Raw genomic sequence first — 72,089 nt, forward strand, 5'->3', positions numbered from 1 at the left:
AAGCCCCATATGACTTTTTCTTTGAGTGTCTTTTTAACTGTGCAACTGAAATATGATAGTTCATTTACCAAAAATTTGCGAGATGGAGTCTGTTAGGCACAGGAAACCAAGAATGATACAAAGAGTTACTGTAGAGTAGTTTCTTTATTGTTGCTCACCTATAGACAGCAATCATGCCAGACTAAAACAAAAATCTGCATAGTTATTAGATACTTTATATACAGTAATGTGCAAACTATTATACAATATTCTCAAATTGCTAAGCACATTGTGCTTTAGATTGTAAGCCGCCCTGAGTCTTCGGAGAAGGGCGGGATACAAATGGGATTAAAAAAAATGTTGAAAAAGGTGGAAAGAAAGAGAAGAGGACAATCAGCAATAAGATGGATGGACTCTTTTAATTGATAATAGATGCTCTATTGGAAGATTGTAACAGAGAAAATTTAACTATATGGTTATTAAAACTCAACACCAATTTTATGGCAAATCAAATCAATCAATGTAGTTTTATATCATGACCTACAATTAAATTTGTAAAATAATCATACATATAATTTAAGACATAAAATTGCATTTCTGATGATTATATTATTATTTGTTGTTGTTAGTTGCAAAGTTGTGTCCCACCCATCGTGACCCCATGGACAACATTCCTCCAGGCCTTCCTGTCCTCTACCATCTTCTGGAATCCATTTAAGCTCACGCCTACTGCTTCAGTGACTCCATCCATCCACCTCATTCTCTGTCATCCCCTTCTTCTATTGCCCTCAATCTTTCCCAGCATTAGGCTCTTCTCCAGTGAATCCTTCCTTTTCATTAGGTGGCCAAATTATTTGAGTTTCAACTTCAGGATCTGGCCTTCTAAAGAACAGTCAGGGTTGATCTCCTCTATATTATTATGGCCAGCATTATTCATAGATATGCATACATTAGCAATTCAACTAAATTACGAAAAAAAACCTGATATGATTTTGAGAAATCTTTTTTAAAGGCAACAAATTTATGGAAAAAAGGGAAGCCATACAAATGTCACATCTCTCAGAGATAAGAAGTGCAAAGGAGTGAAGATTTAGGAAATAAATCTTGGTGATATAAGCATGCTCAATCTTTTGTATGCTATAAAATTAAGATTCTGCATTCTTTTTACAGCTTTAAAATATTGGATTGCAGGTTTCTTCCTTAGACTATTTCCGAATTCAATCAGCAAGCACAACTGTTTGAGGCCAAATCTAGCAGTTTGAGTCCAGGGAATGATTGGGATCCAGAGATGTATCTGACACAAAGCAGGCCCTAAACCAAGGGATTAAAGAAGTCAGAGGTCAAAAACGTGTGGAAAACACATTTCTCCTTTTTATTCCAAGTTCTACATTGGATATTTTACTTTCACTATACTACATGTTAGGATCAACCAGCAACAATAAAGGAAAAAGCAGTCAAGAAATATGTCAATGTAACACTTGGTAGAGCAGCCATGAAGGCCTTATAAAAGGTATTCAAATGTGTCAATACCTGGAAAGATCAGAATTGTCCAAGCCATTGTACCCCCTTTGATTACCCTATGGAATTGAAAGTTGGACTGTAAAGAAGCAGGATATGAAGAGTATTGATGGCTTTAAACTTTGGTGTTGGAGAAGACTCCTGGGAATACCATAGAAAACCAAGAAAACAACTAAACTAAACAGCGGGGACAGTGAGTTAATTGATAGAGAACATCCCTGTCCCCGGCAATCTAAAAATTATAGTTATAGTTATAAAATTATGTAACATATATGTGTGTGTGGACAAGAATATCAACCTTGCTGTCAAGCAAAATCAAGCTTCTATTAGCAAGTGCCACACAAAGTGCACTAACCAAATAGGTGCAAGACAATAGGGGAACTCAGGCACCACACAGGTTATGTAGAAAATAAACACAGGGTCAGTCATAAAGGACTCAAATGTCTATGCACAGAGTATGAACAGCAAACAGGGTGAACTAGAAATTCAGGTTAATGAGGGCAGATATGATATTGTTGCCATTATGGAAACATGGTGGGATGAAACCCACAAATGGAACACACAGCTAGAGGGATTTAAATTATTTAAAAGAAACAGACCAAATAAAAGAGGAGGTGGAGTGCTCTCTATATAAGAAATAATTACATCTCTACAGAAATAGAGCATAACAATAATGAAAACTGTAAACTTGAATGCATTTGGGTCAATATAAAAAGGGGGGATGATATTGCCATAGGTGTATACTATAGGCCACCCAACCAAACAGAGGAAATAGATGAACTTTTTTGCTAATCAGCTAACTAAGATATGTAGGAAGCACTTCACAATAGTAATGGGGGAGTTTATCTACCCTGACATCAACTGGGAGACAAACTCTACACCGAGTGGAAGATCCAACAAATTCCTGACAAGCTTAGCAGACAACTTTGTCACCCAAAAACTAGAGAAGGGAACTAGGGGATTAGCCACTTTGGATCTAATTCTCAGTAACAGAGATGAAATGATAGAAGGTGTTTGAAGCCACAGGAAACTTGGGAGGAAGTGATCATGCAATATTGGAATTAAACATTATGGAAGCACAAGCAACAGAACAAAAGGGACGTGGTGGCTCAGTGGGTTAGGATGCTGAGCTTGTCGATCAGAAGGTCAGCAGTTTGGCGGGTCGAATCCCAAGTGCTGTGTAACAGAGTGAGCACCTGCTACTCGTCCCAGTTTCTGCCAACCTAGCAGTTCAAAAGCACGTAAAAATGCAAGTAGAAAAATAGGGACCACTACAGAGGGAAAGTAACAGCGTTCTGTGCGCCTTCTGTGTCTAGTCATGCCGGCCATATGACCACGGAGACGTCCTCAGACAAGCACTGGCTCTTCGGCTTTGAAACAGAGATGAGCACCGGCCCCTAGAGTTGGAAACGACTAGCACGCATGTGCAGGGGAACCCTTACCTTTACCTTTACCTTTAAGCAATAGAACACAGTCAAACTAGAGTCTTGGACTTTAAGAGAGCTAATTTCAATAAACTTAGAGAGGGCTTGGGAAGGATTCCATGGATGAGAATTCTCAAGAGGAAAACAACTCAAGCTTGGGAAATTTTGAAAAGTGAGATAATAAAAGCCCAGTCTAGCACAATACCAATGAAGAGGAAAAACAACAACTCTCAAAAGAAAATAGCATGGCTGCATAAAGAACTCTCTGACAAATTGAAAGATAAAAAGGATAAGTATAGAAAGTGGATTAAGATACAGGAGGATCTGGACAGACTTGAACACTGGGCACTATCTAACAAAATGAAATTCAATGGTGAAAAAAGTAAGGTTCTTCATTTAGGTAAGAAAAACCAAATGTAGAGGTATAGTATAGGGCAGGGGTGTCAAACTGCTGGCCCGTGGGCTGGAGCATCATGGAGAAACCGCACCCATCCCATTGATGGCAATGGGAAAAAGTTCCGATACGTCACACGACGTCATGTGACGTTGCGAGTTTGACATGTCTGGTATAGGTGGTACCTTGTTCAATAGTAGTAACTGTGAGAGGGATCTTGAAGTCCTAGTGGACAATCACTTAAATATGAGCCAGAAATGTGCTGCAGCTGCCAAAAAAGCTAACACAGAGCTAGGCTGCATTTACAGAGGGATAGAATCAAGATCATGTGAAGTAATAATACCACTTTACAATGCCTTGGTAAGGCCACACTTGGAATACTGCATCCAGTTTTGGTCACCATGATGTAAAAAAGATGTTGAAACTCTAGAAAGAGTACAGAGAAGGGCAACAAAGATGATTAGAGGACTGGAGACTGAAACATATAAGGAACGGCTGCTGCAATTGGGTATGTCTAGTTTAATGAAGAGAAGGACTAGGGGTGACATGATAGCAGTGTTCCAATATCTCAGGGGCTGCCACAAAGAAGAGGGAGTCAGGCTTTTCTCCAAAGCACTCGAAGGCAGGACAAGAAGGAATGGATGGAAACTGATCAAGGAGAGAAGCAACCTGGAACTAAGGAGAAACTTCCTGACAGTTAGAACAATTAACCAGTGGAACAACCTGCCTCCAGAAGCTGTGAATGGTCAAGCACTGGAAGTTTTTAAGAAGAGATTGGACAGCCATTTGTCTGAAATGGTATAGGGTTTCCTGCCTGAGCAGGGGGTTGGAACAACCTGCCTCCAAAAGCTGTGAATGCTCAAGTACTGGAAGTTTTTAAGAAGAGACTGTACAGCTATTTGTCCGAAATGGTATAGGGTTTCTTGCCTGAGCAGGGGGCTGGACTAGATGACCTCCAAGGTCCCTTCCAACTTTATTATTATTATTGTTGTTGTTGTTGTTGTTGTTGTTATTATTATTACAAACCGATGGAGAACATTTATCTACTGTATGTGGTTACAAGGAGCTGAAAAATGACTTGATGGCACATAATCAATCAAACATTACATAGATGAAAGATACAAACTTCAATTAATTCAAATATTATTCATTATTCAAAATATTGAAAAAATGGCTGAAATCTTCTAATGTTGATGTTCTCCTTATGAGATCTCAATAATTTCTGATTAGAACATATGTTGTTTCAACATCTTTAGCAAGATCACATGATATCTCATGGGTGCCAAAGTTTTGGGTGATTTTGTGGTTTCTCAAGGTTTTTGTACAGTGGGCTGCTCACTTCACTAGCAACATCCCATGATGGCGTCCAACTCCTGAAATATTGCTGATTCCTATTTTACACATTTGTTTGGCTTTCCTTAAGTGTCAAATTAGGTCATATATATGTAATGCAATAAGTCCCTGGTTCACTTCTTGAATTTTTTAACTAGAGCTGGAAAAGACCACCAGTTGAAACTCTGAACAGCCATTACAAATAAACATTGGAGAAATTTAAAATAACCTACCCACTACAAGGCAACAATGTCCCTAAGTAATCCTTCATTACTCTAAAACACTCCCTCCCTGGTAGATAATATTGTCTATAAATTGCCATCCCTATCAATAGCAATGAAATGGCCCCAGCAATCTAACACCTAAGGGTCACTTGCTTTTATTTTACCCTAGAATGAACTGGCTATGAGCAAAGACTCCTCCTTTGTGCTCATCCACAAAGAATCTTTTGCTACCATCTAGAAAACATTCCTTTCCTCCTCCTTCTTCTCCTCAACTATCTACTTTTTTCAGCTGGAATACAAAAGATGCTGCACAAGCCATTTGATTGAAGTCACTGTTATATATAAATTGTTTAAAATTACTAAGTTATTTTTCCAAATTAGTGGGAACAAAACCTATCAGCCAATGAAGGCATCCGACTACAAAATGCCCATATGGGCTGTGAATTCCCAAAATAGCCTCCTGGTATTACTGATTAGCAGATCAAAGAATTCTTATCACTGCAACCTCAAAAATGTGGAATATGTATGCAATATATGAATAGTCAGTAAAAGAAAAATATTCTGGATTAGATGAGCCTATTGTCTTTTTAAAAATTGTGATATGGAGAAAAGTGGCTATGTAAAAATATTAATTATCTATTCTTAGGAATTTTCATTAACTCCCTCCCTTCCAAATGATACTTCTATTTTTGACCGACAATATCTATAATTAAATGAAGGCATGAAAGATCTCTGAAAACTAGGAATCATGAAAATTGAAGACTGGAAAGATTCTGTAGCAAGTATATTACAAAGATATGGAAACTCTGGCAATCTTTTCCACATTGATTAAAAAAAAGGAGAGGATTATGTTCTTTCATTCTGTCTTGATCGCTACTCCCTATGGCACAATGATTGTGACAGTTTAGTTATTATAGTGTGACATATAACTACAATGCATCCATGTACCCAAAATATTTCTTATACTTATAGAAGAGTAGCCATGCAGTTTTTCTCTGGCCTTTACGAATTCAATCCTCACAATCTTGTCCTGCCCAAATTGGCCAATGGTCACTTTGCATCATCTACTGTCAGGATATTCAGTGGAATGGGTTGTTGTTCTGGAATGTACACATCTGGAATATGTCAGAATAAGATGCTTGTACTATTTTTGGTACTATGAAAAACTAAGCCTAAATTTGCAGTTACAGTTACCATCATTAGGGACGCGGTGGCTCAGTGGGTTAGGACGCTGAGCTTGTCGATCAGAAGGTCAGCAGTTTGGCGGGTTGAATCCTGAGTGCCGCGTAGCAGAGTGAGCACCTGTTACTCATCCCAGCTTCTACCAACCTAGCAGTTCGAAAGCATGTAAAAATGCAAGTAGAAAAATAGGGACCACTACGGTGGGAAGGTAACAGCGTTCCGTACGCCTTTGGCGTCTAGTCATGCCGGCCACATGACCACAGAGACGTCCTCAGACAAGTGCTGGCTCTTCAGCTTTGAAACGGAGATGAGCACTGGCCCCTAGAGTCGAAAATGACTAGCATGCATGTGCGGGGGAACCTTTACCTTTACCTATGTAAGCTATGTTGAGTCCATAAATCTTTGTATTTATGTATTTATAAACATAAAAGTGGCCACTGATAAATAGAAGAATAGAACTTTTCTATTTTAGATGGTATCCAATGTTTTTCAGTCTTAGCAAGGCTGACTGGAGAATTGTGGGCATTGCAGTCTACTCATCTTAAAGCTGCTAAGTAGAGAAGCACTGTGATATACCATTCAATATTAAAAGAAGAAGATTCTTTCAGTAATGTGACATGTTACCTTTATTAAAGTCTGAAACTGACCCTCTTTTTAGTTATTTAACTACATGTGATATCCAATTTGATTCAAATTAAATTTTATGATATATAATTTAAACTTTCCTGATTTCTTGCCAACTCCTTCCTGCCAAACTGAGATTAGAAAAAGAAGGGCACCAAGTTTCATCTAGCAGTAATGAAGACATCTTTCTTTTTACTGTGTAAGCAGATGTCAGAAAGAAAGCAGCTATGGATAACTGCTTCATGTCCATATGCATGTCCAATTCTGCCAGAAATCCTAGCTCTTTGCTTGTCCCAAATCTGTGATGATACCTGCTATTTCACCCCCTATTCCACCTAAATTTAGAAACTTATATAAATTATTCCAATGATGTCTAGATTGCCCATAATACCAGATAGGAATACTCCTTCCCATCCTTTTCCTTATTCAAAGGAGATTTATTTTTCATTTCAGCATCTGGAGCTTTCATATTAACAATGTCCCCACCCTTTTCTAAAGCCAGTATGGACCATGAACACTTCTGTATGTATTTGCTTGATTGTGAAATTGAGAAGCTTTACCAGGGGTTCAGATCATACTTAGGGGAAATGTTGTTGAGATCACACCAGCAAAATGCTGTGGGTATATTATACTTGGACTTCAGCAAGGCATTCCACAAAGTAGACCACAACCTACTTCTTGGTAAACTATAAAAATGTGGGATAGACAGCATCACCACCAGATGGATTTGTAACTGGCTGACAAACTGTGCTCTATGAGTAGTCCTTAATGGTACTACATCTACATGGAGGGAACTAAGCAGTGGGATACCACAAGTTTCCATCATAGGCCCATCACTTTTCAATATCTTCATAAAACATTTAGATGAGGGAATAGAAGGGGAACTCATCAAATTTGCAGATGACAGTAAGCTGGCAGGAATAGCTAACACCCCAGAAGACAAGCTCAGGATCCAAAAACATCTTAACAGACTTGAAGAATGGGCCTATCCAGCAACATGAAATTAATGGACAACTACTTATTTGAAATGGTATAGGGCAGACATGTCAAACTTGCGACGTCGTGTGACGTTGCACAATATATCAGAGCCATTTCACCATTGCTGGCAATGGGGTGGGTGCGGCTTCCAGATGACACATCCGGCTTGCAGGCCAGCAGTTTGACACCCCTGGTATAGGGTCTGTTGCTTGAGCAGGGGGTTAGACTAGAAGACCTCCAAGGTCTCTTCCAGCCCTATACTTATTGGAAAAAAGGGTTCTGAGCCCTTATAAATGTTTAAATTAAACAAGTAGAAACTTCTACAGATCTCCAGATCTCTTGTGTACAAACATCAAAGTCAGATACTAAGCAATATTTGGCTCTTTGTTTTTTATTTTAATTGAAAAGTTTTAAAATACATTTTATCTTTAACAATCCCCCCTCCCCCTCCCCAACCTATCCCTCCCTACCCCTCCCCCCCCTTTCCCCCCTCCCCCCCCCGACTTCCCAGAGCTAAGTACAGGGTATAAAAACAAAGAACAATCATAAACATCCATATGCTACCAACAATAAATTCTTAAATCTATCACTCTCTAGCTCATATAAAATAACTACAAGCAATATTAATATTACATATAAAAAGAAAGAAAAAAGAAAGAGAAAAAAAAGAAAGGAAGACTTATTCAAATGCTAAGTGAAACTTTTTAGTCCCATATTTCTTCTGAATATATTCAATCCATTTTTCCCACTCCATAATATAACGTTCTTGCTATTGAGAAGTAGACAGAGTACAGGTGAAGCATTAAAAACATTGTTAGTGATAGGAAGATTAAGGAATTTATTACATGATGGTGCTTATATTTCATAGCAAAAATCTTTCTTATGCTATTTGACCTTATTTGATTTTTTTTTTTTGGCCAGGAGTTTTGTTTTCACGCTCATAGAAAATAGAAAATTAAATCTCATACAACCTCACCCACCTGCACACATATGAACACATACATGCTCCAACTACAGTTAGAGAACTCTGATAACTCAATCAATTTGCTATGGGCAGCACATAACTGTGTGCATATTTATATTTTTGATTAATATCTGAATGTAGGAATTCTGGTTGTGTAACTCTGACTGGATTGCCCTTCCAATTTTTATGCTATTTAGTATTTAGAATAAATAAGAAAACTTAGCCAGTTAGAAGCCTGTACGAAATGAGATTAGTGCATTTTAGACAAATTTCTCAGCCTTCTACTGTATGGAGCTCATGTTATTGAATGAGCATTTGATTTGATTCTGGGTTGTTATAAAGATGGATTTATCTGGTTAGTTATCACTGTTTTCTACAGTCCAGACATACTTGTTTAGTGTCCTGCTAGTCACCCCAGTTTCCAGTAGATAGTGAAGAGGATTACATAGTTTAAATAAAATCACTCACCTTGGTCACTGGTAGTTATCTGGGAATGACCTAACTGAGAGAATAGTTTATTATTTATTGCAAGTTTATTGCAGAACCCTTCGATAAATGGTTCATCCAAGAAAGCTATTATAAATGATGACATATACATTTATAAAAAAAATATGTGTTTATTTTTGATATTTTGTGTCTGTCAAACAATCACCTATTTTGTGGATGTCAGTGTTCTGGAATGATTGCAATTCCTAGGTATCTGTAGAGATGGCCAAAACAGGCAAGATGGTAATTGCAACTTATGCAAATGACTGCCTACTTCTTTACATGTGTAAAAATTGTAGAATGAGACTTGGTCGTATTGTTGAAGCTGCCATCTTCTTTGACTCCATCTTCAGATACTCCTGAACTACTATACATATTTTTAATATATACTTTAGATTTCTTTTTATCTTTTAAAGACTACTACCTCTTCCTCATTCAGAATTTCATCTTTTGTCTCAGTCAGCCAACAGCTGCAGGAATCTGTAAGGAAAAAGAGTTATCTATAATAACTGAGCTGATGATAATGCAGTTGAAGCATAGAAAACATTCTTTAACCCCATGACTGTTACAGGAAAACAAAAGAACAATGGGCATATGATCTTTTTGTGGTCTCTGAAACAATTGCTGTTAACACAACCTCTATATTTAGGACTTTGCATGGTTTCCCTAAAAGACACATTTTGACTGTATTTGTCTTTTTGGAGAGGCAATTCTTCAGTGATCAAGGTACTAGGTGCTGTGGTGACATAAATGGTTTTTCCAGGAAGAGGGCTTCAAAGGACATGTAAGTATTGACGAACAAAAACCTGTATTATGTACTTCTTTACAAGACAATGTTTGTGGATTTGCATCAGTTTAATAATTGGGTTAAATTTCTCGGAGAAAGTTAACCTTTCCAAATATATTCCTGGATAATTTAAAAAAGTATCTTATCTCAAAGCTGCTATGAACATGAGTGAGAAGTCTATAAAGGGAAGACTTGAAAATGGTTATGGATATGGATACAGAAAGGGGTCAGGTGCTAGATAGAAAAAAAAATGAAATTGATATCTAGAACTTCAGTGAGATTCCAGTGTATGAACAAGTTTATTTCCTAACTTATTTCTTAATAGTGCTTTTGTATAGCTAAATGAATAGTCAGAGTAGATGCCGTAACTGAGAGACTAGCCATTAGAAAAAACTGACGTAGACAATGTGAAGAAAAACTACAGTTAATCCAAACCAACATTCCTGAAGTAATTTCAGGCTATGATGTCATATTTTACTTGGTTGTCCATTATAACTTACTCTAATACACAAAGAGATACAGATCTGCTCAAACAAATAATAGTTCAGTATAACTTTTAATGAGAAAGAATGTTATATTTCAAGTTACTACTTTTGAAAAAAATCATGAAAATGAGAACTGCACTGCTACCCTTTCAAAATCTTTTTTGCTGAACCTCAGCAGGTGTGCAAGGAACTTAAGAACTGAACTTCTTTCCAGACAAAACAGAAACTTGCACTTGGGTACTTACCATGTAAAACTGCAAATATTCTATTTTCTCTTTCCAAATTTACTAACCTCATCTCTTCAGGCCCTGCAATTTCAGACAGGCTATAAACTGGACAGGATTATATTGGTCTTTAATTTATTATCATTGGGCCCCCATTAAAAAAAGAATTGGACCTTATTTAATTAAAGAATGTATACATTTGTAGCTAAAAGTATAATTGTGTGCAATAAAGTCTCATTATACTAAAGTGTTTTGGGGGTTTCGTTGATGTTTGTTATTTTGTTCAATTGACCATTCATTTTGTTGTAACCATAGGACTCAGCAGAAATCATTATTAGTATTAATAATATTTGATTCTCTGCATATTTCTTAACAAATTTTGTATTTGTGAGGGGGGAAAAACAAGGATAGTACCTTGTAACAATTGAATTAGATTGTCTTCTCTTGAATTCTTACCTTTTCCCTCTGTGTACACCCTATTATTAATGTACATTATTACTTCAAGTATGTCAGAAAAGGAGACAAACAGTCAGAAGCAGAAATTTCTCCCTAATTCACTCTGCCTAGCCAGCAAAATGTAAGGCAAAATTATTCAGGGGGAAAAATACAATTTTCTGTCAGCTCTGCCATACACTGATAACAAAGCTACAGGCTAATATGTTTTGATATTTTTGTCACTCGTTTATCATGTGACCTTTCATGCTATCATTAATACAGCTGAGGGACAGAACAGACACACTGAAATAAGGGTGTGGGTAAGTCAGATTGCTTCTGTAACAACTAACGGTCAGTCACAGCAATTTATGCTTTTCTTCGCTGTAGCACTGACTGAAGAAGAGAAATTGTTATTAAAATTTGATATCACTGTCTAGGCTCTGCCACCTAGAATTTGCAACTTTTAGGTCTGATGAGAATGCTGGGAGGAGGTTTAATAAATTTCCCTTTGAATTATGATATTAATACAATACGACATGCTTACTTAGATATTCAACGAATGGAGGGGAAAATCAGATTCAGGACACTGGAACACTGAGTATTATCTCTACCAATCAAATATTTTAGTCAAATAACATATCTGAATAATACAGATACAAACAAGGGTTTACACTGAAATTAGTAGACTCTTTAGTGTGCAAAATATTAAAAAATCTTTATTAATGATATTAATAAAGGTTTATTTTAATCAGCATTATGTTCAGGATGCTATAAATAATTTATTACATCTTTCTTGCCTCATTTAGAATAGGTGATAAATACATTTGCATTTAATCTGGCAACAATTCTTACAATTACATTCCATTTATGTTGATTATAGAGCCCATTCTGTAGCATTTTCAATATAAATCTAATTTATATTTAATATTAGTGCATTGAAAATATTTTACATAGCAGAAAATTAACTTTATAAGCAATCTGCTTAAATAAAAAGTACAACTTTCAGGGTAAAAACAGAGTGAGAAAAAAAGGAATCTTTATTAAGTTTAAGCCTTCTTGTCTTTCCAAAGTGGTGCTATTTTAAATATTTGAACTATGAGATGATTGTGGATGATACAAAGGCAATTTCCATATTTAAGGTTGATGCCAAATACATCAAAGATTGTTTTTGCCCTGCTATCCTGCCTTCTTATATGCAAACTTGAATCCGGTTAAATATAGACTAATTCTATATAATGAATATTATTTAAAATGCTCTAAAACTTGAAATATCAAAAAACTCTTTGAATTGCTTCTCTTTGGGGAGAGTTTTTTAACTGAACCTGTTACACAATTGTATTTACATATAAAGGTAGCAACGGTAAGATTTCACTTTTTTTTAAAAAAGGAACCTTAGAGAGAAATTGTTTTCTTTAATGGACTGTCTACTAAATTACATTTCTTTCAATAGAGTGTGATGAAATGAAACAAAATTCCTAATACATGAATGAAACATGCAAAGGCTTTTTAAAATTCAGTTCATAAACACATTTTGTTTATGTGCGCTAATATGACTAAGTTGTGTACAACTTAGCAAATATATATAACATATTTTAAAACCTGGTGGAATACAAAGAATTGTATGTTATTCACCAGAGTGTAGATCTTCAGGTGTAATAGCTCTCTATAGCTATAAACAAACCATGATATATTTTATTTTTCATTTACTCAACATTTTTCTCAATCCTTACAGATATCTTCACTTGGAACAATGCAACGCTTATAGAATATGCATTTTTAGAATGTTTGTTCATTTTGCAGAGCATGAACACCCCATTCAGAAATAATTTGTGGAAATATTCTTTTGACATTAGCACTTTGCTATACCTTTTTTTCAGGATATATTCCATAAAGTATTAGCTGGAAGAATGAAATATGTATTTTGGTATGGTTTCTGTTTTGTTTTGCAAATAGGCTTGGTAAAAAACATGGTGGTTAAAAAGTTGCATGCAAAAATACATGACTAATAATTTAGGAATTAAAAACAGTTGGGAGCTTTCAAGTGATTTATTAATGGAAACTGTATATATAAAAGCAATACACAAATAACAATACTGTGTAAATAAAAAGGAATATTACACAGGTATTACCTTGATTTTTTCCCCCTCTACACTGTGTTATGAACAAAGAATTGTCTTTCCTTCACCGCCTTATTCCTTACAGACACACTGACCTGGAGATAAATTCTCTCCATAAAGAGCAGGAGTAAATACAAATACATCTTCATACTAGCTGAGTCTTATATCACTGCAGAGAGCATAGATTATTCATTCTACTCTACGTTATATAGAATTCCATTTTCATTTTTATAGGGGATGCATATGTGGAGATGGGAGGGGCAGAGGGGGAATATTGGACTTATTAGTCACAAAGGAGACTGCCTTATTGTACTAAGAACTAATTTCATATCATTTTATAGTACAAATCTTTGTATATTTATTTCTAAGTAAATTCTATGCATAATAGAGCTTAATCTCAGGTAAATGTGCTTGGGTTCATAACCTCATGGAACTTAATGCTTTCCATTTTAAAAGCAAAAGTGTACCATCTTAATGTTACACTGAAAACAAGGGAAGAACTATTTTTAACCCTGGAATTGCTTCACTTACATTAAAAACATGTTTGTGTTAGTATTCTTAAGATTCTAGGCCACCTCCATGAACTGCTTAGGAAAATATTTTTTATATAATAATAATAATAAAGGTCCCCCCAAAAAAGTATAAACCTGCTATTTGCATAAATGTCCAAAGGGATTTTTTTGAGTTTGAAAGAGTCTCCAAATATTTAAAGCGAGGAAACAAATACCAATGAATTAGAAGGGCATTAATAACAATTCTTAACTTGGTGACATGCACATTTTCTTAAATTCAATGAAACAATCAGAAATAAATTCTGTTAATTAGATGACAATAAATAAGTAAATAAACACATCCTACAAACACAATTCTGTTTTCCCATTCCCTTTCTTCTAACATTTCACAAAACCAGTTTTTGTAAAAAACGAAAAAAAAAGAAAAAGAAAAAACCCACTGGCATTCACGTTTTCATGTAAATAAAGCAGGAACCACAAACAAAGCCAGCAATCTTACATACTTGCCTTCAGTGGTAAAGGATGGAACGCTTGCCTGCTACCAATCAGCAAGTGGTTGCTATGGTTACAAGGTCAGGAAATATGCCTTTTCCCCTGTTGTCCAAGGCTTGCACATGTCACTTCTGAAACTATGAATTTTATATACAGGTCAGGAGATGCATACCAAAGAAATAAATAGTGTATTGGACCATAATGACAGCTAACGTTCAAATGTCCTTGAATTTTTTTTTAATTCTATCCAAACACATTTTGTCATTTTGAATGGGTTGGGGATTTTTGTATAAAACTGGAGCAATTCCTTCCTGTAATGAAATTTAGCAACGTAGGTACAAACTATATCTTCTTATTGGAAATTGCATTAATAACTTGCTTCAAAAAGAATCTTATGATGTTTAATTTGTTGACACTGCCATTCTTGAGTGATCTTTTTAAAGTTCTTCAAAAATTACAGCATTATTCTATTTTAAATGTCTCATTTTCCAGCTAATAATAATTTCTGAAAAATGGATTTATCAATGCTAAATTGATAGATAGAAATATAGTTGTCATGCTGATAATTAAATGTAAATGGTCCTGTTTGAAAATATGTTTCTTTGCATAGGCTGTATGTTAGAAAAATAAATATAGATATAAGATACATACAGATAAAGATATGGAAGTTTTAATAAAAATTCGGTAGGTTGAAAATGATGCTGTTTTTAAAGTGACTGAAATGTGAATTCAACCGTTGATGGTTTATGTGTCATTGAAGACTTTACTAGGAAAATTAGTCAAGGCCTCTCAAGGGATTTTGCATTTTGCAACAGATAAGGTAGGTCAAGTAAAGATGGTTATTCCAGGGTATATGTTCTTTCTGACTTGTTTTCTTTTGTATTTACACCCTGATGTTTCTTTTGATATAATCTGTTTTTAGATTCTTTATGTAGCAGATATCAAGAGAACTGCAGTTTGCTGTAGAACATGCAATTGTGCAAATTATACTAGTTTAAAATGTGAAGAATGATATGTGTTACCTGGCAATATTAAGCATTTTTTTCTTTATCCTTACCCTTAAGTAAACAGCTTGCTCACTTAGATAATATTTTTATTGGAATATTCTGATGTTATTTTCATTTCTCAATGTGGAATGCAGGGAAATATGTAATATTTAATAATACATCACCCAAAGCAGATTTATCAAGATATTGTAACATGGTAAGAATACTACAAACAGTATTAGAATCTACAAAACACTACGTGCAAAATATTATCGATCTTGCTGATGGAGAAAATGCCGCATATCTTGAAATAAAAGTTTTTATTTATTACATTTCAAGCTTTCTCAGTGAATCATGTTTCTTTCTGTTTTCATTTTGCTTGCTTTACAACTCTTCTATAGTCTGTAAACTTGTCTACTGATGATAAAAAGCCTACAGTAAAATATATTGAAATAGGAATATAACACAAAGGATAAGAGAGATATCGTTACCCTTTTCTTTCGGATTGCATCTTTTGTTGAAGTGGATATTCCCCTCCCTTCTTTTTCTCACTCTCATTTGGCCAGGAAAGATTAGCCTATATCTTTGATAACAAACCTTCCAATTCACCCCCACCAGCTTCTTTCTTTCTTTCTTTCTTTCTTTCTTTCTTTCTTTCTTTCTTTCTTTCTTTCTTTCTTTCTTTCTTTCTTTCTTTCTTTCTTTCTTTCTTTCTTTCTTTCTTTCTTTCTTTCTTTCTTTCTTTCTTTCTTTCTTTCTTTCTTTCTTTCTTTCTTTCTTTCTTTCTTTCTTTCTTTCTTTCTTTCTTTCTTAGAAAGCAGCATTCAAATGAGAAACTAAACACAATTCTTTTCAACAGGCAATTTACCCCATGACGAGATATGCTTTCACTTATTTTTCTCTGACATTCTCACATCTAGTAGCACAGCAGGTATCCAGAGGTTAGGCTTCAAATAAAGGATAACTACCTTCTTATATTAATAGATGCCATTGTATGAATGTCATATTATTGGAGCATTTAGTTCCTTAATTGTTTTCTTTTAAATTATATATGATAAAGCAGGCCAAGACAAGTGAGAATAAAAAATATTCTACATTTTACAAAGTTATCATTATTATGGTGTGGCATATTTACCCATTGCATGTGCATATGTATGTGTATGTATTTGTGTTTGCATCAAATGCCATTTATAAGGAATAGTTTTAAGAAATTAGTCATGGTTAAACTGAACTATTTTACCCAGATGCTTCTGATGCTGTTTAAATACTTCCTGTTCCTTGTACATGTTATCTCCTTACTGAATTCCAAACAATGCTACGTACTCTAAACTTTTCATGTCAAATTGGTCAATACCCCATTGCTCAGGAGGGTGGGCTGTTTCGCAATAAGAATCAACAGAACAACATCCCTTGGTTCACAATCTCAAATCTTGCTAGGCTGTTTTATTCTGACATTTTTTTTGTCTAGTCAGAGGAGTCCAGGTTACAGTCTCCTGGCCTATGTGCAACCTTGTCCATTAGCCAGTCCTTGTGCCTTTGATGTGAACCATAAACCCTCTGTTTTCTGTGGTCCCTTCATTTTTGTGGTTCTGTAACAATCTCTGCCCTAGTCCTGAATCCTGCTTTTATTGTAGACAGAGCTGACAACAGGCAGCCTTGTCTTTCATTTCCTTGATGTACTTTGTACTGCAGTATGGCTTTTGTTAGTATTGATGCAAACATTACCATAAACCACCACCTAGGGACTGAAAACAATTGACTAACTGTTTTCAAATCCAATACACTTAAGTTGATCAGATACAAAGTTTAAGTACAGTTAGCTTGGAGGAAAAGGAAAAGAAAAAAAACCCAGTGATGTGTGGTCGCAGCTACTGCATCTGGAAATAAAGAGCAGTGGAATATCAAACAGCAACAAAATCTATTTGGGGGGGGAGAGTTAGAGGGACAACCAATTTGCCTCTCTTGGCAATTAGGACCAATTTTTGTGTTCTTTGGCTCTATTTAAATGACCTTCATTTTGTCTTATTTTAGAGGCTTATTTAAAGCAAGAATAGAAATAGGATTATAAGAGGAAAGTAACCATGTTCAGGTTCTGATGAGATGTGCATTTTAAATTGGCTGATGTTAAAATTCTGTGTTAAATTCTAAACAGCAGGCTAACAATCATGGCACTCATTATAGCAGACTATTCCATATTATATGGAAGAATTTCAAAGATAGTGTGTTGTAAATGCAAAACTGTGCCTGACCCTCATTGAGAAAGGAGCAGTAACAGGGTCATTTGCTTTTTGAGCCTTGTTAGATCCTGAATTCAAGGCTTTGTAAAAGGGGCTATTCAGATTCAGTTTCCACAGGATGCTTCAAAGATGTCAGTAGTGTCAGTTGCATCTTTGAAGTTTTCTCCTAAATTAAGCAATGAAGGACTTGAGGAAAAAAAGATCTATGAAATGAATCAGATTCAAGGTTTTATGTATATTTCGCACCTGATAAAGCTCTGCTTCTGATTGAGCATATAAAAATACCATTACTAACTTCCTAATTTGCTCCTTTGCTCCTAGAGCTAAATTATAGTGGCAAAATCTATTATTTGTAAATATGAAATAAAAATGTAAAGCCATACTTGACCTCACTATAGGTATCATAATCTGAAAAATATTCATTTTTTTAGAGTGAAAACTTCTAGATTTTAACATACTTGTGGAGATTAGCAAAACTTCAAAGTGGATGTAGATTTATGATGCAATCAATAAAGTCATTAACATTTATGCAGTTTCACTGTTCATGGATTTGGAATTCTAAATGGTAATCTTTCTATGTATCTTGCTTTGCCAGTAGAAGGCCCCTACAGTAATTTTGATTTCTCCCTTTTTGCTACTATAGTTTTTAATTATTACTTAGATATAGTTATCACTTTCAATAGTTCTAACTCAATGTCATTGCTAATATTTCCAGTTACTCTTTCAGATTATACAAAACTTTGAATCTTAAATCTAATTTTTAATGAATGACAAAGAAAAGTTATATTTTCTCACAGAAGAAAACTCAGTAGGATGTGCTCCTGGTATGTTTATTAGGCCTGGAACAAGAAATTACTATTTATTTATTTTTTAAAGAAAATGATATAGAATAAGGTTACATTAAAAATGTAGCATGTCACTTTATCATTCATAATGTATTTGAATGTAGTAGTGGTTACAGTTCATCAGCTAATAAAGGAAAACATGTTCATCAGTTTCAAAAACACCAATTTACATTTATGTAATGATATACATTGTAAAATAAATATCCCCTATTTCCCCCTTCTTTCTTTTTTTTAAAGAAAAAAGAAAATAGCCCATTGAAGTAGACAGAATTTTCATCTTTCATAATTATAGTAGATTATAATCTATTATAATCTATAGTAGCATTCAAACTAAATTATAATTAGAACAAATATAACTTCTGTATTTTCAAGATGGTATAATTATAAAGATTATGTGTATAATTGTATAGTTTTGTAAAAATTTGATTCTTAAATCATTCAGTTAATTATCAAGATCAGTGTCAAGATCATTGTGCAGCAAAGTAGCCAATTTTTAAGAACTATGTTTAACATCTCAATAATTGAACCTGATGTGGGAATTATCACCTAACTGTAAAAGTTATCAATAATAATTGACTGTGAATCTTTAAGAGGCAACATATCCAAGTTCAGTTCATACAATAAAGATGCTGGAGAGTTATAGTGATTTAAGTGTTGAGTTCAATGTGTCATAGCCTCCTTGACATCATTTTATTTTTTAACCATCATCCAATGGACCGTATAAGATATATAAGGGTGGGTGGCTTCAGCTGCTTGAATTTATGTGTGAAATCTCTTGCTGAATTGTCTCATAATTGAGTTTTTAAAATAGATTTTCTTGGCTAAGCACAACTGCAATTGTATTTTGTAACGAAGTTTAAACTGTTATGAAACACACAAACCCCAAGAAGGAATTTAAAGGAAAACAGAACATGGTCAGGTATTAATAGCAGATAAATATATTTAATGTCTGACTGCAAAGATCACTTCACACTTTACTTTCATTCACTAATTCACTTCCAATGTATTTATGTATTGCTTGTCTAGGATAGTAACTTCTGTAGAAATATAACAGTGAACTGATTTTATTATTGGAGCAGATAATTCACCAACTATGTAATCATGCAAATTTATTGAGATCAGTGGTTTTAACTTATCTCCAAAGATTTGGGATATATAAAGGCTGTAGTTATATATCGATCTCTATCTCTCTATCTATCTTTCTATCTATCGTCCATCATCTATCTATATGTTTGTTATGAGAAAGCCCTACTGAGCATTATAACTTTTACTTCTGAATAGATTTTAAGAGTAAGTGACAAATATATTTGTTTTATTCTTACTAGAGAAAGCAAAATGCCTATCTACCTAAGGTGTTAATCAGATTAATTTCCCAGAGTTACTTATGATTAGCAGAATCTGAAGAATCTGAAATGTTACAGCATGAACTCCCATTGAATGTTCTGGTTAGTCAAAATTTCCCTTCTTTGGGATATCTCATTCCATGCTCCTAACCAAAGCCCCCCTGATCAAATAAGGATGTCTCGAAAGTTATGTTTAAAAAAATATCAACATGTGACTTCCATTGTACAATCAAGCACAACCTGTTTTAAGGTATTAATTATAATATATTTTGTTGTGCTGTTAATTAATAAAATTTATAAAAACATTTCTGATTATATATTAGTAAATGGCTTCAATGGAGAAAAAGTATGAAGTAAAATGTTGGCATCTATTCTCTAAATTTATCTTTCTGATATTAAAAGGACTTCATATTTTCGTTCATTTTAAGCTAAACATGCTTTTTAAAAATATTGTATGCAGATTCTGTTTGCAAATTTGGCTTAAAATAATAATAATAAAGTTGTATTATTGGCATAGATTTGGATTGAAATTGAAATGAATTCTGTGCTATTGGTTTTTAAAATCCTTTATATATTTACATCTATTGATTTTATGAAATAAGCCAGAGGAATCATATTTTGATACCTAACATCAACTGTTCAATCATTTATTTGATTTAGTATTATATAAATTAAATTCAGAAACAAAACATATGAGAGATTAATCTAAAGGGATGCATTATTTAGAAATACAACAGAAGTAGGAATTGAGGATGTTTTATTTTCTTAACAGAATAACAGAGTTGGACTAGAAGACCTTCCTTGGATGTCTTCTAGTCCAGCCCTGTGCAGAAGCAGAAGACCCTGACAAATGGCTGTACAGACAAGTGGCTGTCCAGTCTCTTTTTAAAAGCCTCCAGTTGTGGAGCAGGTACAACTTCTGAAGGCAAGCCTTTTCACTGATTAATTGTTCTCAAGGTCAGGAAATTTCTTCTTAGCTCTAGGTTGCTTCTCTTCTTGATTAGTCTCCAGCCATAGTTTCTTGTCTTGTCTTTGGAAAGTAGGTTGATTCCCTCTTCTTTCTGGCAACCCCTCAAATATTGAAACACTGCTATTACATCACCCCTACTCCTTCTTTTCACTAGACTAGATAAATCCAATTCCTGCAACCATTTTTCATGTTTTAGCTCCCAGCTCCCTAATCATCTTTGTTGATCTTCTATGAACTCTTTCCAGAGTCTCTACAACTTTTTTATAATATGGTGGCCAAACGTGGATGCAGTATTCTAAATGTGGTTTTACTAAGGCTTTATAAAGCAGTACTAGCACTTCACATGATCTTGTTTCTCTCTGCAATCTAAGATTGTGTTGGCTTTTTTATTTCTGATAAGAAAATAATGTCTGATTATATTTCTGATTATCAGATTGACTTAAGAGCTTTTGATCTGTCAAAGGGATAGCCATCATTATCCTTGTTACATTTAGATATTAACATAGATAAAGTTCTAAAGGGAAACTTTAGAGACTTAACTACATAGCTATAGATATAAATGTATACACATTATGGCAATGTTGCTTTTAAAACAAGACTTATAGTTTAAAACATTTTTAAACATTAAAAGAAAAAAAATGCTTTTAAAACAAAACAATTCTTTCTTTCAGTTTTTCTCAAGTTCTATTGGTCAAATTTTCCACAAAGTTTAGGATTGCTTTCAGATTTTTATTGATGCTATTCTGAATTTTATTGTGGAAGGAGGTAGAGGGCCTATGCTGTTGTACTTTATGTCATTACCTATTTTCTTATCCCTCTGAACCTTTCATGGTTTTCTCATATTTCTGGTTTAAAAAAACCTATCAGGAAAGTTCCCTCCTGGGAGTTAACTAAAGTATGTGAAGTCTGAAAGTCCCCTGGAGACTATTGGGAAAAATCTTTTGTATTAACTGAAGACATATTTTTTAAAAATATTATATAAATTATTTGATTACTCAACTATAAACCTTGCAAGTATACATATTGGATATTCAGAGAAAGGAAGAGATCCATGCATATCTGTGTATTTCCTAATGTGCCCAGTAAAATCCTGCTGCTTTTTTGCAACGTGGGGACCAAAATTATCAGTAATTATAATCAATCACTGTGAGACATATTTGGATGTTGAGCAGAAGGATTTTTTAATTTTTCATTTGCTTCCTTTCTACTTAGAGATCAATAGGAAGGGATGGGAAATGTATTGTCATGGTTCTTAATTCAGTTTTTCCCCTTACCAGGAGAATTCAGTAGCTCTTTTATGATTTGAGGAACCACACTCTGAACTGTATGTACACATTCTCATCTTTTAACTATATATGTGTTCATGTGTCTGAAAGAAAGAATACTTTCAAATCAAACTTGTATATGTAGAGTATTTTCTTCCAATTAATGATATTATGTTGGTCTTGTGCCTTTTTTTATCTTACATCTTCCATCTCGCATTCTGAATATTCAATTTCCTTCAGCCTATCTTCATAAGGCATATTTTCAAATCCCTATATTATATTAGTTATATCACTCTGAGCCTTCACTACTCTGTAAATATCTTTTGAAAACATGATGTCCAGAATTTTATACAGTATTGTTATTGTTGTTGTTGTTGTTGTTGTTGTTGTTGTTATTTTGCTTTGTATGTATACTGAGAGCTTTTGCACTGGAGGCAAATTCCTTTTGTGTTGAATCACTCATGACCAATAAACTACTCTACTCTACTCTACTCTACTCTACTCTACACTACTCTACTCTACTCTACTCTACTCCACTCCACTCCACTCCACTCCAGTCCACTCCACTCCACTCCAGTCCACTCCACTCCAGGTGTAGTCTCACCCCAGTAATCTTCACCCTGACTGCTCTGACTCAAATTACCTAAAACCTTTCCATTCGTGATTTTAGAATGAATGAATGGGGGGGGGGGCGGTTGCATTCTATTGTTTCATCAAGATCTACAAGGAGATGGTGATAGTAGCACAAAAAAGAGAAGATGCTAGGATTTTTTTTCTTTCCTCAGTTATTTTTTTTTAATTTAGAGAGATTTCAGAGTAAAATAAATATTAATCCTGTTAAATGGTTAACACATCTATGTCATAAAGCAGTAATTCATAGGCTTCAAAGTAACAATAGCAAAATCATTGCATCTAATATTCAGCACTTTGCTTTTAAATTTCATCAAAGTAAAATGAGGCATGTCTACGAACCACAAGCTAAGGATTGTAGCATAGAAGACAACCATCATTTGCTATGAAATTTGCATTGGGAAATTATGGTTTTCCTCATGATGAATTAGTTTCAAAAATCCTATAATAGTACATAAATGGATATCAACATCTTCACTGAAACAAAGCCAGTTAGTCAAGAAAGAAGGGAGTCAAAGAAGGGAGTGGTAATTCAAAGAAATTTGTCCTCCAGCTTTTCAGAAAGTATTTGAGTTAGGGGTATAAGATATGGGTACCATCATATAAAAGCAATGGGACACAGAACTACTAACCCTTTGCTACCTTGTATTGAAAATCTGCAGTAATTCTGCACCCAGATTTAGTAGACCTACTGAATTAAATTGGTTCTTGGTATGTGATAAAGTATTTCAAATTAACACTTTTTAAGCTATTATTCTTTTTGATTCAGCTGGCACATATATTCCTTTTTCTGTTATGACATCAAAACCAATTTTTGTCAGTTTGAATAAAAAATTTGAGCAAGTGTTAACATAAGGTATTTGTAACCAGAAGAAAGCAACAAGCAACTAAGAGTGAAAAAATTATAATGTATTCTTCTGCAAGTTTGAAGATGCCTTATGCCCTCTAAATAGCTTTATGACAAAAATCAATTATTTATGATAGCATAGTGCAGCATTTATAATAATAGGGTTTGGCATGCAGTGGCTTGGTTCTGTATAAAAAATAAAAATGAACCTTATTTTGCTTAGTTTTCTATTTAAGAAAGAGGAAGGGGGGACTCTCAATTTTATCAAAATAACAAAGCAAAATATATTGAAAATAAAGCACCTAATTGTATTTGATGATGGATAAACCAGCTCAGCCAAATGCATAGCCCTCCTGAAATGTATTTCCTATCAATAGTTCTATACACTGATAAAATGTAAATGTTATTAAATCAGAGTTATTATGTTGAAATCAAAACTTTGCACTTCAACACATCAACTGCAATAGAAACCAGAATCTTCGGTTAGGTAATTGCATCCTGCAATGTGGGCAATAGCTACAGACTGCTACTATTATCCAGTCCCCTCTGGTACATTCACATGGGGTATTTGTGTAATCTCCTTTCTGCATTCAACAAGTTGCTGGCTAAATCCCTAGTGGTTGTGCACTCAGCTTCATATAGAAAAGTTCATACGATATAGTCACTATCTCACTAATGCCAAATGTCCAGCCACAGACAGAGAGCCAATAAAAACAGTTTCCTTGTAATAGGCCCATACAAACTATTTTTATGAAATAAATAAAAGCAAAGTCTACAAATTATTTTATAGATGCATATATGCATTTTTATGAAATAAATAAAAAGCATAGATTATCTATGCATTTTTCTTTTCAAAAAGAGGGCAGTAGTTTATCACTGCCTTCCATCATGTAGATGGCTCTTTTTGTTTTGATTCGATTTCCTACTGTGCTTACAGCACAGTATTTCCTGACTGTCCCACAGATACTCTCTAGGTCTGACTCTCATTAGGTTTAGGTTAGCTTGGTGCTACCACCAAGTGTTATTTTTTTAATCTGAAACTGCAAATAGCCAAATTAATCACTCTCTATCATACATACAAAAGAGCAGTGGGACTAGTTTATTATCTTTGCTGAAAGGATAGCTGCTGCTGGTTTTCCTCAGTATTGGAACAGCTTTTATCCCAGCTGGTCAAAATGCAAATTGCAAATACTGTGAGCCAGATTATCTTTCCTTTGCCCTGTTTCTTCATCTCTTTTTATTCAGCTGTTGTTGTGTGGTCACATCTTTTACATTGCAAACATCAGGGTATGGCATCCAAGAAGGTCAAAAAAATCAAGACAGCAGCCACTGCTGCTGTCAAAGCCCTGCTCCTTCTTTACATGCATCATACATGTTGCCCCCCCCTTTTTTTTAAAAAAAAGGTTTATTTAATTGTGTAGTTACAGATGATATTTTGGCTTTTTTGAAACCTGTCCTGAAATATCCCTTCATTAAAACTAAATATCACTTCATAAAACTAAACAAAGTAACATAACACAAGCAAATAAGAAGTACAAAGAACATTATTAGGAGTTATAGAATTATTTGAAATTATTTGTCAAATCTTTTAATATTTGATATGAAGCATCTCCTTTTTTGAGATCACAGATGCTTTGGTTCAGTCATGGGTTCCTCTACTAATGCTTTGATCCTCTCCTCCATCTCTTTGGTTATAATCAGATTTAGTTTGCTGTTAAATTTTAAGACCAAAAAACTTGAAAACTATTTGTCTATATATGTTAGTAAAAAAAATAGAGTAAATTATTAATGAAAACAGTCAGAATGGAGGTCCACAGCAGCAAAAGTGTTGCCTTGGCTGGTCTCAGAGAAGGTTCTCAGACAAATAGCATCAAAACTGGTTTGTTTGTGAATCAGTGAGCCATGAAATATATAGTAGTAACTGTGACAGGGATCTTGGAGTCCTAGTGGACAATCACTTACAGTAAATATGAGCCAGCAGTGTGCTGCAGCTGCCAAAAAAGCCAACACAGTGCTATGCTGCATTAACAGAGGGGTAGAATCAAGTTCATGTAAAGTATTAATACCACTTTACAATGCTTTGGTAAGGCCACACTTGGAATACTGCATCCAGTTTTGGTCACCATGATGTAAAAAAGATGTTAAGACTCTGGAAAGAGTACAGAGAAGAGCAACAAAGATGATTAGAGGTCTGGAGGCTAAAACATATAAGGAACAGCTCCTGGAATTGGGTATGTGTAGTTTAATGAAGAGAAGGGTGAGGGGTGACATGATAGCAGTGTTCCAATATCTCAGGGGCTGCCACAAAGCAGAGGGAGTCAAGCTATTCTTCAAAGCGCCCGAAGGCAGCACAAGAAGCAATGGATGGAAACTATTCAAGGAGAGAAGCAACCTATAACTAAGGAGAAACTTCCTGACAGAACAATTAACCAGTGGAACAACCTGCCTCCAGAAGCTGTGAATGCTCAAGCACTGGAAGTTTTTAAGAAGAGACTGGACAGCCATTTGTCTGAAATGGTATAGGGTTTCCTGCCTGAGCAGGGGGTTGGACTAGATGACCTCCAAGCACCCTTCCAACTTTACTATTATGATTATGATTATATCCAAAAAGTGGAAATAGGAAATTATTTCCATAATACTACCAAGAAAAGTACCTGGACATGTTGCCACTCAAAACAAAGTTTGACTTGAGGGAATTTTTACTTTAACTTTATATAAAATTACACTCCAGAAAATAGTTTGTAATTACATTTTTTTAAAAAAAGGCTAGATTTTTCTGATCCTCTGTCAAATTCTCTGAAAAGGTTGCTTCACAAAATACACCCCTTCTCTGAATAAAGTATCTACATCCTACAGAAGACCCAGTGCTTCAAAGACTTTTTCCTGATTGTCTCAATATACATGTGGATTCTTTCAATGTGCAGAAGCAACATCTGTTCATGCATGCACAGGCAGCCAAAGAAAGACTTCGATTTACCTGGGCCAAGAGTTCCAAGGGTTGCAGTTACTTTAGTACTTTATGGAGTGGGTGCTTTATTCATGCCACTGAAGTTTGCTAAGCACCCCTTTCAAAGGCTTTGTGCACTTCTCTTAGCTTGGTGAAGTGCTCATTATTTTCCCTCTAGTGAACCAATGCATTCACAAATATTGTTTACATAGATCTATTCCTTTTAAAACATACTCATCTGACCTTTTTCTGTTTACAGTCAAGTCTTGCCTCAATGTCCATTTGTCTTACAAACTCAACTCTTGAGAGACAGAATATCTAGGAACATAACTCTTTTTGCCTCAGTTTTTTATGAGCACAAATTTGGTGAGATATCTTGCTGACATTGTCCTGAATATATGAATAAAAACAAACAGAAAAACAATTAGAAGTTATTGATTTAAGTTAAGGGAAAATTAATATTTTTATAAAGATCTGTAAATTATTTGTACACTAGATAAATTCATATAATAGTGTAGGAATCTACAAGCAGTACTGTTCCAACTGCCATTAGTTTAACTTATAGTGCTTTGTCTTTTTCATACTTAAATGTTCTAGTGCAGACATGTCAAACACAAGGCCTGGGGGCCAGATCCGGTCCGCGAAGTAGTTTCATGTGGCCCGCGAAGCCATCCTGGAAAAAGTGAGGGAACAGCCCCCACTGCCTTGGCCCTGGCCCAGAGACCCTCCTTCTGCCAGAGACCCTCAGATCTGTCCCACTCCTGCCCAGGCCCCCATAGGCACCCTTGATGCAAATGATGTAGAGCTGGCCATGCCCACCCAGTAGGCCATACACACTCTAGCTACGCCCACCCAGTAGGCCACGCCCACCCTGGCCATACCTATCAGGCCCCCTGAGGGCAACCACAATGCTGATGCGGCCCTCAATGAAATTGAGTTTGACACCCCTGGTCTAGTGAATACTGAATTTGAGAACAATTCTCTCATTTTGCTAAAACCTGATCATATGTCCTGACTGGAATCTATACATCTTCTAATATCTGGAAACAAGAATGATAAACAAGGAAATGGGTTTTTCATGAATATTTTAAGCATTTTCTTGCAAGCTAACACCCACTTTTCCTCATGAGAAGTGTCTCCTGAAAAATGTCCTCTTTCTTCTTATTTTTGCAACCTGAGGAAGTGTAGAGATGGAGGTCAAGGATATGAAGGGACCGTGTGCAGAAAATTGCCTGCCTCAGTATCTTGTTTACTGCATGTCTATGAGCTCACTCCAATTAGCACCACCAAGGACTGCCAGGAACCATCAAGATATGTGAGACTCTACCCTGGCTGGGATATTCTTAAAGATTGACAAGGGAGTACACCAATAAACAATGCTTTTGCTGTGCGCTCTTTCCTGCTTGTTAAAACTGTATAAATACAATAAACTCTGCATAGGCAGACAGACATTTTGGACACCCTACGATGACTGGTTTCTGAATCCCACAAGGAAGTTCAAAGCCTTTTCTAATTCAATGAACATGGGGTGGGGCGTCTTTGAAACTGACAAAAATAGTGTTGCTTCACCATGAAGCAAGCTGTACCTCTTTTGTGCATGTTCACTTACAAAACATACGCTACATATGAAAGGAACGGAGGTTACACTGTGATGGTGCATAGCAATAACAATAGCACTTAAGACTTATATCCTGCTCCATAGTGTTTTACCGCACTCTCTGAGTGTTTTGCAGAGTCAGCATATTGCCCTAACAATCTGGGTCTTTATTTTACCAACCTCAGTAGGATGGAATCTTGAGCTAGTCAGGATCAAACTACAGGCTGTGAATAGAGTTATCATGCAATACTGCATTCTAACCACTGCACCACCAGGGCTCTTTTCTTGTTTAGATGAAAGTTTTGGTGTGGATGTCTCTACAGCAAATCATATTAAGGGGGTAAAATTTCTAGATGAGCAACAACAAACATATAATGAAGGAAACAGACTCTTGATACTTAGAACCATAAGGAAGAAAAATTAGGAAAAATTAAGAAAGAAAGGAAAGTCCCAGATATTGAGTTTTTAAAAATGGTGAGAAATTACTTCCACACCTAAGTACTTCTTTATATAATCATCCAAGCACCTTACTTTACCTAGCTGCTGAAAATAATACTTTGAAAAAAATTTTTTAGAAAAATAAAATACTTTTGACATTGATGTCCTTTGAACTACTAATAGGATTGCTATTTAAAGATATATGAAACAAATGTTCAGTAATAAACTGTTCTTCACTGCACCTTATTGTTATTGCCCTTTATAATTCCAATATATAGGTGTTATTTTTTTAGCTATATTATTGTAGCTTAATGTTAATTCATTTGTCTCTAATGTTTTCAATTAGCTTTCTTTTATCAGAAAGAAAGAAAGAAGAAAAGATAAAGAAAGAAAGAAGAAAGAAAGAAAGAAAGAAAGAAAGAAAGAAAGAAAGAAAGAAAGAAAGAAAGGAAGGAAGGAAGGAAGGAAGGAAGGAAGGAAAGAAAGAAAGAAAGAAAGAAAGAAAGAAAGAAAGAAAGAAAGAAAGAAAGAAAGAGCAATCTGAAATTCAATAAAGTTATTTGTACCTTGAGTTCTCTATTTAACCTTGTTGACACTTTTAATTTACTTAAACTGAAATTTATTGATGGTATCCTTGCTGCCTTAGTGAGTAATTTACAACTAAACTTTTCTTTTTACTTTCCTGGGAAATTTTGTTAAGAGACACTTTGGTGTAGCAATGCAAGAACTTGGTTAGAACTAGAAGACAATATTGGAAGAAGGATAGTTTGCCCACTATAGAAGAATGGGTGTTTAAAGTTTCGAATCTGGCAGAAATGTCTAAGATTTCTGCTTATTTGAAAGATCATTCACAGGAAAGATATATTTCAGTTTGGAGGAGATGGATAGATTATATTCAGAACAAATATGGGACTAAAAAGTTCCATTTAGCTTATGAGTAGATTTTAGTGGGATATTGTTATTGGTACTTTGTTTGTAGTTATGTTAAAGGGGAGTTAAAGCACATTATGAATTTGGTTAATTGTATATTATGCATAATTTTTATTTAGAATATGATTATTGTAACTATAATCCTGTATTTAGCTCTGGGAAGTGGGGGGGTTTGGGGTGGGAGGGATTTGGGGATATATTGTAAAATTTTGTTTTTGTAAAACTCTTTAATAAAAAAAGAACTAGAAGACTTTGAGTTCCACTTGTACTTTAAGCTTGGGCCCATCACTCTCTATCAGCCTAGAAAGAAGGCAATGGCAAATTATTTCCAAAAAATGGTGCCAAGAAAATTTCAGGGATTTGTCCAGAGTATGGCCAGGACTCAAGACTGTCTCAAAGGCACTAAGAAAGAAACTTGGTGATCACATTTTGGTTTCTGCTTTTGAACTAGAGTAGTGTAATTTTTTTAAACTATTTCTATACATGTATGTTAAATCTAGAATTACTGTTTTGCTAAATGGCTCAATACTTCACCCTTAAAATCTTTACTGGCTTCTCTTGTTGCTCCAAGGCATGCTTATTTACTGCATCTCAACATTTTATCTCTCTGTAATGACCTCAACTGATATATGTGCAGCCATTTCTAAAGTTATCTGTTATTATCACATTCACAGTTTTGATGACATTTCAAATTTCAACCTTAGCATCAATGTCTCCAACAAATTATTAGCACATTGTAGAATCAGTAAGCCTAATAAATTTGTCTTATTCCCATGTGAGAGTATTTGTGTTATAAATTTCTAATTTATTTGATTGTAAGCTTTACAATATATTTCAGCTTGACCTAACTCTGGTAAATCCATCAGTTTGGCATTCAGAGATGACAGCAGCTATCACTGGGGGTTCCATGAAAACACATGTTGAAACAGGTCCACTTCTTGTTGGTAAGAACCCAATCTAAAAAAAAGGGTCGCACAGCCAGGCACAGCCATGCTCCTGGAGGCTGCCAGAGAATGTCTGATAGCAACTGCTGCACCACCTTCCCAGCCCTGAGGTCTAGGCTGGTACAATGCTCGACAACCCACTGGGCACATTTCTGAGAAAGGAACACCTCCCTCTGGGTCTATTCGATTTATAGGCAGAATCAAAGGAAAAAGAAAGTACAAGTAGATAGAAAACTGGTATACAAGTATTGTACAATTAACTGAAAAAGTTCAAAATTACATTGATATAAATTTGTATATTGGAATATATTAATTTACAGTCATTACTAAAAGCTTATTATTATGCAGATATTATCAATAGTAACCAATACAACTACTACCACTAATGAATATTTGACTTGCTGGATGTTTCCAACACAGAGTAACCCAGTAAGCAGATAATTGTGTAAGGGGCCTAAAAACAGTGTATGACAGGTTACACGATATATCTGAAGGATATCTGAAATATAACCTTCATATGTCTCAGCTTTGTTTTTCACATACTAGTGGACGGCACAAGACATGTAAGAAAGATATAACTTGGTCTAAAAGATTTCTGAAGAATTATGCATTCTGAGATTTTTGTGCTTTGAGCATTAAACATTTTGTCCATATTTCATTATTAGTAAATGTATCCAATACCAAGTAATACCTGAGCAATGACAGATTGCATTGAAAAGATAGAACTGTAGAATAGTTTTTCTGACAATAGACAAGAACTCCATCAAAAACAAGTAAATATAAGTTTTATTTTATTAAAAATGAACACTGATTAAAGTGATAAATTGGTATGGTAATTGTAGTACTGCTACATCTTTACACTGATGAATGATGATATTGAAACATTGTCAAAGAAGCAAATGTAGAAGGTTAGAAAATAAACATAAGGAATAGGAGCAGAATTCTTTACGGTTGTTTCACTTCATTTTTTAATGACTGATTTGATTAGCAATTGCCAAAGTATACTTGGAAACATTTTTAAAAAATAAAATTTCCCATGAAAGTGTGCAATATATTACCCTTCAGTAGACAATTTATCTTTTTTCAGCACTGGAATAATCAGGTAAATATCTTTCTGAATCCCATTTCTTTTGACACATCCAATCCAAGCTATAATTCTTAAGAAACTGCTCTGGAGCAGACTCTATTTAATGATACACAGAAATATACATACATACACACATCATAGATATATGGACATTTCTTTGAAAATCCTTTATATCTATATTCTAAAGCACCTAAGAAGGAAGAAAGGGAACTATGTCTCTACAGATGTTGATAAACTATGACTCCCAGGATTCTTCACTATTGGCTATAATGGCATAAGCTGCTAGTAGTTGTACTTCAGCCATACTTCCAGAGCAGTATTTGCCCTAAGAGACAATCCCAATGAATTTAGTGTAGTTTATTAACCCTGATGTACAGGATTACATTGGACTGTGTATTGTTTTAAGATGTGAAATTTTATTGGGTATAATGTATCCTAGTGGTGCCAGATAATGAATGTTCAAAAATTGTGTGTGTGTGTCTCTGTGTGTATTTTCATTTCTATAGCATCAGATATAGCTCCAGATACAGACACCTACTGAGTTTGTGGAATGATGAATGATTTTAATTAAGTCGTTTATGGCTTACCTTATTAGTATGTGCTATTTGGTAGGAAAGTGGAATAAGATTTCTGCTTTTCTTTCCCAATATTTTGATGCTTACGTTTCATCATAAAGATCTGGCAGATATTACAGGGATGAGGAAGATGAACCTCAGAAGCAGGGAGCAGCAAATAGCAGTGTGTGTGTGGGGGGGGGAGGGTAGTAAATAACAAAAGGTGAGTTGTGATGGCATGATTCTTTTTTCATCCTTTTGATGAAAGTATCAGATTTTCTGGGGATCTCCGATGAATTTATCTCAGTTTTTGGATGCCAAATAAATCAGAAGTATGATTTTAAAACAGATTGTGGTTGTAAGTTTAGTTTCTAAGTCTAATGAACAACAACCTTTCAAATATATAATTAAATAAAGAATATGGGAAAGCAGTATAAACTATCAACTTGTAATAAAACAATAAAATAATTCAATAATAACTTTTTTTGGAATAATTTGTGCTACTGAGGCTCCAATACATTGTGAATAGATTCTTTCACTTATTTGTTTTTTAGTGGTTTGAAATAGAAGTGCATGGCAAGGAGAAAAGGTATTTCATTTGCTATTTATTTCATTATGTCCTAACAAACGTACAAGCTATATGTTATGTACTGATATTAACAGTTAATGTGTTTTGCTTTAAATGTGTCTCCAACTGTTTTGGAGGGAAACTGAAGTTTGTATTTCAGCGGGAAAACCAGCTTTAAATTTGATTGGTCACCACCTAGTGGTGGCACGTATAAATAGCTGTCAGTCTGTTGGTTGAGTTCAGTTCTGTTAATCTTGCAAATAAAACTGTTGCATTAGATCGGTCTGGTCAATGTCTCCAAGAACCCACTACGCAACAGTGGTGATGAAGGTGGGATCTTGCCCAAGGAATGATGCCTATTAGAGTTGAAGTCACAGGTTGTTAGGCCAGGCACCAGAGCCCTGGTGGGACCATGTCCCCACCCTGCCTGCCAGTAATCCAATCTGGAGGCACAACTTCCTGAGGGATCCATCCCCAGGATCTAGGCAGTTCATCTCCTTCATGGCAAGAGAGGTGGCATCCAAGACGTCACAAAAATCTGAGCATTGCCAAGGTGGGCAGGCTCAATGAGTTTGATATCTCCCACCCAGAAGAGTGGAGCTCCAGGGTGGACACCTACTTGTGTGCCAACCAGGTCAGAGAGGATGAGCTGAAAGTGGTGACCCTGCTCTGCATGTGTGGACAGGCCACATACAACATCACCAAGAATCTGGTGGTGCCAGCCAGCATTGAGTCAGTAACATATGCTGACTTAAAAAAAGATTAAAAGAACACTTCAAAGCCAAGCTGTCCATAATAGCTTGGCGTCATGCTTTTGAGCACAGAGAGCAAAAGTCAGGGGAGTCGGTAGCTGAGTTCGTGGCCGCACTCTGACAAGTGTCACACCACTGTGAGTTTGTAGACCTGGAGGATCGTCTCAAGGACAGACTTGTGTCTGGGCTGTCAAATAGAGATTTGAAGCAGCGCCTATTTGCCATGGAAAAGCTAACCTTCCAAGATGCCTTGAAGGAAATCATGGCAGATGAGGCCCCTGGTGGAGCAATGAAGGCTCTAAGGCCTCAAAAGACCCCCTCCAGCCAGGTAGCCATGCATCAAGAGACCGATGAGAGACTGGAAGATTCGGTAGAGAACGATGAGATCGACTGGTTACAGAGGGAACCCGTTAGACAGCATCATCCTATAGCTCAAGCAACTAGTCCTCAAAGCTGCGTGAGCTGTGTGGGACAACACAAAAGGACTAAGTGCAGGTTTCGCACAGCAGTGTGCCATGCCTGTGGGAAGCAAGGCCACATCACCAGAGTCTGTAGAGGTCACCAGAGAGATGCTCAGACTGCAGATACCCAGCAGAAAGGTAAATGGGCCCTGGGGCAGAACAGGGTCAGATACCGTTCTGGAAGGAGAAGCATTCTGAGGATGGGAGCCCAATGCCCTCTTAAAGAGAAGCTGAGACTTCAAGTCAAAATACAAGGGGTCCCTTGTTCCATGGAGCTCGACACAGGGTCAGCTCTGTCCATCATTTCGTACAAGACTTTCAGTTATATCTGCAGACAAGGAAAGAAGCGAGTTCAACTCAAACTGTCAAACCTTGTTCTGACAGATTTTCAAAACTGCCGTGTTGCGGTAAAAGGCAAAACCACTGTAAGAGTCAGATTCAAAGAGTTTGATGGTCCCCTCAATGTTGTGGTTGTTGAGGGACAGCACACCAATCTAATAGGATTGGACTGATTCGATGCCCTGGGCATCTGAGTAACAGGCATCCACCCCACTCAAACAGCTGACCTGGCAGCATTATGCCAAGAGTATGCTGATGTGTTCACTACTAACTTAGGACAGTACAAAGTGGCACCCATCTCCCTTAAACTTGATCTGGCTGTCACTCCAATCAGAATAAAACCATTCAGAGTGCCCTTTGCATTAAAACCTAAGATTGATGCAGAGCTGGAAAAACTAGTACAGCAGGGAGTGCTCCAACCTGTGGACAGTAGCTTGTGGGAGATCCCATAGTAACCCCTGTGAAATAAAATGGGAACATCCGCATCTGTGCAGACTACAAGTGCACAATTAACAAAGCTCTACAGCAAAATGCTTACCCAGTTCCAGTGGTAAGCCACATCCTTGCAGCACTTCAAGAAGGTCGCCTGTTTGCCAAACTGGACCTCACACAAGCTTACCAGCAGCTGCCAGTAGACAATGCCACAGCAGAGGCATAGACAATCATCACTCACAGAAGGGCATTCAGAGTTCATCGCCTGCAGTTTGGGATAAGTGTTGCCTCCGGGATTGTTCCAGAGCTTTATGGAACAGACACTTAAAAATATATCAGGCATCTGCTCCTATTTTGATGACGTCCTGATTGCAGGTGAATCTGTGGCAGTCCTAGCAGATCGCCTCAGGGCAGTGCTTCAGTGGTTACGGGAAGCGGGGTTGAAAAAAGAAAAATATCAAATTGGAATGGACTCTACTAAGTTCTTGGGGTTCCGTATAGATGCTGCAGGAAGCCATCCATCAGAAACCAAGCTTAAAGCTATCCAACAAGCCCCCAGACCTAAATCCAAAGGGGAGTTGCAGGCATTTCTGGGACTCTTAAACTTTTATCACTCATTTCTGCCACACAAAGCTGCATTGGCAGAGCCACTCCATTGTCTTTTAGACAAAAAGTACCCTGGGTGTGGGCAAGCACCCATGACAAGGCATTCAGAGCAGTCAAATCACTGCTATTGTCAAATTCTGTATTAGCTTATTTCAGGGGTCTTCAAACTTGGCCCTTTTATGACTCGTGGACTTCGACTCCCAGAATTCCTCAGCCAGCCAGGCACGCATGCCTGGCTGAGGAATTCTGGGAGTCGAAGTCCATGAGTCATAAAAGGGCCAAGTTTGAAGACCCCTGGCTTATTTTAATGAGAAACTGCCCGTGACTTTAGCATGTGATACATCACTATATGGCATTGGAGCAGTTCTAAGCCACAAAATGGCAGATGGTCATGAAGTCCCCATAGCATATTATTCTAGAACATTATCAGCAGCAGAGATAAAATATGCCCTGATAGACAAGAAAGCTCTCGCTATTGTAGCAGGAATTAAGAAATTCCATGACTTCCATTTTCACTGATCACAAGCCATTGCTTGGCCTCTTTACATCAGACAAGCAGATTCCACAGATCCTATCAGCAAGGATGCTGTGATGGTAAATTTTTAGGCCTGCCTATTCATATAGGCTAGTCCATAAGCCAGGCAAAGAAATGGGCCATGCTGATGCACTCAGCCAACTGCCTCTGCCTCAAACAGATCCAGCCCCAGCCCCAGCAGCTCGCATCCTGGCAATCCAGGATCTTCCTGAAATGCCCCTACACACTGGAGATGTGGCTACCGAAACTGCCACTGACAAAACACTCAGCAGCATTCTGAATTGGGTGTTGAGAGGATGGCCAGAAAACAGGCTAAGTCCAGAGATCCAGAGCTATGCCAGCAAAAAGGATGAGCTGTCAGCCCACAAGGGTTGTATATTGTGGGGTAGCAGGGTGATTGTTCCACCCACATTGCATGCCACAGTACTAGAATCTATGCATGAGGGGCATCCAGGCATTGTTAGAATGAAGGCACTTGCAAGAAGCTACTTGTGGTGTCCAGGTCTGGATAAGGACATTGAGGCTCAAGTAAGGAGCTGTAGGGTCTGACAAGAAACCCGGCCAGAAATGCCTCAAGCACCAGTGCACTGCTGGGAGACCACGCAAACTCCATGGTCTCGCATGCATATCAATTTTGCAGGAACATTTCAGGGACAGGTATTCCTCATTGTAGTGGACAGCTATTCAAAATGGCTAGAGGTAATACCTGTCCAATCTATGACTACTTTCAGGATCATCCAGGAACTTCACAGGCTTTTTGCTACACATGGCCTGCCGGACGTCATTGTGTCAGACAACAGGGCACAATTCATGGCAGCAGAGTTCCAGTCCTTCCTTAAAGTTAACATGATTAGACACACCACTTCAGCTCCGTTCCATCCAGCTTCCAACGGCCAAGCTGAATGGATGGTGAAATCCACAAAAGAGGCTTTAAAAAGACTAACAACTGTGGACTGGAATCTTCGCCTGGTAGACTTTCTTTTATGCCAGCACACAACGCCAAGTACTGCTACTGGTTGCAGTCCAGCTGAGCTAAGATGGGATCATCATCTCACGACAAAGTTGGACCATCTCCATCCTGACAGATCAGCTGCAGAAATGTTACAACCCAAGGAATTTACAGCTGGTGAGCCTGTTTGGGCAAGAAAATATGGGCAGGGGGCACCTTGGGTGGTTGCTATTGTGACAAAGGTGTCAGGGCCACTATCCTACAGGCCTTGGATGATGATGGTCATGTGGTCTGATGCCACATTGACCAATTGCGGTGACAGCAGGCAAGTCAGAGTCTTGGAGCAGAAGGTGAGAGGACTATAGACATGTATAGGGAAGTTGCCATTCCCGAATCGCCCAGACCCTCGGTCTACCCAGTGCGGACAGACATAGTGGCATAGGTCTACTGGGTATGGCTAACTGGCAAGTTGATCAGGAGCCCCAAACAGTTTTGCAGTGCTCCGAAAGAACCCATAATCCACCAGCATATCTAAATGATTATGTGCATAAAATGTACTGGGGATGACTTTGTCCAGGGGGAAGGGGTATTATGTACTGATATTAACAGTTAATGAATTTTGTTTTAAATGTGTCTCCAACTGTTTTGGAAGGAAACTGAAGTTTGTATTTGAGCGGGAAAACCAGCTTTAAATTTGATTGATCGCCACCTAGTGGCAACACGTATAAATAGCTGTCAGTCTGTTGGTTGAGTTCAGTTCTGTTAATCTTGCAAATAAACCTGTTGCATTAGATCAGTCTGGTCAATGCCAAGAACCCACTAAGCAGCACTATAGATGGTATGAAACCATCTATATTATAATACTACATTACTATGTAGTACAATGGTTGAAAGGAAGAAGACCCTGTTAGAAAGAGTTAAGAATTATTCCAGCTTTGACTCCATGAGGGGAGAGGAAGCAATACAAGATCAAAGACTTAGGACTAAATCCGGTGTTTCCCAAGAGAAGGAAGACAGATTCTTGTGAACTGGTGACTGAACAGTAAAGAAACCTCTTGATCTAATTCTCAGAGCTGTTCTGGTTGGTTGCATCTGACATCATTGTATATAATACTGTACTATAATACTATAGATGGCATAATACCATCTGTATTATGAATAGATTGGATGATGTCTTTATGATCTGGAAACCCATCTGTTTTCAATATCAGTTTAGTGGACATTTTTCTACAAATGCAGGAGCATTCTCAACACCAGTCACTGGCTTCAAAATGACCAGTCCAACTGGGCAAACTGTTTTTAAACATGTGTAGCATATATTGGACCAACATAAAAAAGAATATGTTTTGGATCATACAGTCACTCCTGTCATTTCAAAGCCAGTGATTATTGCTGCAGATGCTCTGTTAACCTCCAACCCCCTCCTATGTGAATCAAGTTTTATTATAACATTCCTTCAAGGCAATAAGCTTATTTCTGAACTTGTGTCATTATGAGATTTGTTTGCTTGTTTGTTTGTCTGTTTCAGTTTCCATGTATCTAAATTGGTCCAAGACAGTTGCACTATCTGCAATTAGATATTTTTAGTTTCTCACCCAAGTCTTATCTTCTTAGTTAAATAACTGATAATGACACCATCTCTCAGATGTCCTTCATCTTCACTGAGAATTGGATGTTAGCTTTATTTCAGTCAATATATTCTTGTCTAGCATGTCTAGATGACTGTATAAGTAAAGATAGTCTATTTATACTCAAAGGATGTGTTGGGGTTTCTTTTTCACCATTCATGAGACTTACATTTTCGTTGTTAAAATTGTTAATGTTGAACTGGAACAGGAAGAAAATTAAAAGTTATACCAACTTCCTCAATCTAGTACCTTCTGGTTATTTTGCGATTACATTTCCTAGAATTTGTAACTAAAATAACAATTTGGAAAGCACCAGAAAAAGTAGATCTCTGTGGTAGTCAAAGCTGCTGGGCATTTAGCAAGCCTGGTATAGCATAGATTGAGATTAGGAAAACCTGAGTTCAATACCCTCTAAGCCATTAAACACTCTTGGTGACTTACTTTCTCTCAGAATTATAATTATAACATAGGATAGATATATGGAACCCTAAAGCAGCTACCTGAAGTTATACCTGCTGAGCTTAAGAACAGAAGACTAGCTCAATAATTTTATTATATTTTTTCACTGTTTTGATATGTCAGCCTACAATTATTTCTGTTATGGGGTTATTTACAAATGCAGGGAACTTTGTAAAAATGTAACTTCAGACTTGTTTCTGACGGTGGTAAAATTTCTAAAACAAAGTTTAGATGGCCCAATTTGTAGCTGCAACTCTTTTCTGATTTAAATTTATCCTCCTCAATACAATAAAATTCTTCTGTGTCTTCAATATATAATGTATGCTTGAAGTGGTGAAGACTCTTTTCAGTAACCGGTTAAAGTGGTGGAAGTTCTTTCCTAGACATCCCTTAAACATGGAGATTTCTCCATGCAAAATCCAGGGTTGCTTTGTGTTAAATTTATTAGACCTGCTGTTGATTGACAATTTATTGCTATCCTGAGCAAAAAGCTAAAAGAATAGAAATATATTGTTAAAAGCTAAAAGTGAAGTAAATAGGATAAAAAAACAAATCATTTAAAAATATGGCCTCTCTTCAGTACTTACTGCTTTCTAAACTTAATCTAATCTTACAGCATCTTGAGGGTTACCTATCATCATTTATGCATATGGTATTTGTTGTACTTAGAAGAGAACCATTTCAAAAGACTGGACATGGTATTATGTAGTTCATTGCTGGCCAGGATAGGAAACAGCATGCTATGGTGCTACGTTAAGCTCCAGCCCTTGTAACTCTAATGAATGCTGGCTGTGAGAAAAATGAAGTTCAAGTTGGCATTAAAAAAGACAGGAAAAAAGAAAAGAAATTTTACTTGCTTTTAGTTCATGTTTGCCTAAACCAATGGCACCTGCTATGGCTTGGAGTACAGTAAATGTAAATTACATTTGCAAGGCAGTTTCACTTAATGAACCTATTGAAGTCCTGCAAATTTTATATTATAGTAACACCACTGTGTGTGTGATCACATGTAGAATTGAAGACAGTAAAGCAAAGTGTTTCCATGAATAAGTGCTCTAAAATTTAACTTCTTGCAGAGATGGATTAAGCATTTGATTTTTGAGGATACAGCTTTTGAAATAAAGTTTCCCTGCTGAGCACAACAGTCTAGAAGGATGACAATAGTGGACTAAAGCTTCTCCACAGTCTTTTAAATTACTATACAATTTATATTGTAATAAACTTGACATGGTTGTAGGGCTTGCATGCTCTGAGGATGATAGCTGTGCTAAGGTTCAACCATACTGGATAGAGTTCATCAGAGAAGTCAGCTAAAGAATGTTTATTCCATAAACAATGTGGCAAGAAGTAATTTACAAAAACTCATACTGGATCAGTTATCACCTAGGTCAACAAGGACCTTGCTAGGTTTTGAAATCTACTTGAAAACAAGCTCTTTTCATCTAAGCAGCAGTGCATAATTAATAATATGAATTTGGAAAACTATAAGAGAAGAAAGACCAACTGAAATGTAGCTTGGATTATTACAAGAAAACATTTGACTCCCTTCCAAATGACTGGATTATTGAGTGCCTGGAAATAACAGGACTCAATAGAAACATCAGATGCATTGTACAAAGATCAATGGCACAATGGAGGTAACAATTGCACATCAATGATAATAGACTGGAAGAGTTTAACATCAAGAGAGGACTCTTTCAAAGAGACTCACCATTATTGTTTGTCATGGCAATAATTCCTCTGTCAAAAACACAGAAGTCAGCCCATGGCTATCCAACGTCAAAAACATCTGCCAGATTATCCCATATGGATGATCTGAAGCGATACTGAAAGGCATAATCTGAAATGAATCATTGATCAGCACTATCTGAATATGCAGTTAAGATATTGCAATGGAGTTTGGATGGGACAAATGTGCCACCTTTACCATCAAAAATAGTGAAAACAGAGGAAATCAAGATATAACTAACATTAAAAGTTTAGATGAAAATGATCACTAAAAAGACTTGGGCATCCTTCAGGCTAACACCATCAAGCACACCAAACTCAAAAAGGAGATTACTAGTGAATATATCAAAAGAATAAAAAAGATCTAAAGTCCAAATTCAGTGGCAGAAATACTATCAAGATAATTAAAACCTGGGTAATTCCAGTCATTTAATATACAGCTGGAATAGAGGATTGGACTCTAGCAGAAGTAGAATCCCTGGGTGAGAAAAACTAGAAAATAATGACAATGGATCATATCTTTTATCCTCACAATAATGTTGTCAGACTCTATTTACTAAGGTGGGCATGGAATGTTGCACGTACACCAGACATTTGAAGAAATAAAAAGGACATTGGAAGAATATCTGATGGGCAGTAAAATGATGCTGAGGGAAGCACCCATGAAGTCTTACTGAGTACCAAAGAGATCAAACTGATCAATAAGAAAGACCAAATGAAGAACAAAAGAAGACATGGCAAGACATGGTTGGTACATAATAAAACCAAGTGAACAAAATCAATAGCAACCAGAGCTAGCAACAGCTAATTTGTATATTGAATCAAAGACCTGAAATTAGGCAAATTTAGATTACAATGTAAAATGTAGTAGTTATTTCCCCCATCTCTCTATTCCTTTTATTAATTTTATCTTGAACCAATCATTCAAGCTATGATTTATTGTGCTGTCTTATTTCCAAAAATTAATCCTCAGGTATAGATTTTCATGTGGTTTGAGGGAGTGGCCTGAGGGGGGGAAGTTTTAAAAAGTCTTTTTGGGAGAAAGACAAATTTCAACGAATTTGAAGGGTTGTTGAGGAACTTACTATTATGAATTCATGAATTCCACTATTGCCTCTTGTCTTCCTTGATGTTCTTATTTGTCTCCATCTCTGTTTTTTAATTATATGCTGACTAAGTATTAGTAGAGGAAGCCTTATTAAGAAAACAAAATATTTTGCCACATGTATTTAATATATTAAGGTACGGTATATGTTTTAATCCATAAAATGCCATGTATTTTCTGTATGGATTTAAGCAAACTTAATTTAGAATAATAACTAATGTTATCCTCATTAAGAAATCCTTAAAAGTTCAATTAAGCATAAGACATACCTAATTTGAAACTTTTAAAATGGTTCCTTACACAATGGCTTGATTGACAACATAGATTTCAACTGTTGCAAAAAATGCTTTTCATTCTGAAAAAAGGATGTGTGTAATTTTTTTAATGCAACATTCTATTGCTGTTGTAACCTTGCCAATTGGAATGTATATAGTTGTTATTTCTCTTCATAGCTGCAGCTAAACAGCCGTTTGATTATTACACAGGTAAAATATTCAGTGTTATGTTATAGCTACAGGAAGCATTGATTAAAGTCTCTAGTGTTCATGAAGGCTGACAGGGATTCAAAGGAGGAAATGTAAAACTTGAAGGTACAGCAGCATAGTGACATTTCACTCTATAAAGCTGCCAATATTTTAATCCTGCACGTAAATCATTTCCATCAGTTCAATTCCATATCTTAATTTGTGTAGAAAACAATGTATTGGATTGCATTATTTTTAATAATGAGGGATGAGATACAAAGTTTTCTTGTTTTTCACGATCCCTATCAGGGAGCTTCAGTTTTAGGTAGGGAGGTTTAGAACCTAGAATAGTTATCGGATAGATTTCATTTTCATTCTTTGATCAGCCTACATTTTAGCATTTGTTCTATAAACCTTTTAGTTTCTCTGCTTTAAATGATGCCTTCATCAATGGTGATGCTGTATTCGTTTAGAGTGATGATTGATATGGTAATAGATACAGTGTGATTGAAAGCAACCTTGGTCAGTGGGGAGGCCAAATACTCAAGCAGTATATTGGCCTGACTTCACTCATTATTGGAGGCCTTTCATAGTCATATTGACTTGCTGTCCAAATGTTGTTACTTACCCAAAGCTTTCATTGTTTAAATGGTATAGACATTAGTATTGAACACAGCTTTTCCCAATATTTGTCCTAAAAATACACACATGGCTCAATTATCTCTGAAAATGCTGTGAGTATTAAAAGAGCAGTGGGGACTGAAATGAAATTTGGATTTAAAGAAAAATAATATTTTGTTTCTTTTTCAATACACATATACCTTTGTTGCAGTATTTCTTGTATTAAATAGCCACAGAAGCATTTGCCCATTTTCTGTTAACACCAGAGAACTACTTTTCCATTTTCATTGGTAAATTTTATAACAGGAATAGAGTGACTGCAGGCATCAGAAATTGAAACATTTTGTGCTTTGGAAGCAATTCTTATCGTTAGCTATTCTTCATTTTAGCAAGTTAACTCATGTTCTTTAAAGTGCCAGAAAAATATTTTCAGCCATTCCTCTTCATATTCTTAGAATTTTCCTATGCTGTGCAGTTAGACACTTTTGTGTGTACATTTTTTTTATTTTAGTGTAGAATGAATCAAACTTGCTATCATTTTTTTTCCATTTAAGTTATAGGATGAAAACCAGAGATATCCCACTTAAAGAAAATCCATTCAAATTTTGGACCTACAATTGGCCAGAAAGCCATATTGGTTAAATCTTTCTTTGCATGGCCTCCTTAATTCTTCTATTGATTTGTGGATCTTAAAGCTACAGAAACATAGGGAACTCCATTAATATGAGTCACAGTATTGATTTATCCCATTATCAACTGAGATTGACAGTTGAGTTCCTGAAGATATTAAAGATTCAGCTTGATGTTGTGATATTTCTTTCAAATCTTAGTTTATGAATCCAACAAATTCTAATTCTGGAAAGACAAAAATATTAATTTTCCATGACAAGCCATCTTGCCTTGTTTAACAGAATAACAGAGTCAGAAGGGACCTTGGAGGTCTTTTAGTCCAACCCCCTGCTCAGGCAGGAAATCCTATACCAGTGATGGTGAACCTTTTAGAGACCAAGTGCCCAAGCTGCAACCCCAAACCCACTTATGTATCATTGGGTGCCAGTTGGACATGGCCCATTGGGTGGGCATGGCCCATTGGGTGGGCATGGCCCATTGGATGGGTGTGGCTGTGGTGGTAATGGCAGGCTGGATGGGACTAAAAAGTTCAGTCAATTCCAACTTTGCAAGATCTTTTTTTTCCCCGCGAGTAGTTGAAACTGATTGATTGATTGCAACTTTTTTTTGCACACGGCAGCAGAGGCCTAAAATGAAAAGGTTTTATAAAACCCAGCTGAAGACCTAGGACTGGGGTGATGGTGTGCATGCCCACAGAGAGGGCTCTGTGTGCCACCTATGGCACACGTGCCATAGGTTCGTCACCATGGTCCTAAACCATTTCAGACAAATGGTTGTCTATCCAATATCATCTTTAAAACTTCCAGTGTTGGAGCATTCACAACTTCTGGAGGCAAGTTGTTCCACTGATTAATTGTTCTAACTGTCAGGAAATTTCTGCTTAGTTCTAGATTGGTTGTCTCCTTGATTAGTTTCCATCCATTGCTTCTAGTCCTGCCTTCAGATGCTTTGGGAAATAGGTTGATCCCTTTTCTTTATGGCAGCCTTTAGATATTGGAATATGTTTGCATGAAGAACATATGTATCAGTTGGTGAACATCATATAGTTTCTGTCCCCCAATTTTTTTTTCCATGATCAGAACATGAAATAGAATAGGGTTGTGTTTATTTTGTTTTCTAAAAAATACAATAATAAAAAAACCTTTCATATTAAAGCATTTATTTCTCTACTTATGAGTTAGTCACTGACACACTATGTTGAGTCATATTTTAATTTCTCTGAGCTTATTTTATCATGAGAACTATAGTCTTGTTGATTAAATAATTCATTTAGCTGTCCCCCCAAAATAGATCTACATATTGTCACAAGAAAGTTGGCATACTGTGCTGTTTCAGAAGTTTTGTGATAGCCAAAAACCAATGTATAACTACAATATTTTTATAGATTTATTTTGGCATTTATGTACATTTTAATGGTATATGTATGTCAGATAGAAATGAAAAATATCAGTTTAATTGTTCAAATTTAGCAGTTATATTTAAATCAGGGATATAGTAAAACATTTAATATACATAAATTACTTTCATTAACTATTCTGTTTAATTTAACTCTGTCACTGATGTATACAATCAGAAATTATTTTTTCAGTCTGTTGTAACATTTTATTGGAAAGAAAGGAAGTATGTTATACTGCTATAATAACATATGTAAACATATATTTTGCAATTTTTGAGAAACATTTGTAATCCTACATGTTAAAATATAATCTTGCTTACATGTTGACACAGCAAAGAAGTTTATTTTTTAAAAAATCAGTAAATAATTTTCTGTAATTCTTCTTCTCTGGTTCTAGAATTCAATCTAAATTTTGGGTTAATATATTTATTTTGAAAAGAAAGTGTTCTTATAAAGTTATCATCTTTTTTATAGCTGATGAATACAAAATTACATTTTTAGCTTTCTCCGTAAGCCAACCTGTAGCTTATAAAAATATATCTTTCTTCTGAGTTATTCAATCATAGTAGTTTCACATGAATACTTTCAAATAGGAGAAACCCTCTTGAAAGGAATTTCTGTACCTATTTCATAAATAATAAAAATAATGCATTTTGAAAGTTTAGTCAGCAATGAGAGAGAGAGATAGAATATTTAGTATTTATTTTGATAATTTTGATTTGTATACAAATGTTAGAAGAATCTGATCAAATTCCACTGGTCTTTTATGAGCAACATATAACAATTATTCAAGCAGGTTGAGATATATGGATAGTATTACTTTGTCAGCCAAAGAGTCTTTGCACTTCTTCTATGACAACAATAAATTGAGAACAGTCTGCAGTCTCTTCTATGATATTAATGTGGTTAGTGAAGTGTACATGGACCATCAACACATATCTTGTATCTCTTAGATAGCAGTGTTAAAATGTGGTGTTTAATGATAGTTTGCTGTCAGTGACAATGCAAATGTAAAAGGAAAAATAGATTAATTAAACTTCCATAAGATTTGATGTACCTTTACTCATTCAGTTCCTTTATAATACAAACTGTGGCTTGGAGCCCACACAGGCAGCTGATAGCAGAGTTGTGCCATTACTGTTCTTAGCTAGTGATAAGAGGAGAAAAAAATGCTAGTGTAGACTCTACCTCTTAAAAATGCTTTTTATGGGGCATAAACTCAGTCCATTCTCATTAGGAACAGTTAGTTCTTGCCCTATATTTCCCAGCTGCTACACCTTATAAATGTAGGAAAAGTCATCTACTCTTACCAATTCTTACTAAGAGATAAAGTTCTAAAAAAAAAATCATGGTGTTCCCTGGTTGGCATGTTGAAATCTACAGCTCTACAATATTTGGAATGTTTAATAATTGGAACGCATTAGTATTTAAAATTCAACACTTTGATATAATGATTTCATCTGGCAGCTGAAGCTTATCAGGTTTCCTATCTGGAGCAGGTTTAATGAAAACTGTCAAAGACATGACAACAAGTCAAAAGGATTCAAACTGTAGAACGTGAGGTGAAAATTCCCTGTTCAAAACTGGTGATAGCAGGCTTGGAAAAGACACCAGTATTTTATTTTAACTCAAAGAACGGGAATGTGTACTTAGGCACATCCTGCTGCCTCTCAAGACAATATTTTCCCAAGGCTTTTATATTTCCAAGGCTATTTTTGGCCTCTGAGAATTTTTGCTGTGCTACATAAATCAGATAAAGTACCCAGAAACTATATATGCCTTGTATCCTTGTTTCTTGCACAGTTGCAGACCCCAATCCAATAATCACTTGGAAATATTCACCAGGTAGGAATTTTTTCACTTAGTTTCAATTTACCACAGAGTTCACCTCTTCCTTCCCTTCTATCACCTTCTGTATAGTAACAGGATTTGTCAACAGATTAAAAGGTGCTATCTGCAGAAAGGAAGACAGGAACGTTAAAACATCAACTTATTATTGGGTCCAAATCACTGCAAATTGAGTTTTTCCTCTCTTGAGCTGTAATAATCTAAAACTACTAAAGTGGACAAAATAATTACTGAAATTGTGCAGTTAGTGCTCAATATGTTGTTGACGAGGAACTAACCATTACAAAAGAAAGTGCTCTTTGACGTTTCATTACCTGGCTAGGTAACAATATTAGTGCAAGAGAATGTTAGGTTAGATCCCTCCTTATATATAGTACTTTGCCTTTCCAGGACATGGTTTCCTCTTTTATACTTCCTTGATCATTTTTTTTTCAATAATAATAATAATAATAATAATAATAATAATAATAATAATAATAATAATAATAATAATAATAATAATAATAATAATGATGATGATGATGATGATGATGATGATGATGATGATGATGATGATGATGATGATAAGAAGAAGAAGAAGAAGAAGAAGAAGAAGAAGAAGAAGAAGAAGAAGAAGAAGAAGAAGAAAGTTGGAAGGTACCTTGGAGGTCATCTAGTCCAACCCCCTGCTAAGGCAGGAAAGCCTATACCATTTCAGACAAATGGCTGTCCAGTCTCTTCTTAAAAACTTCCAGTGTTGGAGCATTCACCACTTCTGGAGGCAGGTTGTTCCACTGGTTAGTTGTTCTAACTGTCAGGAAGTTTCTCCTTAGTTCTAGGTTGCTTCTCTCCTTGACTAGTTTCCATCCATTGCTTCTTGTCCTGCTTTCAGGTGCTTTGGAGAATAGCTTGGCTCCCTCTTCTTTGTGGCGGCCCCTGAGATATTGGAACACTGCTATCATGTCACCCCTCACCCTTCTCTTCATTAAACTACACATACCCAATTCCAGCAACCGTTCCCTATATGTTTTAGCCTCCAGTCCCCCAATCATCTTTGTTGCTCTTCTCTGTACTCTTTCTAGAGTCTCGACATCATGTTTACATCGTGGTGACCAAAACTGGATGCAGTATTCCAGGTGTGGGCTTACCAAGGCATTGTAAAGTGGTATTAGTACTTCACGTGATTTTGATTCTATTCCTCTGTTAATGCAGCCTAGCACTGTGTTGGCTTTTTTGGCAGCTGCAGCACACTGCTGGCTCATATTTAAGTGATTGTCCACTAGGACTCCGAGATCCCACTCACAGTTACTACTATCGAGCAAGGTACCACCTATACTATACCTGTGCATTTGATTTTTCCTGCCTAAATGCAGAACCTTACTTTTTTCACAATTGAATTTCATTTTGTTAGATAGTGCCCAGTGTTCGAGTCTGTCCAGATCCTCCTGTATCTTAAGCCTATCTTCTGGAGTATTGGCTATTCCTGCCAGCTTGGTGTCATCTGCAAATTTGATGAGTTCCCCATCTATCCCCTCATCCAAATCGTTGATGTAGATGTTGAAGAGCACTGGGCCCAGAACAGAGCCCTGGGGAACCCCACTACACACTTCCTTCCATGTAGATGCAGTTCCATTGACGACCACACGCTGAGTACGGCCTGTCAGCCAGCTACGAATCCATCTGGTGGTGATGCTATCTAACCCACATTTTTCTATCTTATCAAGTAGTAGGTTGTGATCTACTTTATCAAATGCCTTACTGAAATCCAAGTAAATTAAATCTACAGCATTCCTCTGGTCCACTAGTTTTGTCATTTGGTCAAAGAAAGCAATAAGATTTGTCTGGCATGATCTGTTTATGACAAACCCATGTTGGCTTAGTGATGACTTTGTTTGCATCAAGGTGTTCGCTGATTTGTTGTTTGATTATCTTTTCCAGAATCTTCCCAGGTATTGAGGTCAGGCTGATAGGTCTGTAGTTTCCTGGATCTGTTTTTTTCCCTTTTTTGAAAATGGGAACTACATCATCTCTTTTCCAGTCCTCTGGTAGTTCCCCAGTGCTCCAGGATCTTTGAAAAATATAGCTCAGTGGTTCTGAGATCACGTCTGCCAGTTCCTTGAGAACCTTGGGGTGTAATCCATCTGGTCCTGGTGATTTGAACTCGTCTAGGCTGGACAGGTACTCACTTACCATTTTCTTGCCTATCTTAACTTGTGTTTCTATTCTGTTTTTTATGGCACTGGTTTTGGTAGGTTGCACTGTTTTTTTCCCTTTGTGTAAAGACAGATGCAAAAACGAATTAAATAGTTCTGCTTTCTCCCTGTTGCTTGTCACCTTCTTCCCACTTTCCCCCACTAATGGACCAATCATTTCCTTAACTTTTTTCTTGTTTCTTATATGTTGAATGAAGCTTTTTTTGTTATTTTTGACTTTGGTCACAAGCCTTAGTTCATTTTGAGCCTTAGCTTCCCTCACTTTATCTTTGCAGGCACGGGCTGTTTGCTGATATTCTGACTTAGTTATGTGCCCCTCTTTCCACTTCCTATACTTGTCCCTTTTATCTTTCAGTTTGTCAGAGAGTTCTTTATGCAGCCATGCTGGTTTCTTTTGAAAGCTGTTATTTTTCTTCTTTGTTGGTATTGTGCTAGACTGGGCCTTTATTATCTCACTTTTCAAAATTTCCCAAGCTTCTTGAGTTGTTTTCCCCTTTAGGATTCTCATCCATGGAATTCTTCCCAAGGTCTCTCTACGTTTATTGAAATTAGCTCTTTTAAAGTCCAAGACTCTAGTTCGGCTGTATTCTATTGCTTGTGCTTCCATAATGTTGAATTCCAATATTGCATGATCACTTCCCCCCAAGGTTCCTGTGGGTTTGACACTTTCTATCATTTCATCTCTGTTAGTGAGAATTAAATCCAATATGGCTAATCCCCTAGTTCCCTTCTCTACTTTTTGGGAGAGAAAGTTGTCTGCTAGGTTTGTCAGGAATCTGTTAGATCTTCCACTTGGTGCAGAATTTGTCTCCCAGTTGATATCAGGGTAATTAAAGTCCCCCATTACTACTGTGATGCGCTTCCTACATACCTTAGTTAACTGACTAGCAAAAAGTTCATCTATTTCCTCTGTTTGGTTGGGCGGCCTATAGTATACACCTATGGCAATGTCATTTTTTCTCCCTTTTATATTGACCCAAATACATTCAAGTTTACAGTTTTCATCATTGTTATGCTCTATTTCTGTAGAGATAAAGTTATTTCTTATATAGAGAGCAACTCCACCTCCTCTTTTGTTTAGTCTATTTCTTTTAAATAATTTAAAACCCTCTAGCTGTGTGTTCCATTTGTGGGTTTCGTCCCACCATGTTTCTGTAATGGCAACAATATCATATCCGCCCTCATTTACCTGAATTTCTAGCTCACCCTGCTTACTGTTCATACTCTGCGCATTGGTGTACAGACATTTGAGTCCTTTATCACTGACCCTGTGTTTACTTGCTACATAACTTGTGTGGTGCCTAAGTTCCCCTATCTTCTTAGTTTGCCGGGGACAGTGATGTTCTGTATCAATTAACTCACTGTCCCCGTTGTTTAGTTTAAATATTCCTTCAGAAAAGCTGTGAATTTATTGCTAAGTAACTCAGTCCCTTTCTTGGATGGATGCAGACCATCTCTTTTGTACATTTTTTTCATTGGACCAGCTACAGACATCGTGACTAATGTAACACCACTCCTTTAGCCACATATTAAATTCTGCTATACGCTGGCCTTTTCCATTTTGCTCCTTATACACTGGTAAGACCCTTATACACATTGAACTATGTAATAGATATATTTCTATTACATTAGTTTTAAGAAAGAATATAAAAATAATATAGATCAAAAATAAAAAGAGAGAGAAATGAAAAAAAGAGAAAAATGCAAAGAGAAATGATAGAAGTTTCTGATTTCTTTTGCAGCAAATGTATGATTACAAACTAGCTTTTACTCTGATTACAAAAAAGTTCAGTTTTTTTCTATTATCTACTTTTTTCTCAAAAAATGCTCATCAAAACCATAACTCATAAGTGCATTTTTTTTGTTTCAAACAAAATGTCATTAAGAGGATTTCTTCTACATATAGGCTTTTATACTAGAGTGCATATGAGAAAGGATTTAAATATCTGAACTAAGCACCAAAATCTATACTATTTGATACTGAAAAATATTTTTCAAAAATATAAAGAATAAAACTATTAAATAGAATAGAATAGAATAACTTTGTCACTTTGAATTTACACTAATCAGCATACATTAAAATGAAATTTTGTTGCATACAGCTCTCAAAGGGTCACCACCTCCAATATACACTACATAAATATGACAAAAATAAATAAATAAATACAGAATTATGCATATATCCACATATATTATATGACACAGAGAGACAACACAGTGCCATTACTGCATATTAAATTTAACTTCCCAATCTGATTGGTAACATCTCTTCCAATATTGTACAAAATTTATTCTCATAGCTATGAACATGTATTTTAGTAAATTGTGGTATTTTCCGTTAGTGTGTTTTGGAATTATACCTGAAATGAAGAATTACGGTTTCATTTGAAATTTCATATCTAAAATTCTCTGAATTGTATGTTGTCTTTCTTTTCAATACCCTTGAGGGTTGTTGTTTTTACACACCCACCTCAGATAGCAAAATGCCCCTTCTTTCTCATGATATTTCCAGCATTTATTATTATGTGATTTGTGTATCTTAACACTTATTGATGGAGTTGTAGATCATTTACAAAACATTTTATACCAGCTTTCTTTTGGAGTAAATTTTATAGACTTATAGGTATGCCCAAGCCTTCTTTAGATAGTTCTTGCTGTGTCTTTAGTCTATTCAAATGATCTGAATTGATCATATATGCAGAAGTTAGTTTCATTCATTCATTCATTCATTCATTCATTCATTCATTCATTCATTCATTCATTCATTCTTGTAGCTAGAAATTTATGTCCTTTTCTGAGATGTTAGATAAGACACAGTGACCTTGAGAGAGGATCTTGAAGTCCTAGTGGATGATCACGTAAGCATGAATTAGCAGTGTGCAGCGGCAGCCAAAAAGCTAATATAGTGCTTCGTTGTATAAACAGAGGGTTAGGGTTAGAGTTCCTGGAATTATCAAGAAGATGAAAAAAGGTTGAACAGAGATCTGCAGTGTATGTTTCTGGGAAAAGACAGTTAAAACTCCTTTGTGCTTTCTCAGTTGTACACAGTGCTTTTTTTGTAAAAGAAAATGGTGCCGGAACTCACACACATCATACAATACACCTTGCCTACCCTACAAGGTTCCATCCAAAAAAGGTACCGGAACTCCGTTCTGAGCATTCTATGACAAAAAAGCCCTGGTTGTACATAATAATTAAAGCTAGGAGCATCTTCCTTATTATGAGCTGTGGCATGCTTATCCATAATTAGGCTAGAAGGAACATTCAAGCAGCCCCAAAATTAAAATGACAAATATTACAAAGAGAAGAACAAAATTCCAATAAATAATTCATGCATAACATCATTCCAAGGTATATAATTATGTATTTCCTTTCATTGTACCCTAGTTGGAGTTTGTAGCATATAGACACTATATAGCCTGGTTAGAACTACCAATTTTTGAACTTGCTTTTTCTCTCTGGTGTTTAACGAATAATAGTATAGCTTAATATTACAGTATAATGTTTTTAAAATAGCAATAGCCTAATATGTGGCAAAGAGAAGGGAAGTGCTATGAGCCCCAGCAACCAGCAAGTGTCCACTATTTGGAACATCATCTCCCAAGGTTATCCCAAAGATACTTTTTCAAGAAGCTTCTTCAGTTCAGCTCAGAGCTGAAGAAGCTTCTTGGATGAGAAGTGGAATGTCTTCAAAGAAAAACAAGAAAGTTCAGTTGCCTCATGAAAAAGCATCTTTGGGATAACTATGACCTGGATGACTGATAATCTCCATAGACTCCCAAGGTTATATTGGCCCCAATGCTGCCAGTGTCTGTTTGTTGGGGGGGGGAATGGGTTAGAGCCTGTGCATTGACTTTCATTGACTGTCATTGATTGATATGAACATTTTTGGGTATTCATTTTGCTGTATGGCTTGTTTAATCATTTTTTTGTATTTTTATTGTTCTTAAACTGTAGTTTTTGAATGGTTTTAGTGTTTTTATATATTTTTTTAATTCTTTGTGAGCCACTCTCTCGTATATTTGAGATGGCTCTATATAAGTTGATATAATAAATAAAGTGTATATGAGTGCTTTGAAATTTCTGCAAAGGCTAAGGCATCCATTTTCTCCCTTAAAACCAGAACCACCAAAACTAAACTAAAAACTAATTAAGAGGCTTTGAAGTTGTAGATGGTGCCCGGGACCAGATGCAGTCCATAGGATACCTTCTCCTGCTGCACAAGATGAATATTTGTTTAATCCAGCAGGACTTTTCTTGTGTTATTTTGGAGACAAAAACCTATCTTGGTTGGATAGCTAATTGTAGTTTTAGTGACTTCTTTTCCCTTTGCATAATTATCAATGGTTAAGGGAAACACCAAGATTTGTGTCAAAATGCCTATGGAGATCCTCAGTCATCCAGGACATGGTTGTCCCAAAAGTGCTTTTTCAAAAAGCCACTGGACTTTCTCTATTTTTCCTTGAATACATTTCATTCCTCATCCAAGAAGCTTCTTCAGTTCTGATAAAGAAGCTTCTTGAATGAGAAGCGAAAAATCTTCAAAGAAAAGCAGATAAAATCCAGTTGCCTTTTGAAAAAGCACCTTTGGGACATTTGTGTCAAAACTTTTTATCCTTGGTCATACTAGCTTCTCAGTGAAGGATAAGCAGGTGGAAAGCCAGGAGCTTGCTTTATGCAACTTGGCTCCTTCTCTCACTAAACATTCCCTATCACTAACAACAATATAATTTATTACATTTAAAGTTCTCAATTTACTTCTAACCGAAATACAGAACAGCTCCCATTCAGACTTCTTCTACTAGGTAAGTGGTGGTAGACATGATTGGTACTGGAGATATGACACATGGGTTGAAACCAGTTTATGTAGTTTATGTAGATCTATTAAGCCTTTATAGGTTGATAACCAGTATGCATGCATGTCAGTAACTTAGTTACTGAAGAAGATTAAATTAGACATAATGAAGTAAATTTTCCTATTAGACTTTTCAATAGTTATGCTATTGCCACTGCCCTTAAGAAACTGTTGAAGATTTCTCCTGGAAGAAATTCATTAAAAATCATAATCCCTCTTTCTCTGCCCAAAATTTTGGGGAAGAATGTCAAGGGGCCATTTATGCTAATAAATGTATGTGAAAATAGTAATTCCAGAATGTGTTGCTATCAGAATATTAAAATATTCAACACTATTATTCTAACGTGTCATATTGTACATAGGAGCAATTGGTGGAAATATTGTTTACTCTAGATAAATATTAAATAGTAGCCATCATCAATACTGAAGTGCTGCCTTTTCTTCTTATTCTAATTTGCATCATTCACATAAAATTAAAAAAATAAATGTTAAAATGCTTCACCAAAATTAAATTCATTTTTATTTAAAAGGGCACAAATTATTGATAAACACATCTGAGTTTGCAGATTGGTTATTTCTTAGAGGTTATTTGGGGTCATAATTATAAATCTCATTATCTTGCTTGAAGGAGAAGGCCTTTTTCATTATTATGGTGCTGAGGTCCACATCCCTGAAGCTAATTGCAAGGTATTGCTGCAGAGTTCTAATTGTTTGCCATCAAAATAGCTGTGTAAGCTTGATTAACAGTGTTCAGCAACATTCATAATAGTCCAGGCCTGGTCCTGCATAAAATAGAAACTGGGGAAAAAATCAATAAGATTTAATAAGATCAGGAACAATCACTTACAATAGTACATCAATCACACAAAGTAATAGGTGCAGGATTTGATAGGGTCCTGAACTGCCTGAGAGATTCATACCCAGCACTCGTTAATGATTTGTTCATTTGCATTTTATCAATTCAGCTACAGCTGACAAGCAGAAGGAGCAATAAAGAAATATGTTGACTTAAACTCATCAGGCCTTGCAATTAAAAAATAACAGATAATAGCAGTTAAATTGTTTTGAGGAAATCAAAAAGAAACAAGCATATAAGGGTTCCATCTCTGACTTCCTGAATATGAGATTATAATAAATTGGCATAATACAAAGGCTTTTAACATACTCATAACCTTCCAGTCAACCTCATTATCTCTTGTAAAAAGTGAAACAAAACTAACACTTTAAAATTTATACTATGATTGTTCCTGTTCTTTTCCCCCCTTCTGTCCTTCATGCAGAATAAGACTTCAAGGCTTCTAAAAATGTAAATGTAAGGTACTGCTGATTCTATAGTTTTCTGGCCTTTTAAATAAACAATGCTTCAGGCATTGCCTGGGGTCAAATCCATATCAAGTAGTCAGCCAGTCTTAATGAGGTGACTTTCTGATCATTATTACTTACCATTATCACAGTTGATCAGCAAGTTTATTTTTGCTTTTTTAATTCATCCTCAATGTATTTTCAAATTTATCTTTCAATTACAATGTGACCAGTAAAGAAGGCGTTTTAGATGAACTCACATTTTGTAAAATCTGAAACTAGTATCTGCCTCAGTAAGCATAATTATGAAAAAGTAACAGCTGATATAAAACTGCATGTATGTAAATTTTATTACAATATGAAACCAATTGGGGAAGATTTCTTCAAGGAAATCTCCATCCAGAGAAAATGAAAATGATCTAAGTCTTCAGTTGTTGAATTGTGGCTTCATCCTTTTCATAAGTGGATTAGTTTTTTCCAGTTCAACACTTCTTTCACTTCAGCTTCATTAATACATTTTATATCATTACAGCCAAATCTATGAGAATAAAGGATAAGTATAAAAAAGCATTGCCTTAGTTTCTTTGACACATCTGGTCAAAACTAAGCATTGGAAGATAGATACCAAATATTCTAAAAAAAAGTTCTAATCCAGACAACTGATCTAATTTAGATACTGGAACATGTATGAAAACTTTTGAGGCTGAGAGAAGCTGTCCCATCCCTCATCAGTTGAACAGGCGGGTCTACCTGTGCAAAACAGCAAATTCTTAATTTAGAAAACTGCAAACCTTCTAAATGGAAAATTCCTATACAGTGCTGGAGACAATGCTACAAATTAATTAGTAATTAAGGCCATTTATTTCGTGTTAGATAGCAAGTTTGCCAGCCAATAAGAAAAACTCCTGCACTGAATACATACTTTATTAGATTTTGTTGTATGGTCAAAATAGATAGGATGGATGGATGGATGGATGGAGATAGATAGATAGATAGATAGATAGATAGATAGATAGATAGATAGATAGATAGATAGATAGATAGATAGATAGATAGATACTGAAATCACAGTTGCTCAAAGAAGCAAAAATGTCCTTATTAGTTAAGGCAGTCTGTGTAGAAATTAATAATCTCAGTAAGAAATACTATAAATCTCAACTATTTACATGGAGATTCATGGTACTATCCTAGACAAGCACATCAGATTGTAAGCACAATCAGAACCTTTGAACTACTTGGGACACTATCCCTCAAGATTATCTGTGACAAGAGCTCATTCTGACCACATAGGCCCAAAACTGCATTTGACACTTTGCTTTCTAGAGGGAAAAGGCAGAACTAAGAAGTTTTACATAAAAATATTATTAGGAGATTTTTAGTGGTAGTTTGGAGAAGTGAAAACTAAGGTTGTCCATCAGAAGATAAAGCATTAGGATATCTATGGTGTTAAGAAAAACAGAGGAATCAGAGCATGAAAGGAAAAAATAGAAAATTCCCAGAAAGACTTCTTCTGGTCTTGTTCAGTAATCCAGGCACTGAAGATCCTTGTTGTTGTTGTTGTTAGCTGCGAAGTCGTGTCCGACCCATCGCGACCCTATGGACAACATTCCTCCAGGCCTTCCTGTCCTCTACCATCTTCTGGAGTCCATTTAAGCTCACGCCTACTGCTTCAGTGACTCCATCCAGCCACCTCATTCTCTGTCGTCCCCTTCTTCTATTGCCCTCGATCTTTCCCAGCATTAGGCTCTTCTCCAGTGAGTCCTTCCTTCTCATTAGGTGGCCAAAGTATTTGAGTTTTAGCTTCAGGATCTGGCCTTCTAAAGAGCAGTCAGGATTGATCTCCTCTAGGACTGACCGGTTTGATCGCCTTGCAGTCCAAGGAACTCGCAGGAGTCTTCTCCAGCACCATAGTTCAAAGGCCTCAATTCTTTTGCGCTCAGCCTTTCTTATGGTCCAACTTTCACTGCCATACATTGCAACTGGGAAGACCATAGCCTTGACTATACGCACTTTTGTTGACAGGGTGATGTCTCTGCTTTTTAGTGTGCTGTCTAGATTTGCCATGGCTTTCCTCCCCAGGAGCAAGCGTCTTTTAATTTCTTGGCTACAGTCCCCATCTGCAGTGATCTTGGAGCCCAGGAAAATAAAATCTGTCACTACCTCCATTTCTTCCCCATCTATTTGCCAGGAATTGAGAGGGCCAGATGCCATGATCTTGGTTTTCTTAATGTTAAGTTTCAACCCAAGTTTTGCACTCTCCTTCTTCACTCGCAACAAGAGGCTCTTTAGTTCTTCTGAAGATCCTAGAAAGGCAGAAGAACAGGCAGAAGACAACTGGAGAGAGAGAGAGAGAGAGAGAGAGAGAGAGAGAGAGAGAGAGAGAGAGAGAGAGAGAGAGAGAGAGAGCGCAATTGACAAATCTCTACCTTTATACAGTTAGCTAAGCTGAAAAGCTAACAAAAGCCCCAGAATCTGAGAACTGAAAGAACTTTTCCAGGCAAAACAGGATGAAATAACTGGAAATGAATCAAGCACTTGTTAATAGGAGCAGAAAACAAAAAGAAGAACATATATAGATAAAGAGCAACTTAGGAAAAATTCAGGATAAAATAATAACTCACACAATACTGAACCATTTTAGTTTTAAACAGTCTGTTAATGAAATTGCTCCACCAATTGATGCCATTTATTGGCTGGTTTGTTGTCATCCAGGTTAAAGTATTGTGGTTTCCCCAATGGTTGCCTTTTGATTTTCTAAAAGAATTGGTTTCCTTAAAAACACAAAAATGACAGCAATTTATACACTCAAAGTAAAAGATAATAAAAAGGCATGCTGTGAAAAATAAAAGTGGTTTTAATAAATTCATGGCAAAATGAGATATTTAATAGTGATGAGAGAGGTAATTAATAGAAAATAAAAGATACAATAAAATTGAAGAGACTATCCACCAGCTATCTTTTCAAATTAATTTAATCAGTATTGATTCACCATTCTCCTTGTGTTTCTCACATATATGTATTTGCAATGAATTGCGAACACCAACCAACTTTGTATAATGGGACTATAGGCTGTTCTATGAATTTCAGATGAGGAAACTCTGCAAGCCTACAATACCTTTATTGCCCTTAGAAAAATGTCAGTCTGGATGAATCTTCCTACATAAACAAGAGCAGCAATGGCAAGGAGTATTATGAGACTTCAGGAACATTTCTACTTGATATTTTAAATTTCTCATCAAACCTCTGATCTCATATTATTCCAAAACATTCTACATAATTAAAAATGACATTGCTAAAGTGCTCAGTGTTGGAGACAAAGTGGATGGCCCTGAAAGCATTATGAATTGCTTGATTTAACCCTGAAAGTTATCAATTAGAAATAAGCTTCACAGGAAAGATGCTAGAGAGCTGAAAGCAATTGTTGTTGAACTGAATAATATAGTTAAGCATTGTTAGTGTAGGATGTAAGATGACTTAATATATCTTTAATTTGTAAGTTGACAAATGTTGTTGTTCTATTACCTGGAACTAAACTTTTCAGTAAAAGATGAAGCTAAGGGTCTAATACAATTAGTTTTGCTAAACTAGGCTTTATTTCCAGGAAGTACCCATAAGGCTCAGAAGGACACCCATACCTCATTGGCCCTGCAGAGGATTGTTTGACATAGACTGACGAGAATGTAAAATATATTCTGCTGTCCTGATGTCCTGATATCCTTTGATTATATGATTGTGTTACATGGTCAATACAGAAGCACTGGAGAAAAAGATTTAAAAAAAAATCCTGCCAAACTTCTTTAGCTTGTTAAGGTTTTGAAAGTTTTCAACAACAAACAAAAAAAGATTCCTGACCTGCTGAAGGGAGAACAACACTCTCATCAATAGCTCAGTGACATAATTAGTGATCTAGAATTTCAGAAGCAGCAAGAGATCTTTCACCCATTTTGAACATTAAATAAAACTAAGTATCACTCCCATTTAAGAATTGTGGTTTCAGGGGGAGAAAAAGTACTTTAAAAGATCCTCTGGAAAAAGTGCTAGACTCAAAATAATGGAACAAAATGGGTAGTGAAACAAGCTAGATATAATAATAATAATAATAATAATAATAATAATAATAATAATAATAATAATAATAATAATAATAATAATAATAATAATAATAATAATAATAATAATAATAATAATAATAATAATGAGGAGGAGGAGGAGGAGGAGGAGGAGGAGGAGGAGGAGAAGAAGAAGAAGAAGAAGAAGAAGAAGAAGAAGAAGAAGAAGAAGAAGAAGAAGAAGAAGAAGAAGAAGAAGAAGAAGAAGAAGAAGTTGGAGGGACCTTGGAGATCATCTAGTCCAACCCCCTGCTCAGGCAGGAAACCCTATACCATTTCAGGCAAATGGCTGTCCAGTCTCTTCTTAAAAACTTCCAGTGTTGGAGTATTCACCACTTCTGGAGGCAGGTTGTTCCACTGGTTAATTGTTCTAACTGTCAGGAAGTTTCTCCTTAGTTCTAGGTTGCTTCTCTCCTGGATGGTTTCCATCCATTGCTTCTTGTCCTGCTTTCAGGTGCTTTGGAGAATAGCTTGACTCCCTCTTCTTTGTGGCAGCCCCTAAGATATTGGAATACTGCTATCATGTCACACCTCGCTCTTCTATTTGTTATACTACACATATCCAATTCCACCAACCGTTCCCTATATGTTTTAGCCTCATCTTTGTTGCTCTTCTCTGTACCCTTTCTAGAGTCTCGACATCATGTTTACATCATGGTGACCAAAACTGGATGCAGTATTCCAGGTGTGGCCTTACCCAAGCATTGTAAAGTGGTATTAGTACTTCACTTGATCTTGATTCTATCCCTCTGTTAATGCAGCCCAGCACTGTGTTGGCTTTTTTGGCAGCTGCAGCACACTGCTGGCTCATATTGAAGTGATTGTCTACTAGGACTCTGAGATCTCTCTCACAATTACTACTATTGAGCAAGGTACCACCTATACTATTCCTGTGCATTTGATTTTTCCTGCCTAAATGTAGAACCTTACTTTTTTCACAATTGAATTTCATTTTGTTAGATAGCACCCAGTGTTCGAGTCTGTCCAGATCCTCCTGTATCTTAAACCTATCTTCTGGAGTATTGGCTATTCCTGCCAGCTTGGTGTCGTCTGCAAATTTGATGAGTTCCCCATCTATCCCCTCATCCAAATTGTTGATGTAGATGTTGAAGAGCACTGGGCCCAGAACAGAGCCCTGGGGCACCCCACTACACACTTCCTTCCATGTACATGCAGTTCCATTGAGGACCACATGCTGAGTACGGCCGGTCAGCCAGCTACGAATCCATCTGGTGGTGATGCTATCTAACCCACATTTTTCTATCTTATCAAGTAGTAGGTTGTGATCTACTTTATCAAATGCCTTACTGAAGTCCAAGTAAATTATATCTACAGCATTCCTCTGGTCCACTAATTTTGTCACTTGGTCAAAGAATGTAATAAGATTTGTCTGGCATGATCTGTTTTTGACAAACCCATGTTTGCTTAGTGATGACTTTGTTTGCATCAAGGTGTTCGCTAATTTGTTGTTTGATTATCTTTTCCAGAATCTTCCCAGGTATTGAGGTCAGACTGATAGGTCTGTAGTTTCCTGGATCTATTTTTCCCTTTTTTGAAGATGGGAACTACATCAGCTCTTTTCCAGTCCTCTGGTAGTTCCCCAGTGCTCCAGGATCTTTGAAAAATATAGTTCAGTGGTTCTGAGATCACGTCTGCCAGTTCCTTGAGAACTTTGGGGTATAATCCATCTGGGCCTGGTGATTTGAACTCATCTAGGCTGGACAGGTGTTCAGTTACCATTTTTTTGCCTATCTTAACTTGCGTTTCTATTCTGTTTTTTATGGCACTGGTTTTGGTAGGTTGGACTGTTTTTTTCCCTTTGTGTAAAGACAGATGCAAAAAATGAGTTAAATAGTTCTGCTTTCTCCCTATTGCTTGTCACCTTCTTGCCACTTTCCCCCACTAATGGACCAATCATTTCCTTAACTTTTTTCTTGTTTTTTATATGTTGAAAGAAGCATTTTTTGTTATTTTTGGCTTTGGTCGCAAGACTTAGTTCATTTTGAGCCTTAGCTTTCCTCACTTCATCTTTGCAGGCACGGGCTATTTGCTGATATTCTGACTTAGTTATGTGCCCCTCTTTCCAATTCTTATACTTGTCCTTTTTATCTTTCAATTTATCAGAGAGTTCTTTATGCAGCCATGCTGGTTTCTTTTGAGAGCTGTTATTTTTCTTCTTTGTTGGTATTGTACTAGACTGGGCCTTTATTACCTCACTTTTCAAAATTTCCCAAGCTTCTTGAGTTGTTTTCCCCTTTAGGATTCTCAACCATGGAATTCTTCCCATGGTCTCTCTAAGTTTATTGAAATTAGCTCTTGTAAAGTCCAAGACTCTAGTTTGGCTGTGTTCTATTGCTTGTGCTTCCATAATGTTGAATTCCAATATTGCATGATCACTTCCCCCCAAGGTTCCTGTGGCTTCAACATTTTCTATCATTTCATCTCATTTCTCAACATCCATGCTTAGACCTAAGTTATGGGGTTACTTAAGACACATTTTCATGTCTAGTTAGGTATTACATGGTATAAATCTAAATCTCATGGATTTTTGTCTCATAAGGGCACTATTGATTTTTAATAGTTCCTTGATGCATTAAAGCTTCTTCTTGAACAAGGAAGGAAAGCCAAAACTTTTGAAAGGGAAGGAGTCTTTTGATTTGCATTGGCAATAGAAACCACAACAGAGTTCTGTAAAACAGTCTCTGTAGCAGAGATAAATCAATCTCTGTCCAGCAGGTGCCAGTTATTCAAACAGTAGCCCAGTTTTTCCCCATTTCCACGTTAAGCTATGATTTAAAAATCAGTTCAGAAATGTTATTTCTGGATAAACATTATTTCATATATGATTTTATCTAATAAATAGATATTTTTATGACCAAGTCTCCCTACTTTGTTTATTTTATTCTAAAACTTTATTGTTATAACATATATTTTATGTACTTTTATGCCAAGAATGCACAATAATATCCAGAGGAATATAGCTGTGTTATTAGGCCAGGATTTTGTATGATTAAGTCAGTTCTCTCAAGTCATTGTGCCTGTTGTCCTGAATCATCTACTATTAACAAGAGAGATGTTTGCTAAATAAAGCAGTATAAAACTGGCATGAAATCAAGGTAATACTGGCCCACCAAATCAATTTTTCCACTCAAGAAAACTCTATCAATACTTTTAAATTATGTAAATAGAATAGAATAGAATTCTTGATTGGCCAAGTGTGATTGGACACACACAAGGAATTTGTCTCCGGTGCATAAGCTCTCAGTGCACACACAAGCCACAAATAATAATCATAATCATAACAATAAAATACAATCATCATAAATCATAGATACAACACTCAGTGATAGTCATAGAATACTAAAGCAATCAACATAAATCATAATAGGATACTAAATAAAAGAAATCAGTATAAATCATGAGATACAACAAGAAGTTATAATAAGAATCTAAGGAAATAGGTAATAGGACAGATGAGAAGGAAAGCAATTAAAGCTGTATTAGATGGTTTGACATCCCAGTGCTTAGACAGTGTTGTGGGAATTAGTTGTTTAAAAGAGAGATAGCAGGGGGGGGGACTGTCTTTGTGCCTGATTGTTTTGGCCCTATAACATGATCTTGAGGGAAAAAGTTGAAACAGTTTATGTCCAGGATATGAGGGTCTGTAGATATTTTCACACCTCTCTTTCTGGCTTGGGCATTATACAGGTCCTCAATGGAAGGCAGATTGGTTGCAATTATTTTCAACTGTTCATTGAAGTCTGGTTTGTTTTGTTTGGTTGCTGTGCCAAAGCAGACAGTTATAGAGGTGCAAATGACATACTCAAAAATTCCTTTGTATAACTGTATCAGCAGCTCCTTGGGCAGTCTGAGCTTTCTGAGTTGGCACAGGAAGAACATTATTTGTTGTGCTTTCTTGATGATGTTTTTAATGGTAGGTGTCCATTTTAAGTCCTGATCCTAGAAACTTGAAGGTCTCTACTGTTGATACTGTGTTGTCTAGTATTATAAGAGGTGGAAGAATAGGAGGACGTCTCCTAAAATCTAGTATCATCATCTCTACAGTTTTAAGTGTGTTCAGTTAAAGATTGTTCCAATTGCACCATAAGTCCAGTTTTCAACTTCCCATCTGTATGCAGATTTGTCATCATCTCAAATGAAACCAATCACTATTGTATCATCTGAAAATTTAAGTACAACAGAGGGATCCTTTGAAATACAGTCATTGATATATAGAGAAAAGAGTAATGGAGAGAGCACACAGCCCTGGGGAGACCTGTGCTAATTATACAGGTATCTGATGTGATTTTGCCTAGCTTCACCTGCTGCTTCCTATTTGTTAGAAAGCTTATGATCCAATTACAAGTGTGGTCAGGCACAGCTAACTGAGTCAGTTTAGTGAGAAGAATATGTGGAATGATGGTATTGAATGCCAAGCTGAAGTCTACAAAAAAGACACTTGCATAGGTCCATATTACAAGATGTTGTAATATGTAGTGCATATTAATGCATATTAATGGCGGTGGCTCAGTGGGTTAAGATGCAGAGCTTGTCGATCAGAAGGTCGGCAGTTTGGCGGGTCGAATCCCGAGTGCCACGTAGCAGAGTGAGCGCCTGCTACTCGTCCCAGCTTCTGCCAACCTAGCAGTTCGAAAGCATGTAAAAATGCAAGTAGAAAAATAGGGACCACTACGGTGGGAAGGTAACAGCGTTCCGTGTGCCTTTGGCGTCCAGTCATGCTGGCCACATGACCATGGAGATGTCCTCGACAAGCGCTGGCTCTTCGGCTTTGAAACGGAGATGAGCACCGGCCCCTAGAGTCGGAAACGACTAGCACGCATGTGCGGGGGAACCTTTACCTTTACCTTTATGGCAATATATTTGCTCGGTAGGCAAACTGCAATGGGTATAACAGTAGATCCATGATGGTTTGGAAACATTTATGAAAATTAACCTGCTTATACTAAACATAATCTGAGAAAATAACTTTCCACCATAAATTATCAGATAACCTTATTCACATAAAGCAACATTGGGATTCACAGAAGAGGAACAAAGAGTGAAAGAGTGTCAACTGACAGTGCAACTACTCCTTATCCATTCTTGTGTAATGTTATACAAAAGGGCAAAGGTTGTATCATGACGTCAGGGTACAATAATTGCTGTCATTGAGTCTAGCTGCAGATGCCTATCAAACAAACTGTGGTTTTGACATTTATTTACCATTTGGAACTCATAACCTCATTCTCTGAACTGGTAATAAGCATCTTCTCTTTCCTTCAGATATATGAGTAATGGATTTTTGTTTCTGTCTGTCTGTGATATTGAGCTCTTCAAATTTGGCTCTTCATGCTTATATGTTTAGTGCATGGGGGCATTCTATAGATGTTAGTCCATCATATGTGTAGATTATTAGATTATTATTAATAAAAAAGATTAAGATTAAGAAGATTAAGACATATTCAAATACTGTGTATTTGAGTGACACCCTTTATATTTACCAAACCAAAGGATAATCCATTTTTGCAAGGTTAACAAAAAAAAGCATAAGCATCTCTTCTTAATGTCCCAAAGCACCTTTGGGACAACCATGACCTGGATGACTGAGAATCTCCATAGATATCTTTTATTAATCTTAAAATATGGGCAAATGTTCCACCAAGAGAACAATGCATGGGTGCCCTCTCTCCAATTTTTTTTTTCTTTTGCAGGAAGTGGAATTAGTTGTCTGTACCAGACATTTGCCTCACACATTTGTTCATTCATTCATTCATTCATTCATTCATTCAATTTTATGCCTCCCATTTGCCCTATGTTTCTTTGCATTTGCATTAATATGGTTCTTTTTCCTCTAGGTTACATGATTTTTTGCTAGATATTCTCTTTTATGTCATAATTTAGTTATACACATGCAAGAAATTAGACATCCTACAAGATACTACTGTAAAGATATGAGAATTGTGGTCACAGTTTGTGAAGTAATTATTTTTGTCACAAGATCTGACCTAAACCCTCAGCTTATTTTCAAAGAATTTGCTATGTGTGCCACTCATTTGTTGTTGTTGTTAGCTGCGAAGTCGTGTCCGACCCATCGCGACCCTATGGACAACATTCCTCCAGGCCTTCCTGTCCTCTACCATCTTCTGGAGTCCATTTAAGCTCACGCCTACTGCTTCAGTGACTCCATCCAGCCACCTCATTCTCTGTCGTCCCCTTCTTCTATTGCCCTCGATCTTTCCCAGCATTAGGCTCTTCTCCAGTGAGTCCTTCCTTCTCATTAGGTGGCCAAAGTATTTGAGTTTTAGCTTCAGGATCTGGCCTTCTAAAGAGCAGTCAGGATTGATCTCCTCTAGGACTGACCGGTTTGATCGCCTTGCAGTCCAAGGGACTCGCAGGAGTCTTCTCCAGCACCATAGTTCAAAGGCCTCAATTCTTTGGCGCTCAGCCTTTCTTATGGTCCAACTTTCACTGCCATACATTGCAACTGGGAAGACCATAGCCTTGACTATACGCACTTTTGTTGACAGGGTGTTGTCTCTGCTTTTTAGTGTGCTGTCTAGATTTGCCATGGCTTTCCTTCCGAGGAGCAAGCGTCTTTTAATTTCTTGGCTACAGTCCCCATCTGCAGTGATCTTGGAGCCCAGGAAAATAAAATCTGTCACTACCTCCATTTCTTCCCCATCTATTTGCCAGGAATTGAGAGGGCCAGATGCCATGATCTTGGTTTTCTTAATGTTGAGTTTCAACCCAAGTTTTGCACTCTCCTTCTTCACCCGCAACAAGAGGCTCTTTAGTTCTTCTTCACTTTCTGCCATTAGAGTGGTATCATCTGCGTATCTTAGGTTGTTGATATTTCTTCCGGCAATCTTAATTCCAACTTTTGATTCATCTAGCCCTGCCTTTCTCATGATGTGCTCTGCATATAAGTTAAATAGGCAGGGCGACAGTATACAGCCTTGCCGGACTCCTTTCCCAATTTTGAACCAATCAGTGGTTCCGTGTCCAGTTCTCACTGTTGCTTCTTGACCCGCATATAGGTTTCTCAAGAGACAAATAAGATGGTCTGGTACTCCCATCTCTTTAAGAACTTGCCACAGTTTGTTATGATCCACACAATCAAAGGCTTTAGCATAGTCAATGAAGCAGAAGTAGATGTTTTTCTGGAACTCCCTAGCTTTCTCCATGATCCAGCGTATGTTGGCTATTTGATCTCTAGTTCCTCTGCCTCTTCGAAATCCTGCCTGTACTTCTGGTAGTTCTCGATCCACATACTGCTGAAGTCTAGCTTGTAGGATTTTAAGCATGACTTTACTAGCATGAGAAATGAGTGCAATGGTGCGATAGTTTGAACATTCTTTGGCACTGCCTTTCTTTGGAATTGGGATGTAAACTGATCTTTTCCAATCCTGTGGCCACTGTTGAGTTTTCCAAATTTGCTGTCAAATTGAGTGTAGCACTTTTACTGCACTGTCTTTTAAGATTTTGAATAGCTCAGCTGGAATACTGTCACCTCCACTAGCTTTGTCGTTGCACAGCTTTTCTAAGGCCCACTTCACTTCACATTCTAGGATGTCTGGCTCGAGGTCAGTGACCACCTCATTGTGATTATCTGGGATGTTAAGCTCATTCTTGTATAGTTCTTCTGTGTAATTTTGCCACCTCTTCTTAATCTCTTCTGCCTCTGTTAGGTCCCTGCCATTTTGGTCCTTTATCATGCCCATTTTTGCATTAAACGTTCCCTTCATCTCTCCAATTTTCTTGAAAAGATCTCTGGTCCTCCCTATTCTATTGTTTTCTTCTATTTCTTTGCACTGTTCATTTAAGAAGGCATTCTTATCTCTTCTAGCTATTCTCTGGAATTCTGCATTCAATTGGGCATATCTATGTTTTTCTCCCTTGCCTTTCGCTTCCCTCCTTTCCTCAGCTATTTGCAAAGCTTCCTCAGACAGCCATTTTGCTTTCTTGCATTTCTTTTTCTTTGGGATGGTTTTGGTTGCTACCTGTTGTACAATGTCGCGAACCTCTGTCCATAGTTCTTCAGGCACTCTGTCTATCAGATCTAATTCCTTAAATCTATTTGTCACCTCTACTGTATATTCAACAGGGATATGATTTAATTCATACCTGAGTGGCCTAGTGCTTTTCCCTACTTTCTTCAGTTTAAGCCTAAACTTTGCAACGAGAAGCTCATGGTCTGAGCCACAGTCAGCTCCTGGTCTTGTTTTTACTGACTGTATAGAGCTTCTCCATCTTTGGCTGCAGAGCATATAGTCAATCTGAGTTCTGTGTTGACCGTCTGGTGATGTCCATGTGTAGAGCCGTCTCTTGGGTTGTTGGAAAAGAGTGTTTGCTATGACCATCGTATTCTCTTGACAAAATTCTATCAGCCTGTGCCCTGCTTCATTTTGTACTCCAAGGCCAAACTTGCCTGTTATTCCAGTTATCTTTTGGCTTCCTACTTTAGCATTCCAATCCCCCATGATGATAAGGACATCATTTTTTGGTGTTAGTTCTATAAGGTGCTGTAGGGCTTCATAGAACCGGTCAATTTCATCCTCTTCAGCTCCGGTGGTTGGGGCATAGACTTGGACTACTGTGATATTGAATGGTTTGCCTTGGATTCAAACTGAGATCATTCTGTCATTTTGAGGATTGTATCCCAGTATTGCTTTTCCTACTCTTTTATTGACTATGAAGGCTACTCCATTTCTTCTGAGGGATTCTTGCCCGCAGTAGTATACCTGAAGGTCATCTGAATTAAATTCACCCATTCCTGTCCATTTTAGTTCGCTGATACCTAAGATGTCGATGTTCAGTCTTGTCATCTCTTGTTTGACCACATCCAGCTTTCCTTGATTCATGGATCTTACATTCCAGGTTCCTATGGAGAAAAAATCTTTACAGCATCGGACTTTCCTTTCACCACCAGACACATCCACAGCTGAGCGTCCTTTCGGCTTTGGCCCAGTCGCTTCATTCTTTCTGGCGCTACTAGTACTAGCCCTCTGCTCTTCCCCAGTAGCATATTGGACGCCTTCCGACCTGAGGGGCTCATCTTCCAGCGTCATATCGTTTTGCCTTTTGGTACTGTCCATAGGGTTTTCATGGCAAAGATACTGGAGTGGGTTGCCATTTCCTTCTCCAGTGGATCACGTTTTGTCAGAACTCTCGGCTATGACCTGTCCGTCTTGGGTGGCCCTGCATGGCATAGCTCATAGCTTCATTGAATTACGCAAGCCCCTTCGCCACGACAAGGCAGTAATCCATGAAGGGGGTGCCACTCATACTGAGGTATAATAAATAGTTTCCTGTGGGCTAACCTTCTCAGATGTAGACCCACAGTCTTGAAATATCCTCTTAAAGGAGTCCCACTTGGAATTTATTTTTGCCACCTTCCTAGGTCCAGGCAGATGTTTTTATTCTCCCAAGTGTTTTTTAACATAAATAGGTACCACTCTGATGGCAAGGTAACAACATTCCATGCAACTGCCATATGGACCATGAAAGTGTTTTGAACAAGGTTGGCTCTTCAGCTATGGACTGGAGATAAGCACTGCCCCCTAAAGTGAGACATGACTGACAGAAAAAGCCTTTACTTTTACAGTTTTAATTTACACATGGCAGTCAACCTTTTGGCTTAAGATACAGAAGGATCTTGACAGACTTGAACATTGGGCGCTATCTAATAAAATGAAATTCAATGGTGAAAAAAGTAAGGTTCTACAGTTAGGCAAGAAAAACCAAATGTATAAGTATAGTATAGGTGGTATCTTGCTCAATAGTAATGACTGTGAGAGGGATCTTGGAGTCCTAGTGGACAATCACTTAAATATGAGCCAGTGGTGTGCTGCAGCTGCCAAAAAAAGGCAACACAGAGCTAGGCTGCATTAACAGAGGGATAGAATCAAGGTCACGTGAAGTGTTAATACCATTTTACAATGCCTTGGTAAGGCCACACTTGGAATATTACATCCAGTTTTGGTCACCACGATGTAAAAAAGGTGTGGAGACTCTAAAAAGAGTACAGAGAAGAGCAACAAAGATGTTTAGGGGACTGGAGACTGAAACATATAAGGAACGGCTGCTGGAATTGGTATGTCTAGTTTAATGAAGAGAAGGAGGAGGGGTGACATGATAGCAGTCTTTCAATATCTCAGGGGCTGCCACAAAGAAGAGGGAGTCAAGCTATTCTCCAAAGCACCTGAAGGCAGGACAAGAAGCAACGGATGGAAACTAACCAAAGAGAGAAGCAACCTAAAACTAAGGAGAAATTTCTTGACAATTAGAACTATTAATTAGTGGAACAGCCTGCGTCCAGAAGCTGTAAATTCTCCAACACTGGAAGTTTTTAAGAAGAGACTGGACAGCCATTTGTCTGAAATGGTATAGGGTTTCCTGCCTGAGCAGGGGGTTGGACTAGATGACCTCCAAGGTCCCTTCCAACTTATTATTATTATTATTATTATTATTATTATTATTATTATTATTATTATTATTATTATTATTATTATTATTATTTGGTCAAGCTTCTGCTAATGCTTTTAATTCTATATATTTAATATTTGAACTGCTATTTTAAAAATTATTGAAGCCTTTATATGTTATGTGTTACAATGATTAAGCTCGTTTAAAGACAAAAGCACATAAATATGATGCCCAATTCTGCATTTAATAAAGGGATGATGAAGTGATACATTCCCACACACATTTTTCAATATTTTATTCCAGTGTATGTCTACGTTTTGCCTTTGTTTTTTCTTCTGAGTTTGAATAATGACATGGTGAACAGACATAAATATACAGATAGAAATATTAAAAATAAACATTCAATATGATATAATTAAATATCAAGACAGCATAATAAAGAGAATAAACAATGGTATTTTAGAGATTTTAACTGCATAAATAAGCCACAATTTTTCCATTGGGCTATTGATACAATGAAAGATAAGACAACTTTGGTATGTTAAGGATGAATAAGCAGTGCTAAGAAGAAAGATAGCCAGTGCTGGATGTTCTTCTGTTGAAAGAAAATAAAGGGAAGATCAGATTCTAGGCAACAACCGCAGGTCAGTAAAGACAAATCACACCAGAATGATTTTTATCCCCAAAGGAACAGCAGAAAGGGAACGATATCAGCTATATGGAGCTGGTTCATGTAAGAGAAAGAATCTTGCAATAATGTTATGGCCTGTGGCTGACAGTTTGTGATTTTGTGCACCGGTTGTTATACCCAGAGAATTGTCAAATGAAGGCCATGGTGAGAAGGGTTACAAATAGTTTTATATGGGAAAATAATGCATAAAATCTTCTTGCTCATCACTGAACTTTGTAGTCATATTTTAATGTAAGGATTGAAAAATAAATATGCTAAAAAAAATAAGCTTCTCTTTCAGCCCACAGCTTGAAATTTGGTTACCATGGCTATATAACTTTTGATTTAAAGGCATAAATTCAAATAACAACGCTTCTTCTACCTCCTCCCGGTGCAGATTTTCCAAAATGCTGTCAATGCAAGTCTTTCCACATAACCTTGCAGAAAAAGAGATGATCTTCACTGAGATGTCATTTGACCTGTTCTTTTCCATGAGAAAAATGGACATCTTCAGCTGTGTAAGAGATCTGTGTTCATTTCTCAGCATATAGAGATGTCTGAATTCAATGGTTGTCTGAAATGTATCATACTATTACATGCAACTGAATTTAATCACATGTAATTTGATTTTCCTATGCAGATATGTCACCATGCTAAGATCCTTGTGAAGTATAATTCAGAACAATTGCTTAAAGTCAATCTCACTATGCCACTACTTACAACTTTGCAGCATGTTAACTTTCTTTAGAATTTATATAATGTTTAAATAATACACAATCTTTCCCTCTTATCTCTACATTAATGTGATTAGAATCCATTGAAACACTGTAATTTTCTTGTAAGTTGGTTTTCTTCCTATGCTTGCTTATTATCATTTAAAGAACTACAGTACCAGACTCAGATCAGTTTGACTGTCATTTCAGTTTTGCCGGGAATAAAGAGTAAAGTAAGCATCATAAATTATATTATTGTTTCTCAAATAAACAAATATGAGCTATTTTTTTCTTTATATATTTGCATGCATCTTGGTATTATAAATAGTAAAGAAATACAGGGATTGATATATTATGCAATTAAATTGATGGATGGTTAATTGAACCAGTATGGCACACCATATGTGTACTCATGACCTGAATGTCATTGGTCAGATTAAGACTTCACACATTTGACCAAAGAACATATGCCATTACTAAAATTGTACAAAAGGGTTATCTATAATAGGGAAAAATTGACATAACTGGGTTTGTTTTTTTTTCATTAGCACAGCACTAAATTGTAGTGACTTCAACTCCAAAAAAAAACTTGGAAGGTATTAATTAAAAGCATACTGACATTGTGGCCATTAACTCTGGCAGACACTTTCATTAATTTGTTTGATCTATCCCCGTTAGTTGACATATTCTAAACATGGTGCTTGTGCCCTTACAACTCAGACATGAACTATTATTGAACTTTATTTTTTAATTATTGTGAAGAACTTTTTTTAAAAAAAATAAATAAAACTATTTCCTGTTGAAGGAAAGAAATCATGCAATTGAGTTCCAGGAGCAAAGAATTCATGACTATTAAAATGGCAGTCACACATAGAAAATTAGTCACCTGTCAGATACACTGCCGGGGGACATTATAGATGTTTCCATATTTCAAAATTTTTGGAATTTGGAATTACTTCATTTTGAATTATTGGAACTGGTGCATAAAAGGTTCTCCACTTTGTGCTTTGTCTTTAGTGTTTAAATTTTGTACACAATACAGTCCATATGTTAGTTGCCATATTCTTCTGTTTGTTCTGTACCATTACGGTATATCTTTTCTTTCTTCTGTTAGCCATTGGGCCATTTTTTTTATTCCTGGTAATTGCCTGTACTAATCCCTGCAGTTTTCTTGGCAAAATTACAGAAGTAATTTGCCACTGCCTGCTTCCTAGACTGAAAGAGAATAACTGGCCCAAGGTTGCCCAGCTGGTGTAGTGCCTAAGGCAGGACTAAAACTCACTGTCCTCCATTTTTAGGCTGGTATTTTAACTACTACACCACAAACTATCTTCAGTGTGTGTGTGTGTGTGTGTGTGTGTGTGTGTGTGTGTGTTTTAATATTTTATATATGCTTAATGCAAATAGTCATGTTTACCTAATGCTGAGTAATTTCTCCTTATATCAGTATACTGTACTTTTGGTGGTGGTATTTTGCATGGCAAATATAGTGGGAAGAAGCAAATATACACATGCCTCAATTCTT

This window comes from Vipera berus (assembly GCF_964194415.1).
Source record: "Vipera berus genome assembly, chromosome: 3".
NCBI lineage: Eukaryota > Metazoa > Chordata > Lepidosauria > Squamata > Viperidae > Vipera > Vipera berus.